The sequence below is a fragment of the Xiphophorus maculatus genome, unplaced genomic scaffold, assembly GCF_002775205.1.
Source record: "Xiphophorus maculatus strain JP 163 A unplaced genomic scaffold, X_maculatus-5.0-male Unplaced_Scaffold_BN000162F, whole genome shotgun sequence".
In the NCBI taxonomy this organism is placed as follows: Eukaryota; Metazoa; Chordata; class Actinopteri; order Cyprinodontiformes; family Poeciliidae; genus Xiphophorus; species Xiphophorus maculatus.
The window spans coordinates 1-72,089 of record NW_019369762.1 but is presented as its reverse complement, the minus strand read 5'-3'; the positions used below and the strand labels follow the sequence as shown (position 1 = coordinate 72,089).

Sequence of the window (72,089 nt, the reverse complement as noted above, 5' to 3'; positions counted from 1 at the left end):
TACACATTGAATTAGTACGGCCATTTAATATGAAACTTACTGAAGATTTCAAAATAAAAGCCTTAATATTCTTCTAAGGTTAGTGCACTACCATCGGCAGTGAAATAATGTTAGCCTGCATTATCTTTGCTAATATCTTTGCTGCATTAGTCTTTTAGCTTAAATAAGCTATTAGCTAATTTTCTTACTTATTAGCCATGTTTAGTATACCGAATGGAGTAAGTAAAGTACAGACAACATGCTAGTGATGCCCCACATGCTACTGACAGCATTCATGCTAACATTAGCATTTTGGCTAATTTTAGCTGATACACTTACTTTATCATACTGAATGGTGCAAGTACATGTTAGTAAACATTCTGGTCATTCTCCTCATATGATTGCAGCTTTCTTTAGCATTGATACTAATTTTTAGATGGCTTCATGAAGCTGCATCTCAGCATCACTACTTTTCATTGTTTCCTCTCCTGCTCTGGTCAAAACCCACAGGCCCAACCCAGTGCATGCTGGTCCTGTACCAGTCCCCATACTTACAGAAAATGGACCCACAGTTCTTAATGTCTAACTTACAAAAGTAAATAACAAACACAAAGCAATAAAAACTAAACAATTATTAACCTACAAATAAACTCTGTAAATAAACCCCAAAATATAAAGTGAACTAAAGTCAAATTTTAACCCAAATAAAAGTAATAACTCCAAATTAAGGAATATCTTGAAATGTTAATATTTACTAGTAAATTTCATTAACATTGGCAACTCTTATTAATTTTATAATAAATAAAAAATATTTAATATCCGTTCATTTGAGAATTCTCCAATTGTCAGCTGGATTTGTCGCCTGATCTGTCTCTCTGTCTACGCTCTTAAATTTTTCGGTGTGGGTTTTTTCATTTTTTTCATTTCTGTCGTAAACGATGAACGATTTCTCCCATTTACTTCAATAAAGTAACGATTGCTTTTTAAATCTGTTTTCTTGTCCAGATTGCCTGCAGTGTAACATTTATTACCAGGAGAGGAGATCCACTCTGGACCAGGAGGAGTTGGAACCTCTGCAGGTGAAACAAGAACAGCAAGAGCCAGAAGATCATCAGATAAAAGAAGAGCAGGAGGATCTAAAACACCATCAGATAAAAGTGGAAGAGAAAGAAGTTTACTGCAGTCCGGGTGAAGAACAGATTGAATTAAAACAGGAGACTGATACCTGCATGGTGGTTCCTGTTGATGAGCAAACAGACCACACTGAATCAGAACCAAACAGGAACCAAGACATCTTCCAGGAAGCTGCTGAAGCTGAGAACCAAAATCAGGAAAGAAGAAAACCTTTCTCATGTGTCATCTGTAAAAAGCGTTTGACTTCAAAATCTGTTTTTGATATTCATATGAGAACTCATACGGGTGAAAAGCAGTTTACATGTGTGACCTGTGGGAAAAGTTTTATTCGAAAACATCATTTAACTCAGCACATGATGATCCACACTGGTGAAAAGCCGTTTTCATGTGTGACCTGTGGAAAAAGTTTTTTTCACAAACATCATTTAACTCGGCACATGATGATTCACACTGGTGAAAAGCCGTTTTCATGTGTGACCTGTGGGAAAAGTTTTATTCAAAAACATGTTTTAACTCAGCACATGATGATTCACACTGGTGAAAAGCCGTTTTCTTGTGTGAGCTGTGGAAAAAGTTTCAGTGGAAAATACAATTTAACTGAGCACATGATGATTCACACTGGTGAAAAGACGTTTTCATGTGTGACCTGTGGAAAACGTTTTCTTCGAAAACATGATTTAAGTAAGCACATGATGATTCATACTGGTGAAAAGTCATTTTCATGCTTGACCTGTGGAAAAAGTTTTAGGCATAAATCGGCTTTAACTCAGCACATTAGGATTCACACAGGTGAAAAGCCATTTTCATGTGTGAACTGTGGAAAAAGTTTTATTCGAAAACAGGATTTAACTCAGCACATGATGATTCACACTGGTGAAAAGCAGTTTACATGTGTGAACTGTGGAAAAAGTTTTATTCAAAAACATGTTTTAACTCAGCACATGATGATTCACACTGGTGAAAAGCCGTTTTCTTGTGTGAGCTGTGGAAAAAGTTTCAGTGAAAAATACAATTTAACTAAGCACATGATGATTCACACGGGTGAAAAGCCGTTTTCATGTGTGTCCTGTGGAAAAAGTTTTATTCGAAAACAGAATTTAACTAAGCACATGAGGATTCACACGGGTGAAAAGCCGTTTTCATGTGTGTCCTGTGGAAAAAGTTTTATTCGAAAACAGGATTTATCTAAGCACATGATGATTCACACTGGTGAAAAGCCGTTTTCATGTGTGACCTGTGGAAAAAGTTTTATTCGAAAACAGGATTTAACTAAGCACATGATGATTCACACAGGTGAAAAGCCTTTTTCATGTGTGAACTGTGGAAAACGTTTTAGGCATAAACCGACTTTAACTCAGCACATGAGAATTCACACGGGTGAAAAGCCGTTTTCATGTGGACATTGTGGAAAAAGCTTTAGTAATAAACAGTGTTTAATTCGGCACATGGCGCGTCACACAGTTGAAAAGCTGTAGAAGTATGTTCCATAAATGTCCTATGTTGTATTTGTTAAATGTGATCATTTTGATCTTCACATTTGGATACTTAGAGATGTTCAACCATGACACATTTTCCTTCATTGATGTTTTATTTTTCTGGTATATTCTGTATCAAAAAACAATAATGATAAACTGTATGTTATTGTATTAACTTACTGTTTATGTCAAACTGTATGTTGTGTGTGTACAACGTGAAGAGCAGAGGGCTCAGCACACAGCCCTGAGGAGTGCCAGTACTGATGCTGATAGATGAAGAGGCTTGGGGGCCCACTGACTATTTCATGCATTAACAGAGTTTGACCGGACATGGACTCCCTTCCAGAACATTCTCACATGATTGGACTTGAGGGATTGATTTGTATTATTCTGTACCATAGAGAGAGTGAGTGGGGTTTATTTTTGTAGTTTTTTAAATCAACAATAGAATGTATATAATGGTTGAGTGTTTTAAAAAAAAAATCTACAAAACAGTATTTGTGTTAATTTTGTGTTTAATGTAAAATGAGATTGAATCTGATTTCATTTCTTTCGAATTATGTTAACCAGTTTTACTCTACCTAATTAAGATATTCAAATAAAAAAAATCATTTGTACTTTAAAGAAATGCAAAATTCACCGCAAACTAATTTTCATGCATTGATTGCACAAAGTACATGTGATTATTTTTAATATTTTGCTTTTTTCTCTTGTTTTAGCTGTAATATTTGGGGCCTGCCATGCAAAGCAATGGCAGGAACCTATTACTATTGTCGGAGAAAGTGTTTCTTTAATTGGGGCCTGCCATGCAAAGCAATAGCAGGAACCTATTACTCTACACCCAACAAGCATCTCTTTAATATTATTGGGGCCTGTTGGGACCTGCCATGCAAAGCAATGGCAGGAACCTATTACTATTGTCGGAGAGAAGCGTCTCTTTAATATTCTTTATTCTTCCGTAACCGTTAATGCGGCTCATACCGCTGGGTGCACACCTACAAATGAGGTATCAAAACGTGCAGAAAATTCACGCCATTGGAGCTATTACTTCTGGTGGGATTTGGGCTTAACGTGGCGACATAATTCGCAAAAAACTACGAAAAAAACCCCATTATAACTCAATGGGACAAATCCTAGAAATACCCTATTTTTGAGGATTTGCTGTGTCGTCACAAATTCACCTAGAAATGCCATTCAAATTTCATTTTGTAGATACGTCTGTGATCTCTTCGAAAGTGAAGACGGCTCGTCGATACCAGTTACGGTTTGTCCACAATTTGCCTCTAAGCGACCCAAAGTTTCTCATTTTTCTTCAAATTAGAGTGACAGCCCATCTCGGTTCATATCTGGGCACAACATTTCTTTCTCTCATCCCTGTAAATGCTCTGAGTGAGGTACAGATATGAATCTCGGGACTATCGCAGAAGACACATTGAACTGTCATACGCTACAAACGCTTTTCGAATATGTATTACGGTTCCCGAACAAGAAGGATTTGTTTCCAATGCTTCTTTTCAGTAAAACGTGTTTGCTCAAACACACTTGTGTGTTTGAGAGCTCAGAGCTCAGAGCTCACACCTGCTGAGACCATTATTTACCATAGCAACGGAACTCAAGAGGCTATTGGCTGCTGGTTAGGACTACGAATACGCATCGCTGTAGTTCTATCTATAGTGGAATACTCAGTTGAAACAGATCAGGACTGAACTGGCCTTTAGAACTAATTGCTGCTTTGGGCTGTATATAACTGATTTAACTCAGTAACTGTTACACATGGGATTAGTTTTAAACTTTAAAATTAAGCATATTGAAAATTTCACAATAAAAGCCCTGAATATTTTTACATGACGTAATTGCTCTTTTTTGGCTTTATTTGACTTTTTCATCCAAAGCACTGTTACACATGCTATTAGTTTGGCCCTTTAAAATGAAGCTTAACAAAAATTTCAAAATAAAAGCCTTGAATATTTTTACATGACATAATTGCTCTTTTTGGCTTTATTTGACTTTTTCATCCAAAGCACTGTTACACATGGTATTAGTTCAGAACTTTAAAATGAAGCATACTGAAAATTTCAAAATAAAAGCCTTGAATATTTTTACATCATGTAATTGCTCTTTTTGGCTTTATATGACTTTTTCATCCAAAGCACTGTTACACATGGAATTAGTTTGGAACTTTAAAATGAAGCATACTGAAAATTTCAAAATAAAAGCCTTGAATATTTTTACATCATGTAATTGCTCTTTTTGGCTTTATTTGACTTTTTCATCCAAAGCACTGTTACACATGGTATTAGTTTGGAACTTTAAAATGGAGCATAATAATAATTTCAAAATAAAAGCCTTGAATATTTTTACATCATGTAATTGCTGTTTTTGGCTTTGTATGACTTTTTCATCCAAAGCACTGTTACACATGGGATTAGTTCGGAACTTTAAAATGAAACATACTGAAAATTTCAAAATAAAAGCCTTGAATATTTTTACATCATGTAATTGCTCTTTTTGGCTTTATTTGACTTTTTCATCCAAAGCACTGTTACACATGGGATTAGTTTGGCCCTTTGAAATGAAGCATACTGAAAATTTCAAAATAAAAGCCTTGAATATTTTTACATCATGTAATTGCTCTTTTTGGCTTTATTTGACTTTTTCATCCAAAGCACTGTTACACATGGTATTACTTTGGCCCTTTGAAATGAAGCATACTGAAAATTTCAAAATAAAAGCCTTGAATATTTTTACATCAGCTACTTGTGTTTTGAGCATTATATAACTATTTTAACCCAAGGACTATTACGCTTGGGATTAGTTTGGCCCTTTGAAATGAAGTTTAACAAAACTTCCAAAATAAAAGCCTCGACAACATTTTAAATCGTACCGAACGGTGCACGTCCGCCTCGCTTAACGTTCTTGCGGTTCTCCGCTTGCCACTGATTACGTCGCAGCATTCTTTAGCGTCGACGCCGATTTGTGGCGTGACGACGCCGGGCCCATGCCTGACGGGCACGCCTTGGCAGGCCCCGGCTAAATTTCTTCCGAAATTTTCTAGTTGGGGCCTGCCATGCAAAGCAATGGCAGGAACCTATTACTCTACACCCAACAAAGTGTCTCTTTATTATAATTCTTTATTTTTCTTCCGTAACCGTTAATGCGGCTCATACCGCTGGGTGCACACCTACAAATGAGGTATCAAAACGTGCCGAAAATTCACGCCATTGGAGCTATTACTTGTGGTGGGATTTGGGCTTAACGTGGCGACATAATTCGCAAAAAACTACGAAAAAAACCCCATTATAACTCAATGGGAAAAATCCTAGAAATACCCTATTTTTGAGGATTTGCTGTGTCGTCACAAATTCACCTAGAAATGCCATTCAAATTTCATTTTGTAGATACGTCTGTGATCTCTTCGAAAGTGAAGACGGCTCGTCGATACCAGTTACGGTTTGTCCACAATTTGCCTCTAAGCGACCCAAACTTTCTCATTTTTGCTCAAATTACAGTGACAGCCGATCTCGGTTCAGATCTGGGCACAACATTTCTTTCTCTCATCACTGTAAATGTTCTGAGTGAGGTACAGATATGAATCTCGGGACTATCGCAGAAGACACATTGAACTGTCATACGCTTAAAACGCTTTTCGAATATGTATTACGGTTCCCGAACAAGAAGGATTTGTTTCCAATGCTTTTTGTCAGTAAAACGTGTTTGCTCTCAAACACACAATTGTGTGTTTCAGAGCTCAGAGCTCACAGCTCACACCTGCTGAGACCATTATTTACCATAGCAACGGATCTCAAGAGGCTATTGGCTGCTGATTTGGACTACGAATACGCATCGCTGTAGTTCTATCTATCCTCAGTTGAAACAGATCAGGACTGAGAACTGGCCTTTAGAACTACCTGCTGCTTTGGGCTGTATATAACTGATTTAACTCAGTAACTGTTACACATGGGATTAGTTTGGAACTTTAAAATTAAGCATACTGAAAATTTCAAAATAAAAGCCTTGAATATTTTACATGACGTAATTGCTCTTTTTGGCTTTATTTGACTTTTTCATCCAAAGCACTGTTACACGTGGTATTAGTTCAGAACTTTAAAATGAAGCATACTGAAAATTTCAAAATAAAAGCCTTGAATATTTTTACATCAGCTACTTGTGTTTTGAGCATTATATAACTATTTTAACCGAAGGACTATTACGCATGGGATTAGTTTGGCCCTTTGAAATGAAGCATCCTGCAAATTTCAAAATAAAAGCCTTGAATATTTTTACATGACGTAATTGCTCTTTTTGGCTTTATTTGACTTTTTCATCCAAAGCACTGTTACACATGGTATTAGTTTGGCCCTTTGAAATGAAGATTAACAAAAATTTCAAAATAAAAGCCTTGAATATTTTTACATCATGTAATTGCTCTTTTTGGCTTTATTTGACTTTTTCATCCAAAGCACTGTTACACGTGGTATTAGTTTGGCCCTTTGAAATGAAGCTTAACAAAAGTTTCAAAAATAAAAGCCTTGAATATTTTTACATGACGTAATTGCTCTTTTTGGCTTTATTTGACTTTTTCATCCAAAGCACTCTTACACGTGGTATTAGTTCGGAACTTTAAAATGAAGCATACTGAAAATTTCAAAATAAAAGCCTTGAATATTTTTACATCAGGTAATTGCTCTTTTTGGCTTTGTATGACTTTTTCATCCAAAGCACTGTTACACATGGGATTCGTTCGGAACTTTAAAATGGAGCATAATAATAATTTCAAAATAAAAGCCTTGAATATTTTTACATCATGTAATTGCGGTTTTTGGCTTTATGTGACTTTTTTATCCAAAGCACTGTTACACAATGGAATAGTTTGGCCCTCTGAAATGAAGCATACTGAAAATTTCAAAATAAAAGCCTTGAATATTTTTACATCATGTAATTGCTCTTTTTCGCCGTATATGACTTTTTCATCCAAAGCACTGTTACACATGGGATTAGTTTGGAACTTTGAAATGGAGCATAATAATAATTTCAAAATAAAAGCCTTGAATATTTTTACATCATGTAATTGCTGTTTTCAGCATTATATGACTATTTTAACCCAAGGACTATTACGCATGGGATTAGTTTGGCCCTTTGAAATGAAGCATACTGAAACTTCCAAAATAAAAGCCTTGACAACATTTTAAATCGTACCGAACGGTGCACGTCCGCCTCGCTTAACGTTCTTGCGGTTCTCCGCGTGCCACTGGTTACGTCGCGGCGTTCTTTGGCGTCGATGCCGATTTGTGGCGTGACGACGCCGGGCCCGAACCCCACGGGCGCGCCTCGGCAGGCCCCGTCTAAATTTCTTCCGAAATTTTCTAGTTATAATTCTTTATTTTTCTTCCGTAACCGTTAATGCGGCTCATACCGCTGCGTGCACACCTACAAATGAGGTATCAAAACGTGCAGAAAATTCACGCCATTGGAGCTATTACTTTTGGTGGGATTTGGGCTTAACGTGGCGACATAATTCGCGAAAAACTACGGAAAAAACCCCATTATAAGTCAATGGGAATAATCCTAGAAATACCCTATTTTTGAGGATTTGCTGTGTCGTCACAAATTCACCTAGAAATGCCATTCAAATTTCATTTTGTAGATACGTCTGTGATCTCTTCGAAAGTGAAGACGGCTCGTCGATACCAGTTACGGTTTGTCCACAATTTGCCTCTAAGCGACCCAAAGTTTCTCATTTTTCTTCAAATTAGAGTGACAGCCGACCTCGGATCAGATCTGGGCACAACATTTCTTTCTCTCATCACTGTAAATGCTCTGAGTGAGGTACAGATATGAATCTCGGGACTATCGCAGAAGACACATTGCCCTCTCATATGCTCGAAACGCTTTTCGAATATGTATTACGGTTCCCGAACAAGAAGGATTTGTTTCCAATGCTTTTTTGTCAGTAAAACGTGTTTGCTCAAACACACTTGTGTGTTTGAGAGCTCAGAGCTCAGAGCTCACACCCTGCTGAGACCATTATTTACCATAGCAACGGAACTCAAGAGGCTATTGGCTGCTGATTTGGACTACGAATACGCATCGCTGTAGTTCTATCTATCCTCAGTTGAAACAGATCAGGACTGAGAACTGGCCTTTAGAACTAATTGCTATAATGGGCTGTATATAACTGATTTAACTCAGTAACTGTTACACATGGGATTAGTTTGGAACTTTAAAATTAAGCATATTGAAAATTTCAAAATAAAAGCCCTGAATATTTTTACATCATGTAATTGCTCTTTTTGGCTTTATTTGACTTTTTCATCCAAAGCACTGTTACACAATGGAATAGTTTGGCCCTCTGAAATGAAGCATACTGAAAATTTCAAAATAAAAGCCTTGAATATTTTTACATCATGTAATTGCTCTTTTTGGCTTTATATGACTTTTTCATTCAAAGTACTGTTACACATGGGATTAGTTCGGACCTTTAAAATGGAGCATAATAATAATTTCAAAATAAAAGCCTTGAATATTTTTACATCAGGTAATTGCTGTTTTTGGCTTTGTATGACTTTTTCATCCGAAGGACTATTACGCATGGGATTAGTTTGGAACTTTAAAATGAAGCATACTGAAAATTTCAAAATAAAAGCCCTGAATATTTTTACATGACGTAATTGCTCTTTTTGGCTTTATTTGACTTTTTCATCCAAAGCACTGTTACACATGGTATTAGTTTGGCCCTTTGAAATGAAGCTTAACAAAAATTTCAAAATAAAAGCCTTGAATATTTTTACATCATGTAATTGCTCTTTTTGGCTTTATTTGACTTTTTCATCCAAAGCACTGTTACACATGGTATTAGTTTGGCCCTTTGAAATGAAGCTTAACAAAAATTTCAAAATAAAAGCCTTGAATATTTTTACATGACGTAATTGCTCTTTTTGGCTTTATTTGACTTTTTCATCCAAAGCACTCTTACACGTGGTATTAGTTCAGAACTTTAAAATGAAGCATACTGAAAATTTCAAAATAAAAGCCTTGAATATTTTACATGAAGTAATTGCTCTTTTTGGCCGTAAATGACTTTTTCATCCAAAGCCATGTTACACATGGGATTAGTTCGGAACTTTAAAATGGAGCATAATAATAATTTGAAAATAAAAGCCTTGAATATTTTTACATCAGGTAATTGCTGTTTTTGGCTTTATGTGACTTTTTCATCCAAAGCACTGTTACACGTGGTATTAGTTTGGCCCTCTGAAATGAAGCATACTGAAAATTTCAAAATAAAAGCCTTGAATATTTTTACATCATGTAATTGCTTTTTTTGGCCGTATATGACTTTTTCATCCACAGCACTGTTACACATGGGATTAGTTTGGAACTTTAAAATGGAGCATAATAATAATTTCAAAATAAAAGCCTTGAATATTTTTACATCATGCAATTGCTGTTTTTGGCTTTGTATGACTTTTTCATCCAAAGCACTGTTACACATGGTATTAGTTTGGCCCTTTGAAATGAAGATTAACAAAAATTTCAAAATAAAAGCCTTGAATATTTTGACATCATGTAATTGCTCTTTTTGGCTTTATTTGACTTTTTCATCCAAAGCACTGTTACACATGGTATTAGTTTGGCGCTTTGAAATGAAGCTTAACAAAAGTTTCAAAATAAAAGCCTTGAATATTTTTACATGACGTAATTGCTCTTTTTGGCTTTATTTGACTTTTTCATCCAAAGCACTGTTACACATGGTATTAGTTTGGCCCTTTTGAAATGAAGCATACTGAAAATTCCAAAATAAAAGCCTTGAATATTTTTACATCAGCTACTTGTGTTTTGAGCATTATACAACTATTTTAACCCAAGGACTATTACGCATGGGATTAGTTTGGCCCTTTGAAATGAAGCATACTGAAACTTCCAAAATAAAAGCCTCGACAACATTTTAAATCGTACCGAACGGTGCACGTCCGCCTCGCTTAACGTTCTTGCGGTTCTCCGCGTGCCACTGGTCACGTCGCGGCGTTCTTTGGCGTCGACGCCGATTTGTGGCGCGACGACGCCGGGCCCGAACCCCACGGGCGCGCCTTGGCAGGCCCCGGCTAAATTTCTTCCGAAATTTTCTAGTCTTCTTTATTTTTCTTTCGTAACCGTTAATGCGGCTCATACCGCTGGGTGCACACCTACAAATGAGGTATCAAAACGTGCAGAAAATTCACGCCATTCCAGCTATTACTTTTGGTGGGATTTGGGCTTAACGTGGCGACATAATTCGCAAAAAACTACGAAAAAACCCCCATTATAAGTCAATGGGAAAAATCCTAGAAATACCCTATTTTTGAGGATTTTCTGTGTCGTCACGAATTCACGTAGAAATGCCATTCAAATTTCATTTTGTAGATACGTCTGTGATCTCTTCGAAAGTGAAGACGGCTCGTCGATACCAGTTACGGTTTGTCCACAATTTGCCTCTAAGCGACCCAAACTTTCTCATTTTTCCTAAAGTTAGAGTGCGTCTCTGGCTGCTTAGAGTGAGAGATGAAGACAACTTTTTCAGCCCAAATCATTTTTGAAATCGCCATCACGCCCACAAATATCGCACGATTAGTATCAAAATCGGTCCTGACATTGATACGCCTGTCTGCTCCGGTAAAATGTTTTCGAAATTTATCTAGACCGTACGGTTTTCTGTCACGGTGCTTCAGAGCAAAGTCATGCGACAGGATTTTCTGAGGCTGTCTGAGGCTCTCTCCCATGTATTTGAATAGAATTTCAGATCTGGGCACAACATTTCTTTCTCTCATCGCTGTAAATGCTCTGAGTGAGGTACAGATATGAATCTCGGGACTATCGCAGAAGACACATAGGCCTCTGATACGCTTTAAACGCTTTTCGAATATGTATTACGGTTCCCAAACAGGAAGGATTTGTTTCCAATGCTTTTTTTCAGTAAAACGTGTTGGCTCAAACACACAATTGTGTGTTTGAGCATGTATGACTCACAGCTCACACCTGCTGAGACCATTATTTACCATGGCAACGGAACTCAAGAGGCTATTGGCTGGTGGTCAGGACTACAAATACGCATCGCTGTAGTTCTATCTATAGTGGAATACTCAGTTGAAACAGAGGTTGACTGAACTGGCCTTTAGAACTAATTGCTGCTATGGGCTGTATATAACTGATTTAACTCAGTAACTGTTACACATGGGATTAGTTTTGAACTTTAAAATTAAGCATATTGAAAATTTCACAATAAAAGCCCTGAATATTTTTACATGACGTAATTGCTCTTTTTGGCTTTATTTGACTTTTTTATCCAAAGCACTGTTACACGTGGTATTAGTTCAGAACTTTAAAATTAAGCATACTGAAAATTTCAAAATAAAAGCCTTGAATATTTTTACATCAGGTAATTGCTCTTTTTGGCTTTATTTGACTTTTTCATCCAAAGCACTGTTACACATGTGATTAGTTCGGAACTTTAAAATGGAGCATAATAATAATTTCAAAATAAAAGCCTTGAATATTTTTACATCATGTTATTGCTCTTTTTGGCTTTATTTGACTTTTTCATCCAAAGCACTGTTACAGGTGGTATTAGTTCGGAACTTTGAAATGAAGCATACTGAAAATTTCAAAATAAAAGCCTTGAATATTTTTACATCATGTCATTGCTCTTTTTGGCTTTATTTGACTTTTTCATCCAAAGCACTATTACACATGGTATTAGTTTGGCCCTTTGAAATGAAGCATACTGACAATTTCAAAATAAAAGCCTTGAATATTTTTACATCATGTTATTGCTCTTTTTGGCTTTATTTGACTTTTTCATCCAAAGCACTGTTACACATGGTATTAGTTTGGCCCTTTGAAATGAAGCATACTGAAAATTTCAAAATAAAAGCCTTGAATACTTTTACATGACGTAATTGCTCTTTTTGGCTTTATTTGACTTTTTCATCCAAAGCACTCTTACACGTGGTATTAGTTCAGAACTTTAAAATGAAGCATACTGAAAATTTCAAAATAAAATATTTTTACATCAGCTACTTGTGTTTTGAGCATTATATAACTATTTTAACCCAAGGACTATTACGCATGGGATTAGTTTGGCCCTTTGAAATGAAGTTTAACAAAACTTCCAAAATAAAAGCCTTGACAACATTTTAAATCGTACCGAATGGTGCGCGTCCGCCTCGCTTAACGTTCTTGCGGTTCTCCGCTTGCCACTGATTACGTTGCGGCGTTCTTTTAGCGTCGACACCAATTTGTGGCGCGACGACGCCGGGCCCGAACCCCACGGGCGCGCCTCGGCAGGCCCGGGCTAAATTTCTTCCGAAATTTTGTTTTTCTAGTTTAATCTGTTCTGCTGCAGCATTTAGATTACTGTATTTTAATGTTGAAACTATTTTTATGTTTATATGTATTTTAGAAAGAAATAAAGGTGTAACATTTCATTTAACATTAAAAGTTTTGAGTTTTCCTTTAGTGTATGTTGTGCCTTATCCTTGAACCCAGTAGATGGTGGTACTACAGTTATACTGGTTGTATCCACTGTGGTTCCTGTAACTGATGGGTTTCCGGTTCAAACTTCCCACATCCATCTCAGTTGTTGAGTCCTTGAGCAAGGCACCAAACCTGCCTTGCCTACTGTTAGTCAGAAGTCCGATGGCGCCCATTGTGTAGCAGCTTCTGTCAGTCTGCCCTAGGGCAGCTGGGCTACAATGTAGCTTACCACCATCAACATGTAAAGCACTTTGGCATCCTCTGCACTAGATAAATCGCTATACATACATTTACCATTGACTAAACACTTGCATTTTGTCTTTTTGTTGTGTTTTGTATTAAACTTGTCCTGTCTGACAGTGTGACACTCAGCATTGCCGAGTACCAAGGTTAAGCCCTAAAGACTTGCACAAGTGGACCATTATGGCTTCCCCCTGATATAATTACATGAAACTTTATTAGAAACTGCTGTGGGTTTATTTTATTAAATTGTAATGAGACGGAGAAGAAAGCTGGAGAGAAAAGAAAGGTGAGAAAAAAGTTTTATAGGAGCCCCCTCCTCTCACCCAACTTGATATAAAGGTGATCACAGAGAGGAGGGAGCCAGAGACCAAACCTGACAGACAGACCAGGCACACAGAGACAAGATCACATGTTCCCATTCTCATGTGTACACCCAGACATTCAAACCCATGTAGATAATGTCAAAATAAACAACAAAAATGGACGCCATACACCCACTTACATTTCTCATACATAGAGATTCAACAACCAACCAGAACCAGGACCACCAGCTTAGGAATCATTCAAACCAAACCCCTATCCCAAGTCACAAACCCAGCCTGCCAACCTAAGGATCCACCTAGTCCCAATGAAGAAGATCCAGCAGACATACAGCGCACCGGGTTGACTGAAAGAACCCCAACCCAAGAAATGGACCGACCAGCCAGCTCAGCGCAATATCCACAACAAGAATACCACCCACAGCCCTGAATCCCAGCCCAGCACCAGGCTGTGGCCACAGATAGGCTAGCAAAGCAATAAATCACAGCCCATACCAACACCAAGACAGACAGACAGCAAACGATACCAGACCCAAAAAAGGGGCCAATCAAAATGCAAACACCAGCCAACACAAGCACTTTCACCACTTCATACACAAATAAGCCAAAAACACAAGCCTCTCAACTTGCCGACTACACCACCAGTAGGAAGGATGCTACAGAAAAGCCAACGCACCAACCGTGAAAAAGGAAGCAGCCCCTCACAGGTCCATAAACATCCAAGCCGCCAAGTGATAAGTAAAAAAGCCAATCCTAACCTGGTACAAGACGATGGTTGTTGTGAAGTCCAACATAATGAGAGCTCAGCGACCCCAACCCTGACAGACCCACACAGAGACAGGCTCACACAGAGACTGCTGGATCATCCAGACACAGAACCACCACCACCCCACTGCGATCCACCTCACAACTGAGGACAAGACGTGGCATAAAGAGCCCAAAACCATGTTGAAAATTCACAGTGCAAACATGCAGTGCATGAACCGGCCCCAAATCCAGACTACATACTGAGCAGAACCCAAGTCTCAGGGTTCAGCCAGGATCCAGGGAAAATACGCCCCCAGAATCCCAAGACTACCCCAGGAACAATACGGCCACCATGCCAGTAACCCATCTCAAGCTGTAAGGAGCCCCAAACTCACCACATGCTGCCGCCAGAAGTCATTCACAGAGTCACTAATGTCCCTCCCCAGATGAGGGCCACAGACCCCAGATGCCCAAAACCTAGACCCGTACCAGCAACAATGTCCCACAGGACAGCCAGGTTCTCCAGAGTCGAGCAATTATGTGTATAAATCCAGATTTTCTTCTTTTAGACAAATAAAAAGAAAGCCATAAAAAATGTAATGTTGATATAAAGTTACATTTGTTAAAATCTGAGGGTTAAAGCATAATTTCTGTCATGAGGGGATTGATCCGCTTGACCCACATACAGAACAAACATGAAGCCGGTGAATCAGTTCAATACAGTTTATTTTGTCCAGAGAATTGAATGAAATGTGAATCTTGTCCCGGAGTCCACTGTATAGGATTGACTGCATCCTGGAGGAGGGAAAGGTGAATGGTGAGTCTGCGTTCTTGAATTGAGACTGAAGGAGAGGATTTAATTACTTACTTGATGAAATGCAGTTAACCTGCCAGGGAGGAAGAAGCGGTGGGGGCTGCTGGAGTCGAGGCTGCTTGTTGGTGGCGTGTGGAGTCTCAGAGTTTGGTGTAGATCGCTGGTGGAGGTGGTGTTGGAGGGCGGACAGGTAATCGAGCAAACGGTGACCAGAGGAGCGAGCCTTCGCCGATTCCCACACAGCAGACCGACCTGAACCGGATCTGGCATTCTGCTGACACATCTGGCAAACCTCTGGCATGGCAAATTGGATGTCAGCCAGACTCAGGAAAGATCTGGCAGTGATGGCACGGTTCACATGAGGCATGCCTCACCTGGGCCAGATCTGTCCAAGCCAAATACGGGTTAGTTACTGAAGTAGTCATGTCACCATGTGACAATTTATTTTGTCATAAATCATTTTAGGAAATCAGTTCTTAAACAAGGTTATACAATTATAATATTTATAATTGATAGAAAAGTTATAATCAATTTATTCACCTCTGTTTATTAGCTCCAATTGAACATTTTCATTAATGGTTGTGCATTCTCAAACATATATACAATAAAATCTTTGATAGGTTTCTCTTTGAAACAAGATGATATTGCAACTTATGCTGTTATTTGTTTCAAATTATATTAACCAGTCTAACTCTAACTATGTAAAAGCTTTATGAAGAAATTTTAAAAAAAGTTTTACTCTATGGAAAATGAAATATTCACTATAAATTAATTTTCATGCATTAATTTTTCTTGATTGTAGAAAATATGGTTGAATATTTTCTTCAATAATTTGTTGTGTCTTTTGTCTTAGTTATATTTTTCTCTGTTCTGCTGCAGCTGTTTTCTATTATAGATTACCATGTTTCTAATGCTGGAACTAATTTAACCTCCACACATAGATATATTATTAGTGTCTTAGAAAGTAAGTAGAACATTTGCCTTTCCTGTGAAAATGTCGTGTTAGTGCTGAATGTTACTGCTGAAAATTGTAGAAACATTTGAGTTCAACTGCAGAACACTTGCTGAAATGAAATGAGTAGAAGCAGCAGGAAAAAGTTAAACAGTGCAAATCTGTCAGCTAAATTGAATAACTTAAAATTACATCCAACATCCCTCCTGAAAACTTTAAATATGGCATAGTAATGCTTGCAAAGGTAAAATATAAGGTCATATATTGAATAATTTCAGTATTAAAGAGAGTAATAGCATTTAACCCATCTAGTGCAGTAGAAAGAAACTACAGTATTATTTAAATACCGGTAGAAAATTCAAATAGATAAAACCGTTAAAAGTCATTTACACTCGACCACCAGCACCGCACAATTAAATGAACAAGCCGGTGCTGATCGGCTCTCAATAAGCCACAGGATGGGCGGAACCAGCAGTAACTCCGAACAAAGCAGCAGCGATCATTGTGGATATACGGAAACTATAGGAAAGGTTCTGATCTGGTGGAGTGAAGAAACTGTGAAACATGTTGCGGGATGTAGGAGATACGAATCAGAAGACAATATTAACTTTGAATTTGTGGAAAATTGGAATACTAATATTGTATTTGTTTTATTTAGATAAAGGGGAAGAAAATGTTTTACGTCTTTCAAAGAGAACTGGCACTGTATGAGAAATCTTTAGATGTGATGATCGTAAGATCCACAAGGTGGCGGTAATGCAATGACATGAATGAACGACAGTCATAAAATCCCAAAGAAGAAGAAGACGAAGAAGATTGGTTGGATGAAAAACTTACTTGGAAAAATCATATTCAAAAAGTAGTGAATAAATGTAAGAGAGTTTTAAATGTAATGAGGTGTTTGGTGGGAAGTGAATGGGGTGCTGAGAGGAAGGCATTGAAATCAATATATACTGGGTTAATAAGGTCTGTATTTGAATATGGAAGTATTGTATTTGGGTCAGCATCAGAAACACTATTAAAAAAATTAGATAGTATTCAGTATCAAGCCTTGAGGTTATGTACAGGAGCAGTTAGAACAACTCCAACGTCAGCTTTGCTAATAGAAATGGGAGAGATGCCACTTAATCTCAGAAGAATACAGTTAAAGTCCAATTATTGGTGTAATTTAAAGGGCCATGATGGATATCATCCCTGTCAAGTCATTTTAAAATCTAGTTGGGAAAAAGAAAAGAAGAAATTAAATTCTTTTGGATGGGAGATAGAAAATGTTATAAAAGATTTTGGTTTATCTGATATAAACATTAGTCAAACAGTTCCTCTTTCACCAGTTTATCCGTCTCTATTTCATAATAATGTTGTTGATTTAACTTTGTTGGAGAAAAGGAAAGGAGAAAACATTTCAGATCCATATTTGGTTCAATCATATTTAGATAGTAAGTACTATGGATATGTCCAAGTTTTTACAGATGCATCTAAAAACTCAAATAGCAGTAATGGGGTAATAGTATGCTCTGATTCAAGTTCTTCATTATATTCATTAAAAAATAATCATGCTATTAGTAGACCGGATCTTTTATTAGAAATTCAGTTAATAACATATAGAATTCAAGTAATGGGGTTATTAGTTATATTTACATGGATACCATCACATATAGGAATAAGAGGGAATGAGTTGGCTGATAAATATGCAAAACAAGCTTCAAAATATAGTGATATTGATATATTAGTTCCATATAGTAGAGAAGAAATCAAATCTATTATTAAACAAAAGGTTAAGGAAAGATGACAGAGACAGTGGGAGGAAGATAGAAATGGTAGATGGCTATACACTATTCAAAGAAAAGTTGGTCCATTGAGGAGAACGGGACGAAATAGAAAAGAGGAAACAGTTATATCTAGGTTGCGTTTTGGACATACAAGGTTAAACAGTAATTTATTTAAAATAGGAAAACATCGAACTGGAAGTTGTGATTTTTGTGGTCAAGAAGAGACAGTAAAACATGTTTTATTGTTCTGTACCAAATATTCTGTTGAGAGAAGGAAATTAGTTAGCCGGTTACAAGAAAATAAATTACAGTTAAATTTACAAGATATTTTGGGAAAAAATTCTAATTCTAAAGATATAAGTTATTTAATTAATTATCTTAAGAAAACAAAATTGATAGAAAAGATTTAAGTGTTGTTATTTTATTATTATTATTATTATTTTATTTATTTATTTATTTATTTATTTATTTATTTATTTATTTATTTTTTTTTTTTTTTTTTATTGTTTTGTTTGTTTTGTTTTGTTTTGAGGGGGGTGTATATAGTTAGCGTCCCGATCCACACTCCATTCCAGTAGATGGCGGTAATGCACCTGAAAGTTGTTTGCCAACCGCCATAAAACAAAAAGAAGAAGAAGAAGAAGAAGAAGAAGAAGAAGAAGAAGAAGAAGAAGAAGAAGAAGATTTTTTTTTTTGATTTTTCACAAAACATTTATTATACAATAAACCTATTTTTGTCACATTATTCCCTTAAATCAAGGCACTAATCAATACATAAAAAATAAATATACATATTCACAATAACAATTTGTTATAAAATAAATCCTTCTGGTCTGAAATGGTGCACAATACATTTTGAAAACCCCACAAGCTTAAAAACCCCGACAAATTCCCAGTGGCTCTGTGGAAACAAAACTCCAACCTCAACCTGGCTTTGACGTTGACCTTCCACAGAGTCACAGCATCAAATTGAGGTCCAGCCTGCATTCTGTCCCGTCGAGTAATATAAATAGCCATTTTGGCTTCGGAAATTAAATAATTTAAAATCCGGGATTTAAAACTAGTGGTTTTACTATGCTGTACTCCATTGATAAAGACAGCATTAGAAAAAACCATATGAAAAAAACTAAAAAAAATCGATAAAAGATTAAAAAAACTAGTTAGCCGTGCACAATCTATAAAAACATGAAAAACACTCTCGGACATCTTGCAAAAAGGACACTCGTTTAAAACCCCAGGACTGATGACAGATAAAAAAGAATTGGTGGCAATGGCTCCGTGAAGGATCCTCCACTGAAGGTCACCAGTCCTTTTCTTGATTGGAGGCTTATACAAGGTTCTCCAGTGAGTTTTCTGTCCTCCGAACTTGCTGTCCCACACACTCACTTCTCTTTTTTGGAGGGTCCTTTTGTTTAAGAGTTTTGTACAGTATCTATACAGTATTTTTGGACCTGTTTTACACAGGTCCATCTTCGAGTCTGTGCTCTGCAGTAAGGGACCACTGTCCTCCTCAAAATCCGGGTCCAGAAACATTTCTGGGAACGGGTCAGTGGATTCCGGCAGGCACTCCTCCTTCTCGTACCATTGTAGGAGCCTCCTCTCCTCGGCGGTCAACCGATTTTTCACCCTCTCCAAGAAGCGCCTCGTCAATCTGACGGACCGTATTCCAATGACCGAGGCAACCTCCTGGGCATTATCAAAGTCCGGTCCGGACGCCTGGATCAGTTGCCGTAGAGTTACCGTTCTGGACTCAGACAACACTTCAGAAAAACCCGGAACGGCATTATCGCTGACATCCAATCTTGCTCCACAGATCAAAGGTTCTTCTAAAAGCCAATACAGAGAGTTATTCTTATCTGGTCTGTGCAATTTAAAAAATGCACACGATCTAAAAACGCTTTGATAAAATTGAGGAATTCCCTTTAACTTTAAAAGGCTAAAATTTGTTAAAAACAGAGCAGCATCCAGCCCTAGAAAATTTACACGTCTCAGAATGCAGCTGGCCACATCCCTCCACACAGGGGATCCTGTTAGATACTTTTGCAGAAACTGCAACCGGAAAACAGCGGCTCTACTGGCCAGGTGGACAAGGCCCTGGCCCCCCTCCTCTCTGGATAAAAACAAAACGGACTGCGGCACCCAGTGATGGTTGTTCCAGAAGAAATTGACCATCTCTGACTGTATTTTTACTAGTAGTCCTGATGGAGGATCTAAAACAGCAAGCTTGTGCCACAATTGTGACGCCACCAAATTATTCAGAACCAGCACTCTTCCTCGATATGACATTTGTTTATGCAACCATTTCCATTTTGCCAGTTTATTCTGTATTTTTTGTTCCAAGTCTTCCCAGTTTCTTTTTACAGTATCCTTTCCACCTAAAAAAACACCAAGATATTTAAAACCGTCTCTCTTCCACTGGAGTCTTTGAGGGAGAACTGGTAGCCCACCGGGCCACTCGCCCACGGCCAAAGCTACGGTCTTTCCCCAGTTCACCTTCGCAGCAGACAAGACGGAGAATTTTTCTATTATCTCGATTAAAATGTTGACATCATGTTGATCTTTAATAAAAACAACAACATCGTCAGCATAGGCGGATAAAATCAACTTGTTGTTAAAACCAGGTAAAACCAGACCATGAATTTCTGAGCGTATTTTCAAGAGAAGGGGTTCCAGGGAGAGTGCGTAGAGCATCCCCGAGAGCGCACAGCCCTGTCGGACGCCTCTACACACTCTAAAAGGGGCACACAGGCTACCGTTGATCTTCAGCACACTCTCAATGTCACTGTACATCACCTGGATCTTGGCGATAAAACCCTCGCCGAACCCAAACCTCCTCATTACTTTCCAGAGGAAGTCGTGTTCGACGCGGTCAAACGCCTTTTCTTGATCTAATGAAATCAAGCCTGTCTGTAAACCCAATGAACTGGAGACTTCCAAAATGTCCCGAATTAGATAGACATTGTCCACCATGGACCTGCCGGGGACGCAGTAGGTCTGGTCCCGGTGGATGACTTGCTCCATGGCTTTCCCTAGTCTCGTGGCCAGAGCCTTCGAAAGGATTTTGTAATCCGTGCAGAGGAGGGACACGGGGCGCCAGTTTTTTATTTCCTGCAGGTCGCCCTTCTTTGGCAGCAGGGTGATGACCGCCCTGCGACAGGATGTGGGGAGCGAACCGGTGGCTAGACTCTCGTTGTACATTTCGAGCATGTCTTGGGCCAGAAGGTCCCAGTAGGCCTTGAAAAACTCGACTGTTAGCCCATCAACGCCCGGGGACTTCTGGCCCTGCATGCTCTGGAGGGCTGTGTGGAGCTCTTGTATGCCCAGCGGGCGCTCCAGATCGGTACTGATCTCCTTATAGATCTGAGGTAGTTCTTCGCAGAACTCCTCCATCATTCTCTCACTCTCATCATATTCGCTCCGGAACAGAGAATGATAAAACTCCACAGCCCTCCTCCTTATCTGCCCCGGTTCGCTCAGGTGCTGCCCCGTGTCCGACAGCAATGAGTGGATCATCTTCCTCTGACCTTGTTTCCTCTCTAGACCAAAGAAAAAGCCAGAGGGAGCATCCATCTCTGTGATGTTCTGCATCCGGGACCTGACCAACGCGCCTTGTACCTTACTCTCCAGCAGGTTGGCTAAAGTTAGCCTTTTTGATTTGAGAGCTTCAAAATACTCTCGATTTCCTGTGGTGTCACTAAGTCGCTCCAAATCCACTATACTCATCTCCAGATCTCTGATAGATTCAGTGATGTCACGAGTGACATTGACAGTGTGCTGCTGACTCAGCAGTCTAATCTGGACCTTCCCATAGTCCCACCACTGTTTGATTGAACTAAAATCAGCCTTTGTTTCTCTAAAACCGGTCCAAAAATAAGTTAAAACCTCTTTAAAACTCTGATCGTATATCAATGCAGAATTAAAATGCCAATACGCACTTCTCGGTAAAATGTTTCTAATAAAAACACTTCCTAAAAGTAACGAATGGTCTGTGAAGGGTACAGGTACGATCTGGCATGTTTTAAACACATTAAAATGATGCTTAAAACAATAAAAACGATCTAAACGAGCTAAAGAGATTTTACCTTCCTTGATGTGGGACCATGTATACTGCCTGAAACCTGCATGCATCCTCCTCCATACATCCACCAGGCTATGAGACGAGACCAGCTGCTTTAAGACATGTTGGGCTGCCGGGTGCGGCTCTGCGTGATTACGATCTAAAAACTCGTTTTCTGTGCAATTAAAATCCCCACCTATAAAAACATAATCTTCAGTCTCACAATTTTCCAATCTTTCCCCAATTTTCTCATAAAAACATTTCTTCTCTGCATTGACGATTGGAGCATAGATGTTAATAAAAACCATGTTAAAAAAATCAAACTTCATCTTTACTAAGAGACACCTCCCTTGTATAACGTGCTCAGTTTCAATAGAAAGTGGGATAAAAGCTTTAGAAAAAACAAAGCCCACTCCTGCATTCTTGGAGGTGCCGTGACTCAGAATCACCTCCCCCCTCCACTCTCTTCTCCAGTCTGCTTCGATCAAAAGATCGCTGTGCGTTTCTTGCAAGAAAATGACATCTATTCTTTTTTGATTCAACATTTGATACACTAATGCCCTTTTTTTTGCCTCCCGCGCCCCGTTAAGATTCAAAGATGCTATCTTAAAAGAATCCATGATGGGTAAAAGGCTAAAGACAACATGCCAAAAACAATTTAAAAAAATTAAAAATATTAAAAAGTTACTGTGCATCATTAAAACTGTTTTCTGGCTTTGGTCATTATTTTCTTTAACCTAAAAACCTCTGTATTTGTAAAACCTGACACCTCTTTGTTTTTTACATAATGCCTCGCAGAGAAATAAAATATTTTTAGATCAGGGAAATAGCTTTCAAGTTTTATTCCTTTTAATCCTTTTGTTTGTTTTAAAAAGGTCTTGAATAATTCTACCGGGTACCTTGGTTCTTTGCTTGCTTGTGACATTGAAACCTCACTGGTGTCGGAAAACCAGCTCTCTTCATCACTGCTCTCCGACACCTCTTTCCTTTCTACAGCTAACTTACTAGCTTGCTTACTAGCCTGTTCAGCAGTAACCACATTTCTCCTTTTGCTTCGCCTCTTTGCTGAATAACAAACCTCTAAATCCATCTCTTTCTCCGCCCCACCCATATCCCTCTCTTCTCCACCTCCTTTAACCGACTTTTCACTATATTTTCCTTCAACCTGTTCATGCGCCTGCACTTCCCCTCTCTCCCCCTTGTCTCCACACACTAGATGTTCCACATCATCCTGCACTCCCTCCTGCTCTTCCTGTACATCACCTCCTCCCCCCTCTACACTCTCACCTGCATCACCAATTGTCCCACCTCCACACACCACCGTGCTCTCATCTTTTTCCGCATACACACTCCTACTACTATCCTCTATTGACCCCTCAACAGTGGCTTCCACCACCACCTCCTCCGCTGCCCCCAAATCCCCCACCGCGGCGTCGGGTTCCCCCGCCGCTTCAGCAGCAGCTGGCTTCTCCGCTGCTGCAGCAGCAGCAAGTTCTCCCTCCACAACAACCTCGCTGCCTGTTCCCCCACTCTGCTCAGCAGCAGCGGGTTGCTGCTTTTCTGAATCCGGCCTGGCCGACTCTGCCTTATCCGGGCACATTTTTATTACGTGGCCCTCCTGTCCACATCCAAAGCATTTCATCTGACCTGATGTTGCAAACAGCACATAATCAAAATCATCCACTCTAACGTGAAACCGCAAATTCATTTCCTCATCTTTTTTATTCAAAATCATGAATAATTGTCTCCGATGAGAAACAACATGTTTCAGTAGCGGTGATTTACACCCGGAAGGGATTTTTTTGATCGGTGACACCACTTTGCCGTGCCTCGACAATTCTTTTATCAAGAACTCATCGCTGATAAAAGGGGGTATATTTGACAACATTATCTTAGTGGCTGGTAGCGTGAGCGGTGTAACTTGTAAAAATAACCCATTCACCGACACACCTTTTTCCACCACCTGTTGTGCATGTTCCACTTTTGCAACAAACAATACCACCGCTCCATTCATTCGTGCCGCCGACCTTATATTCCCGTGTCCAATCATTTCCCCTACAGCCAAACAAACTTCCTCCACGCTGCACGGAGAACCAGCACCCACCTTGATACCGTTCTTCCGTGTCAGCGTGGAGAAAAACCCACCACCGACAACACCCACCATTGTTGCCGTCAGACGCCGGCAAGCCAGGCACGCCCGACGGCCACACCTAAACTAAACGAAAAACCCCCCTAAAACGTGACCAACTAACACAAAAACACAATTAAACAAATGAAAAACAAAACACCTAGTGAAAAACAGTAAGACAAAACAAAGATAGAAAAGTACACACTCGCTCTCTCTCTCACTCTTCTTCCGCTCTCCACTCACCCTCCTCTCACACGAAGAAGAAGATTTTTTTGATTTTTCACAAAACATTTATTATACAATAAACCTATTTTTGTCACATTATTCCCTTAAATCAAGGCACTAATCAATACATAAAAAATAAATATACATATTCACAATAACAATTTGTTATAAAATAAATCCTTCTGGTCTGAAATGGTGCACAATACATTTTGAAAACCCCACAAGCTTAAAAACCCTGACAAATTCCCAGTGGCTCTGTGGAAACAAAACTCCAACCTCAACCTGGCTTTGACGTTGACCTTCCACAGAGTCACAGCATCAAATTGAGGTCCAGCCTGCATTCTGTCCCGTCGAGTAATATAAATAGCCATTTTGGCTTCGGAAATTAAATAATTTAAAATCCGGGATTTAAAACTAGTGGTTTTACTATGATGTGCTCCATTGATAAAGACAGCATTAGAAAAAACCATATGAAAAAAACTAAAAAAAGTCGATAAAAGATTAAAAAAACTAGTTAGCCGTGCACAATCTATAAAAACATGAAAAACACTCTCGGACATCTTGCAAAAAGGACACTCGTTTAAAACCCCAGGACTGATGACAGATAAAAAAGAATTGGTGGCAATGGCTCCGTGAAGGATCCTCCACTGAAGGTCACCAGTCCTTTTCTTGATTGGAGGCTTATACAAGGTTCTCCAGTGAGTTTTCTGTCCTCCGAACTTGCTGTCCCACACACTCACTTCTCTTTTTTGGAGGGTCCTTTTGTTTAAGAGTTTTGTACAGTATCTATACAGTATTTTTGGACCTGTTTTACAGAGGTCCATCTTCGAGTCTGTGCTCTGCAGTAAGGGACCACTGTCCTCCTCAAAATCCGGGTCCAGAAACATTTCTGGGAACGGGTCAGTGGAATCCGGCAGGCACTCCTCCTTCTCGTACCATTGTAGGAGCCTCCTCTCCTCGGCGGTCAACCGATTTTTCACCCTCTCCAAGAAGCGCCTCGTCAATCTGACGGACCGTATTCCAATGACCGAGGCAACCTCCTGGGCATTATCAAAGTCCGGTCCGGACGCCTGGATCAGTTGCCGTAGAGTTACCGTTCTGGACTCAGACAACACTTCAGAAAAACCCGGAACGGCATTATCGCTGACATCCAATCTTGCTCCACAGATCAAAGGTTCTTCTAAAAGCCAATACAGAGAGTTATTCTTATCTGGTCTGTGCAATTTAAAAAATGCACACGATCTAAAAACGCTTTGATAAAATTGAGGAATTCCCTTTAACTTTAAAAGGCTAAAATTTGTTAAAAACAGAGCAGCATCCAGCCCTAGAAAATTTACACGTCTCAGAATGCAGCTGGCCACATCCCTCCACACAGGGGATCCTGTTAGATACTTTTGCAGAAACTGCAACCGGAAAACAGCGGCTCTACTGGCCAGGTGGACAAGGCCCTGGCCCCCCTCCTCTCTGGATAAAAACAAAACGGACTGCGGCACCCAGTGATGGTTGTTCCAGAAGAAATTGACCATCTCTGACTGTATTTTTACTAGTAGTCCTGATGGAGGATCTAAAACAGCAAGCTTGTGCCACAATTGTGACGCCACCAAATTATTCAGAACCAGCACTCTTCCTCGATATGACATTTGTTTATGCAACCATTTCCATTTTGCCAGTTTATTCTGTATTTTTTGTTCCAAGTCTTCCCAGTTTCTTTTTACAGTATCCTTTCCACCTAAAAAAACACCAAGATATTTAAAACCGTCTCTCTTCCACTGGAGTCTTTGAGGGAGAACTGGTAGCCCACCGGGCCACTCGCCCACGGCCAAAGCTACGGTCTTTCCCCAGTTCACCTTCGCAGCAGACAAGACGGAGAATTTTTCTATTATCTCGATTAAAATGTTGACATCATGTTGATCTTTAATAAAAACAACAACATCGTCAGCATAGGCGGATAAAATCAACTTGTTGTTAAAACCAGGTAAAACCAGACCATGAATTTCTGAGCGTATTTTCAAGAGAAGGGGTTCCAGGGAGAGTGCGTAGAGCATCCCCGAGAGCGCACAGCCCTGTCGGACGCCTCTACACACTCTAAAAGGGGCACACAGGCTACCGTTGATCTTCAGCACACTCTCAATGTCACTGTACATCACCTGGATCTTGGCGATAAAACCCTCGCCGAACCCAAACCTCCTCATTACTTTCCAGAGGAAGTCGTGTTCGACGCGGTCAAACGCCTTTTCTTGATCTAATGAAATCAAGCCTGTCTGTAAACCCAATGAACTGGAGACTTCCAAAATGTCCCGAATTAGATAGACATTGTCCACCATGGACCTGCCGGGGACGCAGTAGGTCTGGTCCCGGTGGATGACTTGCTCCATGGCTTTCCCTAGTCTCGTGGCCAGAGCCTTCGAAAGGATTTTGTAATCCGTGCAGAGGAGGGACACGGGGCGCCAGTTTTTTATTTCCTGCAGGTCGCCCTTCTTTGGCAGCAGGGTGATGACCGCCCTGCGACAGGATGTGGGGAGCGAACCGGTGGCTAGGCTCTCGTTGTACATTTCGAGCATGTCTTGGGCCAGAAGGTCCCAGTAGGCCCTGAAAAACTCGACTGTTAGCCCATCAACGCCCGGGGACTTCTGGCCCTGCATGCTCTGGAGGGCTGTGTGGAGCTCTTGTATGCCCAGCGGGCGCTCCAGATCGGTACTGATCTCCTTATAGATCTGAGGTAGTTCTTCGCAGAACTCCTCCATCATTCTCTCACTCTCATCATATTCGCTCCGGAACAGAGAATGATAAAACTCAACAGCCCTCCTTCTTATCTGCCCCGGTTCGCTCAGGTGCTGCCCCGTGTCCGACAGCAATGAGTGGATCATCTTCCTCTGACCTTGTTTCCTCTCTAGACCAAAGAAAAAGCCAGAGGGAGCATCCATCTCTGTGATGTTCTGCATCCGGGACCTGACCAACGCGCCTTGTACCTTACTCTCCAGCAGGTTGGCTAAAGTTAGCCTTTTTGATTTGAGAGCTTCAAAATACTCTCGATTTCCTGTGGTGTCACTAAGTCGCTCCAAATCCACTATACTCATCTCCAGATCTCTGATAGATTCAGTGATGTCACGAGTGACATTGACAGTGTGCTGCTGACTCAGCAGTCTAATCTGGACCTTCCCATAGTCCCACCACTGTTTGATTGAACTAAAATCAGCCTTTGTTTCTCTAAAACCGGTCCAAAAATAAGTTAAAACCTCTTTAAAACTCTGATCGTATATCAATGCAGAATTAAAATGCCAATACGCACTTCTCGGTAAAATGTTTCTAATAAAAACACTTCCTAAAAGTAACGAATGGTCTGTGAAGGGCACAGGTACGATCTGGCATGTTTTAAACACATTAAAATGATGCTTAAAACAATAAAAACGATCTAAACGAGCTAAAGAGATTTTACCTTCCTTGATGTGGGACCATGTATACTGCCTGAAACCTGCATGCATCCTCCTCCATACATCCACCAGGCTATGAGACGAGACCAGCTGCTTTAAGACATGTTGGGCTGCCGGGTGCGGCTCTGCGTGATTACGATCTAAAAACTCGTTTTCTGTGCAATTAAAATCCCCACCTATAAAAACATAATCTTCAGTCTCACAATTTTCCAATCTTTCCCCAATTTTCTCATAAAAACATTTCTTCTCTGCATTGACGATTGGAGCATAGATGTTAATAAAAACCATGTTAAAAAAATCAAACTTCATCTTTACTAAGAGACACCTCCCTTGTATAACGTGCTCAGTTTCAATAGAAAGCGGGATAAAAGCTTTAGAAAAAACAAAGCCCACTCCTGCATTCTTGGAGGTGCCGTGACTCAGAATCACCTCCCCCCTCCACTCTCTTCTCCAGTCTGTTTCGATCAAAAGATCGCTGTGCGTTTCTTGCAAGAAAATGACATCTATTCTTTTTTGATTCAACATTTGATACACTAATGCCCTTTTTTTTTCCTCCCGCGCCCCGTTAAGATTCAAAGATGCTATCTTAAAAGAATCCATGATGGGTAAAAGGCTAAAGACAACATGCCAAAAACAATTTAAAAAAATTAAAAATATTAAAAAGTTACTGTGCATCATTAAAACTGTTTTCTGGCTTTGGTCATTATTTTCTTTAACCTAAAAACCTCTGTATTTGTAAAACCTGACACCTCTTTGTTTTTTACATAATGCCTCGCAGAGAAATAAAATATTTTTAGATCAGGGAAATAGCTTTCAAGTTTTATTCCTTTTACTCCTTTTGTTTGTTTTAAAAAGGTCTTGAATAATTCCACCGGGTACCTTGGTTCTTTGCTTGCTTGTGACATTGAAATCTCACTGGTGTCGGAAAACCAGCTCTCTTCATCACTGCTCTCCGACACCTCTTTCCTTTCTACAGCTAACTTGCCAGTTTATTCTGTATTTTTTGTTCCAAGTCTTCCCAGTTTCTTTTTACAGTATCCTTTCCACCTAAAAAAACACCAAGATATTTAAAACCGTCTCTCTTCCACTGGAGTCTTTGAGGGAGAACTGGTAGCCCACCGGGCCACTCGCCCACGGCCAAAGCTACGGTCTTTCCCCAGTTCACCTTCGCAGCAGACAAGACGGAGAATTTTTCTATTATCTCGATTAAAATGTTGACATCATGTTGATCTTTAATAAAAACAACAACATCGTCAGCATAGGCGGATAAAATCAACTTGTTGTTAAAACCAGGTAAAACCAGACCATGAATTTCTGAGCGTATTTTCAAGAGAAGGGGTTCCAGGGAGAGTGCGTAGAGCATCCCCGAGAGCGCACAGCCCTGTCGGACGCCTCTACACACTCTAAAAGGGGCACACAGGCTACCGTTGATCTTCAGCACACTCTCAATGTCACTGTACATCACCTGGATCTTGGCGATAAAACCCTCGCCGAACCCAAACCTCCTCATTACTTTCCAGAGGAAGTCGTGTTCGACGCGGTCAAACGCCTTTTCTTGATCTAATGAAATCAAGCCTGTCTGTAAACCCAATGAACTGGAGACTTCCAAAATGTCCCGAATTAGATAGACATTGTCCACCATGGACCTGCCGGGGACGCAGTAGGTCTGGTCCCGGTGGATGACTTGCTCCATGGCTTTCCCTAGTCTCGTGGCCAGAGCCTTCGAAAGGATTTTGTAATCCGTGCAGAGGAGGGACACGGGGCGCCAGTTTTTTATTTCCTGCAGGTCGCCCTTCTTTGGCAGCAGGGTGATGACCGCCCTGCGACAGGATGTGGGGAGCGAACCGGTGGCTAGACTCTCGTTGTACATTTCGAGCATGTCTTGGGCCAGAAGGTCCCAGTAGGCCCTGAAAAACTCGACTGTTAGCCCATCAACGCCCGGGGACTTCTGGCCCTGCATGCTCTGGAGGGCTGTGTGGAGCTCTTGTATGCCCAGCGGGCGCTCCAGATCGGTACTGATCTCCTTATAGATCTGAGGTAGTTCTTCGCAGAACTCCTCCATCATTCTCTCACTCTCATCATATTCGCTCCGGAACAGAGAATGATAAAACTCAACAGCCCTCCTTCTTATCTGCCCCGGTTCGCTCAGGTGCTGCCCCGTGTCCGACAGCAATGAGTGGATCATCTTCCTCTGACCTTGTTTCCTCTCTAGACCAAAGAAAAAGCCAGAGGGAGCATCCATCTCTGTGATGTTCTGCATCCGGGACCTGACCAACGCGCCTTGTACCTTACTCTCCAGCAGGTTGGCTAAAGTTAGCCTTTTTGATTTGAGAGCTTCAAAATACTCTCGATTTCCTGTGGTGTCACTAAGTCGCTCCAAATCCACTATACTCATCTCCAGATCTCTGATAGATTCAGTGATGTCACGAGTGACATTGACAGTGTGCTGCTGACTCAGCAGTCTAATCTGGACCTTCCCATAGTCCCACCACTGTTTGATTGAACTAAAATCAGCCTTTGTTTCTCTAAAACCGGTCCAAAAATAAGTTAAAACCTCTTTAAAACTCTGATCGTATATCAATGCAGAATTAAAATGCCAATACGCACTTCTCGGTAAAATGTTTCTAATAAAAACACTTCCTAAAAGTAACGAATGGTCTGTGAAGGGCACAGGTACGATCTGGCATGTTTTAAACACATTAAAATGATGCTTAAAACAATAAAAACGATCTAAACGAGCTAAAGAGATTTTACCTTCCTTGATGTGGGACCATGTATACTGCCTGAAACCTGCATGCATCCTCCTCCATACATCCACCAGGCTATGAGACGAGACCAGCTGCTTTAAGACATGTTGGGCTGCCGGGTGCGGCTCTGCGTGATTACGATCTAAAAACTCGTTTTCTGTGCAATTAAAATCCCCACCTATAAAAACATAATCTTCAGTCTCACAATTTTCCAATCTTTCCCCAATTTTCTCATAAAAACATTTCTTCTCTGCATTGACGATTGGAGCATAGATGTTAATAAAAACCATGTTAAAAAAATCAAACTTCATCTTTACTAAGAGACACCTCCCTTGTATAACGTGCTCAGTTTCAATAGAAAGCGGGATAAAAGCTTTAGAAAAAACAAAGCCCACTCCTGCATTCTTGGAGGTGCCGTGACTCAGAATCACCTCCCCCCTCCACTCTCTTCTCCAGTCTGCTTCGATCAAAAGATCGCTGTGCGTTTCTTGCAAGAAAATGACATCTATTCTTTTTTGATTCAACATTTGATACACTAATGCCCTTTTTTTTTCCTCCCGCGCCCCGTTAAGATTCAAAGATGCTATCTTAAAAGAATCCATGATGGGTAAAAGGCTAAAGACAACATGCCAAAAACAATTTAAAAAAATTAAAAATATTAAAAAGTTACTGTGCATCATTAAAACTGTTTTCTGGCTTTGGTCATTATTTTCTTTAACCTAAAAACCTCTGTATTTGTAAAACCTGACACCTCTTTGTTTTTTACATAATGCCTCGCAGAGAAATAAAATATTTTTAGATCAGGGAAATAGCTTTCAAGTTTTATTCCTTTTACTCCTTTTGTTTGTTTTAAAAAGGTCTTGAATAATTCCACCGGGTACCTTGGTTCTTTGCTTGCTTGTGACATTGAAATCTCACTGGTGTCGGAAAACCAGCTCTCTTCATCACTGCTCTCCGACACCTCTTTCCTTTCTACAGCTAACTTACTAGCTTGTTTACTAGCCTGTTCAGCAGTAACCACATTTCTCCTTTTGCTTCGCCTCTTTGCTGAATAACAAACCTCTAAATCCATCTCTTTCTCCGCCCCACCCATATCCCTCTCTTCTCCACCTCCTGTAACCGACTTTTCACTATATTTTCCTTCAACCTGTTCATGCGCCTGCACTTCCCCTCTCTCCCCCTTGTCTCCACACACTAGATGTTCCACATCATCCTGCACTCCCTCCTGCTCTTCCTGTACATCACCTCCTCCCCCCTCTACACTCTCACCTGCATCACCAATTGTCCCACCTCCACACACCACCGTGCTCTCATCTTTTTCCGCATACACACTCCTACTACTATCCTCTATTGACCCCTCAACAGTGGCTTCCACCACCACCTCCTCCGCTGCCCCCAAATCCCCCACCGCGGCGTCGGGTTCCCCCGCCGCTTCAGCAGCAGCTGGCTTCTCCGCTGCTGCAGCAGCAGCAAGTTCTCCCTCCACAACAACCTCGCTGCCTGTTCCCCCACTCTGCTCAGCAGCAGCGGGTTGCTGCTTTTCTGAATCCGGCCTGGCCGACTCTGCCTTATCCGGGCACATTTTTATTACGTGGCCCTCCTGTCCACATCCAAAGCATTTCATCTGACCTGATGTTGCAAACAGCACATAATCAAAATCATCCACTCTAACGTGAAACCGCAAATTCATTTCCTCATCTTTTTTATTCAAAATCATGAATAATTGTCTCCGATGAGAAACAACATGTTTCAGTAGCGGTGATTTACACCCGGAAGGGATTTTTTTGATCGGTGACACCACTTTGCCGTGCCTCGACAATTCTTTTATCAAGAATTCATCGCTGATAAAAGGGGGTATATTTGACAACATTATCTTAGTGGCTGGTAGCGTGAGCGGTGTAACTTGTAAAAATAACCCATTCACCGACACACCTTTTTCCACCACCTGTTGTGCATGTTCCACTTTTGCAACAAACAATACCACCGCTCCATTCATTCGTGCCGCCGACCTTATATTCCCGTGTCCAATCATTTCCCCTACAGCCAAACAAACTTCCTCCACGCTGCACGGAGAACCAGCACCCACCTTGATACCGTTCTTCCGTGTCAGCGTGGAGAAAAACCCACCACCGACACCACCCACCATTGTTGCCGTCAGACGCCGGCAAGCCAGGCACGCCCGACGGCCACACCTAAACTAAACGAAAAACCCCCCTAAAATGTGACCAACTAACACAAAAACACAATTAAACAAATGAAAAACAAAACACCTAGTGAAAAACAGTAAGACAAAACAAAGATAGAAAAGTACACACTCGCTCTCTCTCTCACTCTTCTTCCGCTCTCCACTCACCCTCCTCTCACACGAAGAAGAAGAAGAAGAAGAAGAAGAAGAAGAAGAAGAAGAAGAAGAAGAAGATTTTTGATTTTTAACACAACATTTATTAAACAATAAAAATCAAATCAAACAATCAGCAGCACAATAACTGTCATTTATAATAATAATTTGTTATATTCTAATTCGTTCTGTTCTGAAATGGAACACAGTCTGTTTTCAAACCCCCACAGGTCCACAAACTCTTTGAGGTTCCCGGTAGCTTTGTAAAAACAAAACTCCAGCCTCAGTCTGGCTTTCACGTTAATCTTCCACACATCAATAATACTCAAATGAGGTCCAGCCTGCATCTTATCACGTCGAGTTAAATAAATAGCCATCTTGGCTTCTGATAATAAATAATTTAAAATCCGTGACTTAAATCTTGTGGCTTTACTGTGAGGAAACCCATTAATAAAAACAGAACTGGTGAAAACTACACTAAAAAGACTAAAAAATGTCGACAGCACAGTGAAAAACACAGGTAATCGTGCACAATCTATAAAAACATGAAAAACACTCTCAGATAACCTGCAGAAAGGACACTCATTCACCACGCCGGGACTGATGATCGCCAAAAACGAGGTTGTGGCAATGGCACCGTGCAGTATCCTCCACTGCATATCGCCAGTCCTTTTTCGTATTGGAGGCTTGTACAAAGTCCTCCATTGTGGCCGAGATCCTCCGAATCTGTCGGTCCACACGCTAACGGGCCTTCTGTACAGAGTCCTTTTGTTCAGAATCTTAATGTAGCATCTGTACAGTACTTTCGAGTCTGTCTTACACAGATCCAGTTTGTTCCCCTTAAGGAGGGGGCCGCCGTCTTCTTCAAAGTCCGGATCTAAAAGCACATCTGGAAAAGAATCAGACGGATCCGGATGACACTCCTCTGCGACGTACCGCTGCAGGAGTCGTCTCTCCTCAGCCGTCAGGCGCTCTCTCACTCTTTCCAGAAAACGTCGCGTAAATCTGGCAGACCGGACCCCCAACGTCGAAGCGACCTCTTGGACGTTTTCAAAGTCCGGTCCAGCCACCTGTATCAGGTGCTGCAGGGTCACTGTTCCGGCCCTGGACAGCATTCCAGCGACACCCGGCACTGTGCTGTCTGCTACATCCAGCCGTGCGCCGCACACTAAGGGCTCCTCTAAAAGCCAATACAGTGAATCATTCGTGTTTGATCTGTGTAAGTTAAAAAAGGCACACGATTTAAAAACACTCTGATAAAACAGGGGTAGCCCTTTTAACTTTAAAAAACTAAAATCAGTCAAAAACAAAGCAGCATCCAGCCCAAGAAAGTTCACACGTCTAAGAATGCAACTGGCCACATCTTTCCACACAGGAAATCTCGTCAAATACTTCTGTACAAACTGTAAACGAAATGTCGCCGTTCTACTAGCCAGGTGGACAAGGCCCTGACCCCCCTCCTCTCTCGGTAAAAACAACACAGATTGCGGCACCCAGTGTAGACCGTTCCAGAAGAACTTAACCATCTCTGCCTGGACCTTCATAAGTAGGCCGGATGGTGGGTCCAACACCGCCAGTTTATGCCACAGCTGGGAAGCGACAAGATTATTCAATACAAGCACTCTGCCTCGATACGACATCTGCGAGTGCAACCACTTCCACTTTGACAGTTTGTTTTGTATTTTTTGTTCAGTGTTTTCCCAGTTCTTTTTTACAATTTCTGTACTGCCTAAAAATACACCAAGGTACTTAAAACCATCTCTTTTCCATATCAAACCTTGAGGGAGAACCGGGAGCCCCGTGGACCACTCACCGACAGCCAGGGCTTCGCTCTTGCCCCAGTTCACCCTCGCAGCAGATAAAACAGAGAACTGGTCCGTAATCTTGGTTAAAACACTGATATCCTGTTGGTCTCTAATAAAAACAACAACATCATCAGCATAAGCAGATAAAACCCTATTGTTTATAAAACCAGGTAAAACCAAACCATGAACATTTGAGCGAATTTTCCGGAGGAGGGGTTCCAGGGAGAGTGCATAGAGCATCCCCGACAGCGCACAGCCCTGTCGGACGCCTCTACGCACCCTAAAAGGAGCACACAGGCTACCGTTGACCTTCAACACACTTTCAATGCCACTGTACAGCACCTGGATCATGGCGATCAGACCCTCGCCGAACCCAAACCTCCCCATGGTTTTCCAGAGGAAGCCGTGTTCAACGCGGTCAAACGCCTTTTCTTGATCCAATGAAATCAAGCCAGTCTGTAAACCCAATGAACCAGAGACCTCCAAAACATCCCGAATTAGGTAAATGTTATCTACCATGGACCTGCTGGGGACGCAATAAGTCTGATCCCGGTGGATGACCTGCTCCATAGCTTTCCCTAACCTGGTGGCCAGGGCCTTGGAGAGGATCTTATAATCGGTGCAGAGGAGGGACACGGGGCGCCAGTTCTTTATTTCCTGCAAGTTGCCCTTCTTGGGCAGCAGGGTGATTACCGCCCTGCGGCACGACAGGGGGAGTGAGCCGGTTTGCAGACTTTCGGTGTACACCTCAAGCAAGTCTTGGGCCAGAAGGTCCCAGTAGGCCTTATAGAACTCTACAGTGAGCCCGTCAACGCCCGGGGACCTCTGACCCTGCATACTAAGGAGAGCGGCGTGGAGCTCCTGGAGCCCCAGAGGGCGTTCCAGGTCAGCGTTAGTCTCCTCAGAGACCTGAGGCAGTTTACTACAAAACTCCTCATACAATTCCTCATCTTCCTCGTACTCACTACGATATAGGGAACTGTAGAACTCCACCGCCCTCCTCCTGATCTGTCCTGGCTCACTCAGTTGCTGCCCCGCGTCCGACATCAACGAATGTATCTGCTTCCTCTGCCCGTGTTTCCTCTCCAAGCCGAAGAAAAAGCTGGAGGGAGCATCCATCTCTGCGATGTTCTGCACCCGAGATCTGACCAATGCGCCTTGGACTTTATTCTCCAACAGGTTGGCTAAGACTAGCCTTTTAGATTTAAGAGCTTCAATATACTCTCGATTTCCAGTGGAGTCACTAAGGCGTTCTAAGTCCACAATGTTCATCTCCAGATCTCTAATAGATCCGGTGATGTCTCGAGTGGCATTAACAGTGTGTTGTTGACTCAGCAGCTTAATTTGGACCTTCCCATAATCCCACCATTGTCTCAGACAGGTAAAATCAGACTTTTTCTGTCTAAAACCAATCCAAAAATGACATAAAACTTCCTTAAAACTACAGTCATGAGTTAAAATCGAATTAAAATGCCAGTACGCGCTTTTAGGTAAGATGTTTCTAATAAACACAGCACCTAGGAGCAACGAATGATCTGTGAAGGCAACCGGCACAATCTGACATGTTCTAAACACATTAAAATGATGTTTAAAACAATAAATACGATCAAGTCTAGCTAAAATGATACGGTTCTCTTTAATGTGGGACCATGTGTACTGCCTGGAGCCTGCGTGCATCCTTCTCCATACATCCACCAGGCCGTGAGATGAGACCAGCTGCCTCAAAACGTGTTGGGCTGCCGGATGAGGCTCTGCATGGTTTCGATCTAAAACATCATTTTCAGTGCAATTAAAATCCCCACCTATAAAAACATAATCCTCTGACCCACAATCTCCCAACCTTTCCCCAATTTTCTCAAAAAAACGCCTTTTCTCTGTATTGACAATGGGAGCATAAACATTAATAAAAACCAGGCTAAAATGATCAAAACAAGCTCTAACTAAAAGACACCTCCCCTGAACAACATGTTCAATGTCCATGGAATTCGGGGTGAAAGCTTTGGAGAAGAGGAAGCCTACTCCCGCACTCTGTGAGGTGCCGTGGCTCAACACCACCTCTCCTCCCCACTCTCTACCCCAGTCCGTTTCAGTATTACAATCACTATGTGTTTCTTGCAAATAAATGATGTCAATCTTTTTCTGGTTCATCATTTGATAAATTAATGCCCGTTTTCCCGCCTCCCTTGCCCCATTAAGATTTAAAGATGCCACTTTAAAAGAATCCATCCTGGGTAGGGGGTTAAAAAAAAACACACAACAAACTAAGGAAAAAAATGAAATCATGTCATACATCATAATGCTCAGAATTGTTTTCTGACCTTAGACATTATTTTTTTCAGTCTAAACACTTCTGTGTCCGCAAAACCGGACAACTCTCTGTTCCTTATGTGATATCGGGCAGAAAAATAAAACATTCTCAGATTTGGAAAATAACTCTCGAGTTTAACACCTTTCAAGCCTTTCGTTTGGCGTAAAAAGATGCGAAAAGCCTCAACAGGGTATCTCGGTTCTTTGGTACTTGACTGAGTAACCGATACATCGCTGGTGTCTGAAAACCAGCTCTCAGCATCACTGCTGTCTGACCCGTCTTTTTTGTCTGCAGTTAGCTTGCAGGCCTGTTTGCTAGCTTGTGCAGCAGCCACCACGTTCTTTCTTTTGCTCCTTCTTTTTATTGGGGCAGAAGCTTCCACCTCTCTCTCATCATCTGTCAGTCCTTTCTCTTTCTCCACTACATCTCCCTCCACCCCCTCTACACTACTCTTTCCTTCATCCTGTTCATCTACCTGCATTTCTCTCTGTTCACCCTGAGCTCCACCCGCTAACTGTTCCTTCTCACCCCTCACCCTTTCCTGCTCTCTCTGCTCACTATCTTTCTGTACTCCTTCACCTTTCTCACCATTCTCACCGTCACCACTCAACACACTGCTCTCATTAATGTTCTCACACACACTCATTTCTACCGTGCTATCAGTCCCAACAATGCTGTCAACATCCTCTCTTACCACCACCGCAGGTACTTCTGCGTCAGCAGTGGGCTCCCCCTCCGCTACTGACGCGGGTCCACCCGCGTCAGTAGCGGAATCCTCCGCCGCCGTAGCCTCACCCAGTGGCTCTCTGTCCCGCTCAGCAGCAGCAGCAGCAGGCTGCTGCTGCTGCTGCTCTGCTGAAGCCGGCTGGGCCGGCTCGGCTCTGCCTGGACACATTTTTATAATGTGGCCTTCCTGACCGCACCCAAAGCACTTCATATGTGACGAAGTAGCAAACAACACATAATCAAATCCATCAACTTTAACATGGAACCTTAAATCTAGCTCCTCATCCCTCCTATTCAATAACATAAACAGCTGTCGTCTGTGCGACACAACATGTTTAAGCAGAGGTGACTTACAACCAGATAAAACCTTCCGAATCGGCGACACCACTTTTCCGTGTCGTGACAGTTCTTTAATTAAAAACTCGTCACTAATGAACGGAGGAACGTTTGAAAGTGTAATTTTAGTCGCCGGTAAAGTTAAAGGTGAAACGTGCAAAAACAAGCCATTAACAGAAACGCCCACCTCCACCAAGTGCTGAGCCTGTTCCACCTTTTCAACAAACAAAACAACCGCCCCGTTCATCCTAGCCGCCGATTTAATTGCCCCATACCCAATGTCTTTACCCACCGCCAAACAGACGTCCTCCACGCTGCACGGAGAACCGGCACCCACCTTGATACCGTTCTTCCGTGTCAGCGTGGAGGACAAAACATTCCCAGCACCAACCACCATGGCGTCCGAAGACGCCGGCCTGACGGCCACACCCGAACCCACAAAAAACCCCTTAAAACGTGACGAAAACTAAACGAATTTACAGATAAAACAAGTAACACAAATACCCAGTGAAAACAGTAAGAAAAAACAAAGATAGAAAGTATACAATCACTCGCTCAATCGCTCTTCTTCCGCTCTCCACTCACCCTCCTCTCACACGAAGAAGAAGAAGAAGAAAATGGCGCATGGTCTGTTTGGTTGAATGTTCGACTGTTTCTCTAAACGAGTTTATCAACGAGCCGTTAACTGCTGCTGAAGAAACATTCACAGAGTTTAAAGAAATCATCGTCAAGTCGGAGGAAGAGATGGATGATCATCGCAGACTGCTGGATTTCTCCCGGAGGCCCCAGATAATCTTACACCGAATAGGTAGGAACCAGCAGCGTTTGGATGCAGGTTAAGGTCTAAATGTCTGCACCTTTCTGTATGAGGATCATTTTAGTAAATGTTCTTTTCCCGTATAAATGTTTTGTTAACCGGTAAATGAACGCAGGAATCACAATTACGCTGTGAAAATGGCTTATTGATGTAGAAATAAAATGACCTTTTTATGGCTTTTCCTCCTTTAACTAATCAAACTTACTTTTGAAAACGGGAGAAATGTGAACAATGCAGCGCAAGGTTAGTAAAGCAAACAGCATGAAACAATAATAGTGTGTTAGTAGCTGTAAAATGTAATAATTTGTAATAAATAAATTGTAGTGGCGATTGTTTGTCAAACCAAACATCCTATAAAAGTTCAGTCAACAAGCCACTGCTGCACTGAGGTGATGCTTCGTACGAAGGTAAAAGAAGTTCAATGTCCAAAAAACTTGAAGATTGCTTTTATAGTTTATTTTTTCCAGTTTGACAAGCAAATAACAAAGATCAAACTTTACATTAGTGATGTGTTGAGTAATGAAGCGGGTAAGACAGAGAACTCACCTAAACCTGAGCAGTTAAAGTTTTTATTTTTTAGTAATAAATCGTTGTCCCTGGTGACATAGCGAGTAACAAGCCAATCACAACCCTCTTTTCTTTTTGTTTCTAGTTTTCTTTTGGATCCAGCCATTGTTTCATACAACCAGATTAATCAGAATTTATGTATCAGAATCACAAACATTTTAAACTTGTTTATTCATTGTAAAGCTTCATGTTGTTTTCACGTTGCCTATTTTACATATATTGTCCAGTTGATGTCACAGTAGAGCAAATGAAGCACCGCGGTGCATCGGCTCATGAGTCGAATGATTGGATGGAGTTCCTCAGGGCTTCATGAAGCTGCATCTCACCATCACTACTTTTCATTGTTTCCTCTCCTGCTCTGGTCAAAACCCACAGGCCCAACCCAGTGCGTGCTGGTCCTATACCAGTCCCTATACTTACAGAAAATGGACCCACAGTTCTTAATGTCTAACTTACAAAGTAAATAACAAACACAAAGCAACAAAAACTAAACAATTATTAACCTACAAATAAACTCTGTAAATAAACCCCAAAAATATGAAGTGAACTAAAATCAAATTTTAATACAAATAAAAGTAATGATAGTTCCAAAATAAGTAATATCTTGAAATAATAAAATTTACTCGTAAATATTAACAACATATGCAACTATTATTAATTTTATAATAAATAAAAAATATTTAATATCCGTTCATTTGAGAATTCTCCAATTGTCAGCTGGATTTGTCGCCTGATCTGTCTCTCTGTCTACGCTCTTAAATTTTTCGGTGTGGGTTTTTTCATTTATTTCATTTCTGTCGTAAACGATGAACGATTTCTCCCATTTACTTCAATAAAATAACGATTGCTTTTTTCCTCTGTTTTCTTGTCCAGATTGCCTGCAGTGTAACATTTATTACCAGGAGAGGAGATCCACTCTGGACCAGGAGGAGTTGGAACCTCTGCAGGTGAAACAAGAACAGGAAGAGCCAGAAGATCATCAGATAAAAGAAGAGCAGGAGGATCTAAAACACCAGCAGATAAAAGTGGAAGAGAAAGAAGTTTACTGCAGTCAGGGTGAAGAACAGATTGAATTAAAACAGGAGACTGATACCTGCATGGTGGTTCCTGTTGATGAGCAAACAGACCACACTGAATCAGAACCAAACAGGAACCAAGACATCTTCCAGGAAGCTGCTGAAGCTGAGAACCAAAATCAAGAAAGAAGAAAACCTTTCTCATGTGACATCTGTGAAAAGCGTTTGACTTTCAAATCTGTTTTTGATGCTCATATGAGAACTCATACGGGTGAAAAGCCGTTTACATGTGTGACCTGTGGAAAAAGTTTTACTCAAAAACATGTTTTAACTCGGCACATGATGATTCACACTGGTGAAAAGCTATTTTCATGTGTGACATGTGGAAAAAGATTTAGTGGAAAATCTAATTTATCTCAGCACATGAGGATTCACACAGGTGAAAAGCTGTTTTCATGTGTGAATTGTGGAAAATGTTTTAGTCATAAACACGTTTTAACTCGGCACATGATGATTCACACTGGTGAAAAGCTGTTTTCATGTGTCACCTGTGGAAAAAGTTTTACTAAAAAACATGATTTAACTCATCATGTCATGATTCATACTGGTGAAAAGCCGTTTTTATGTGTGACCTGTGGGAAAAGTTTTCTTCAAAAACGGAATTTATCTCGGCACATGATGATTCATACTGGTGAAAAGCCGTTTTCATGTGTGAATTGTGGAAAATGTTTTAGTCAAAAACACGATTTAACTCGGCACATGATGATTCATACTGGTGAAAAGCCGTTTTCATGTGTGACCTGTGGGAAAAGTTTTTGTCAAAAACACAATTTATCTATTCACATGAGGACTCACACTGGTGAAAAGCCTTTTTCATGTGGGAACTGTGGAAATGGTTTTTTTTACGAACTTAGTTTGACTCAGCACATGATGACTCACAGAGGCGACAAGCCGTAGCAGTGTTTTACATGTGTGTCCTATGTTGAGCTTCACTATTAAATTGATTTGGTTAAAAACTAGAATTAAAAACTGGAGAGATTTCATGTCTATAAAACATCTTGACATTAGGATACGTAGAGATGTGAAGCAATTTCCTTGAGAGATGCTTTGTTTTTTTTCTGGCATATTCTGTAGCAACAATAATGACAAACTGTATTGTTGTTATATAAACCGTTCAATAAAATGACATGGATTATAACAAAATTGGGTGATAAATTGTACTAGGTGGCATTTAATGCCCTTATGGCTACTGGGTATAAACTGATCTTCAGTCTGTTTGTCTTTGTTTTAATGCTCCTCTATCTGCAGCCAGTTGGAACAAATTGTAACCTGGGTGTGAGGAGTCTTAAAATGTTCTTGGCTTTCCTGAGGCAACGGACCTGTGGAGTTCCTCGAGAGAAGGCAGAGAGTAGTCGATAGTCCTCTGGGCAGATCTTATGATTCTCCGGAGAGGCTTCCTCTGTGCTGCTATGCAGCCGGAGAACCACGCAGAGACAAAGAGAAAAAACGTCTCTTAGAGGTACCTCCTAAATTACACGGGGAGGCAGCCATTTTGGGTCAAGGGGCAAATTTTGGCCATTTTTCACTTTTATTCAAGTCAAACTTTAACAAACTCCTCCTATGGATTTCGACCTATTGGCTTCATTCTTGGCCAGGATGCAGGTAATGAGTGGGGCTTTAAAAGTTATCAAAAAAATTCACTTTTTGTATATGTTCAGGTGGCATGGTAGATTGGCGAATTTGGCGTACTCGCCAACGCAAACAAAACGTTATGACTTTCACTTAAAAGGTCAATTGGCACCAAACTTGGCATGAATGATCCTGGTTGGATCCCTGACAATCCTATGTCTTCATAATCTGACGTCATCTAATATCAAGGTGGAATAACATCCGGGTGCAGTGTGGGATGGGTGGCAGCAGAGGGAGGGGACCCTGGCGGTCCGATCCTCAGTTGCAGAAACTGGCTCTTGGGACGTGGAATGTCACCTCTCTGGTGGGGAAGGAGCCGGAGCTAGTGCGTGAGGTCGAGAGGTTCCGGCTAGAAATAGTCGGTCTCACCTCGACGCACGGCTCTGGTTCTGGAACCAGTCTCCTTGAGAGGGGCTGGACATACTTCCACTCTGGAGTTGCCCAAGGTGAGAGGCGTCGGGCAGGAGTGGGCATACTTGTTGCTCCCCATCTCGGCGCCTGTACGTTGGGGTTTACCCCGGTGAACGAGAGGGTAGCATCCCTCCGCCTACGGGTGGGGGGACGGGTTCTGACTGTCGTTTGTGCTTACGGGCCAAACGACAGTTCAGATTACCCACCCTTTTTGGAGTCCTTAGAGGGGGTACTGGAGAGTGCTCCTCCTGGGGACTCCCTTGTTTTGCTGGGGGACTTCAACGCTCACGTGGGCAATGACTGTGAGACCTGGAGGGGCGTGGTTGGGAGGAACGGCCCGCCCGACCTGAACTCGAGCGGTGTTCTGTTGCTGGACTTCTGTGCTCGCCATGGATTGTCCATAACGAACACCATGTTCAAGCATAAGGGTGTCCATATGTGCACTTGGCACCAGGACACCCTAGGCCGCAGTTCGATGATCGACTTTGTCACCCTTTCATCGGATCTGCGGCCGTATGTCTTGGACACTCGGGTGAAGAGAGGTGCGGAGCTGTCCACTGACCACTACCTGGTGGTGAGTTGGCTCCGGTGGTGGGGGCGAAAGCCGGTCAGACCTGGCAGGCCCAAACGTGTTGTGAGGGTCTGCTGGGAACATCTGGCGGAATCCCCTGTGAGACGGAGCTTTAACTCCCATCTCCGGCAAAACTTCGAACACGTCCCGGGGGAGGTGGGGGACATGGAGTCTGAGTGGACCATGTTCCGTGCCTCCATTGTCGAGGCGGCCGATCGGAGCTGTGGCCGCAAGGTTGTCGGTGCCTGTCGCGGCGGCAACCCTCGAACCCGCTGGTTGACACCTTCGGTGAGGGATGCCGTCAGGCTGAAGAAGGAGTCCTATTGGGCTTTTTTGGCCTGTGGGACTCCGGAAGCAGCTGATGGGTACCGGCGGGCGAAGCGGCATGCGGCTCGGGCGGTTGCTGAGGCAAAAACTCGGGCGTGGGAGGAGTTTGGAGAGGCCATGGAGAAAGACTTCTGTACGGCTTCGAGGCGATTCTGGTCCACCATCCGGCGTCTCAGGGGGTGAAGCGGTGCAGCACCAACACTGTTTATAGTGGGGATGGTGTGCTGCTGACCTCTACTCGGGACGTTGTGGGCCGGTGGGCAGAGTACTTCGAAGACCTCCTCAATCCCACCAACATGCCTTCCACTGAGGAAGCGGAGCCTGGGGACTCTGGGTTGGGCTCTCCAATCTCTGGGGGCGAGGTCGCCGAGGTGGTTAAAAAGCTCCTCGGTGGCAGGGCCCCGGGGGTGGATGAGATCCGCCCGGAGTTCCTTAAGGCTCTGGATGTTGTAGGGTTGTGTTGGTTGACGCGACTCTGCAATATCGCATGGACATCGGGGGCAGTTCCCCTGGATTGGCAGACTGGGGTGGTGGTCCCCCTGTTCAAAAAGGGGGACCGGAGGGTGTGCCCCAATTATAGAGGGGTCACACTCTTAAGCCTCCCTGGCAAGGTCTATTCAGGGGTCCTGGAGAGGAGGGTCCGTCGGATAGTCGAACCTCGGATTCAGGAAGAGCAGTGTGGTTTTCGTCCTGGTCGTGGAACACTGGACCAGCTCTACACCCTCGGCAGGATCCTGGAGGGTGCATGGGAGTTCGCCCAACCAGTCTACATGTGTTTTGTGGACTTGGAGAAGGCGTTCGACCGTGTCCCTCGGGGAGCCCTGTGGGGGGTTCTCCGGGAGTATGGGGTACCGGGCCCTTTGATACGGGCTGTCAGGTCCCTGTATGACCGGTGTCAGAGTCTGGTCCGCATTGCCGGCAGTAAGTCGGGCTCGTTTCCGGTGAGAGTTGGACTCCGCCAGGGCTGCCCTTTGTCACCGATTCTGTTCATCACTTTCATGGACAGAATTTCTAGGCGCAGCCAAGGTGTTGAGGGGATCCGATTTGGTGGCCTTAGGATCTCATCTCTGCTTTTCGCAGACGATGTGGTCCTTTTGGCTTCATCAGATCGTGATCTGCAGCTCTCGCTGGAGCGGTTCGCAGCCGAGTGTGAAGCGGCCGGGATGGGGATCAGTGCCTCCAAATCCGAGGCCATGGTCTTGAGCCGGAAAAGGGTAGAGTGCCTTCTTCGGGTCAGGGTGGGTGTCCTGCCCCAAGTGGAGGAGTTCAAGTATCTCGGGATCTTGTTCACGAATGGGGGAAGAAGGGAGCGGGAGGTCGACAGGCGGATTGGCGCAGCGTCTGCTGTCAAGCGGGCGCTGTACCGGTCCGTCGTGGTGAAGAGAGAGCTGAGCCAAAAAGCGAAGCTCTCGATTTACCGGTCGATCTACGTTCCCACCCTCATCTATGGTCATGAGCTTTGGGTCATGACCGAAAGAACGAGATCGCGGATACAAGCGGCCGAAATGGGTTTTCTCCGTAGGGTGGCTGGGCTCTCCCTTAGAGATAGGGTGAGAAGCTCAGTCATCCGGGAGGGACTCAGAGTAGAGCCGCTGCTCCTTCACATCGAGAGGAGCCAGTTGAGGTGGCTTGGGCATCTGGTCAGGATGCCTCCTGGACGCCTCCCTGGTGAGGTGTTCCGGGCACGTCCCACCGGGAGGAGGCCCCGGAGAAGACCCAGGACACGCTGGAGAGACTATGTCTCTCGGCTGGCCTGGGAACGCCTCGGGATTCCCCCGGAAGAGCTAGAAGAAGTGGCCGGGGAGAGGGAAGTCTGGGCCTCCCTTCTGAAGCTGCTACCCCCGCGACCCGACCTCGGATAAGCGGAAGAAGATGGATGGATGGATGGATGGATGGAATAACATCCCCACATAAGCGCCCAGGTACATCAAACTTCATTTGTATCATCACAGACCAGAGCTCATCACATTCACATGGCCAATTAGTGACATCACCACAACCCCTTTCAACAGGAAGTCAGTGTTTTCCCACTCTTTTTCTTCCCTTTACTCAGCGGTTCATGCAGATTTCAACCTGTGTTTAATGAAGTAGAACAACATGATGGTAAATCCTTCTCTCAACACTGGCTGGCAGCAGCATGTGGATGTGGCTGAATGGTGAATACTAATCCATCGCTGTTTGCACCTTTATCTCAAAATCATACATGCATCATTGTATTTGCACTAAACTTGTTATGATTGACCTTGGTTAACCTCTTAAGAACCCAATGGCATTAAATTGTCATTTCACTCCACTGCGCCCCCTAGGTTATTTCAACAGCTGTATCTCCTTTTTACATGAACCGATTTGCACCAGATTTTTGTGCATCATCAGGAAGCACTGCTGAACACATCAGTGTATAATGGACAGGTGTGGGAACTGTGTGAGCACGTTGACGGTGGCGCTGATGGAGCTCACGTGGTTTTTGCATTGGTGAAATAAGAACATGTTTAGTTTACATTCAAGAATGTACTTACAGCCAGGCCCTAGCCATACAGGACACAGTCTTTCATCCCTGTTACCTTTTCCCTTTTGGAAGTTACAACAGTAACAACCTGAAGAACTCTATGATGGAAGAAAACTTTGGACTTGCTGTTCCCTCGCCCGGATGTGGGTCACCGGTGCCCCACTCTGGAGCCAGGCCTGGAGGGGGGTACAATGGCGAGTGCCTGGTGACTGGGCTTTTATCCATGGATCCCGGCCGGGCTCAGTCCAAAGAGGAGACATGGGTCCCCCCTCCCATGGGCCCATCACCTGTGAGAGGGGCAAAAGGGGTCGGGTGCAGTGTGTGATGGATGCCTGCCGAGGGAGGGGGCCCTGGCGGTCCGATCCTCGGTTGCAGAAGCTGGTTCTTGGGACGTGGAATGTCACCTCTCTGGTGGGGAAGGAGCCGGAGCTAGTGTGTGAGGTTGAGAGGCCACCCTAGGCCACAGTTCGATGATCAACTTTGTCATCCTTTCATCGGATCTGCGGCCGCAGATGCGGCCCATGTCTTGGACACTCGGGTGAAGAGAGGTGCATAGCTGTCCACTGACCACTACCTGGTGGTGAGTTGGCTCCGGTGGTGGGGGAGGATGCCGGTCAGACCTGGCAGGCCCAAACGTGTTGTGAGGGTCTGCTGGGAGCGTCTGGTGGAATCCCCTGTGAGACGGAGCTTTAACTCCCATCTCCAGCAAAACTTTGAACATGTTCCGGTGGAGATGCGGTACATTGAGTCTGAGTGGACCGTGTTCCGTGCCTCCATTGCGGAGGCGACTTATCGGAGCTGTGGCCGCAAGGCTGTCGGTGTATTTAACAAGTTATTTACTTGTTTAAAATTGTTGACAGTCTTTTTTTTTTTTTTTTGCTTGTCAAATATGAGATTGCTGTAAAGTCAGAAAAACATGCATTATGCTAACAAAATTTTTTGTCTCTCTTCTAAAATGTATAAACTTTCAAATTCATCTATGTTATGAATTCGTACTGTTAAATTCTGTGCTATGTCCTGCAAGCAAGAACAGGTAGAAAGAGACAGCTGAGCTCTCTTCTACAATAATGTGCATTATTGCATAAGATGCTTTTGAAGTGTATTAAACACATACAGTGCCAGTATGTGTTTAATACACATACTGGCACTGTATGTGTATTAAACACATCAAAAACTGATTGATCCAAACAAATGAAAATGCTTCTAACTGAACATTAAAATCAGCCACTGTTTTTCACACAATTAGAAGAAATCTTTTAGAACAAAAAAAATCATCTGAAAAGAAACACTGAGAGTTAAGTTTCTCTTCTAAATATTATGTGTTGACTTACATCAATCACATTAGTTTATGTGATGTACATTTTTCATGAGTTACAAACATGAAATCCTTCAAATTTCGGGTTAGGGTTTACTGCACCCTTCCTAGCAGACACACTGATTAGACATACATGTAATTATATTTGTATAAACATAAAATATTGCGGATCTCACCATAACGGTTTTCTACAGTTTAACAGGTGGTTTCATCAGATTCATTTACCATGACATTTCTCATGTTGCATCTAGTTTAGGACTATATTTCTATATAAACACAAATGCTTTAAATACATAAATCTATTAGTTAACAGTGATACTAGATACTCAAAAAGGTCCCAGGCTACTTTACTCCCTAATAGTTTAATAGAGTGGTACAAATCATTCCCGGAATAAGACAACTCTAAGTAAGCAAAAATAATAATGTTTTTAAGAGTAAGCTGTAGCAGTTTGTATGTGTTCAATTTAAGAATAAGTAAAAAAAAAAAGTTGTTTTCTCCTCTGATACATTTTCATTCTTACTATGTCCTATAGTTGTATTTACTTTAATTTCAACAGCGAGGATATGCTAACAAAGGAATCAAGTACCTTAAGTTGCGCTACCCATGTATATTTAATAGGAAGGAATCTGATGGAGGGCTTTTGTGAAAACATGTATATTGGACAGTTAACAGGCTGGAAATTTGAAAAATTTTATAAAAGTTTTTGCTAACCATAATTGTTCCATTCTACATATTCTTCAATCCCTACTGACCTTTTCTAGTCTGAAGAGAGGATACATCCAATTACAAGCCTACAGTATGCCTGATTTTAGCATTGATGCTACATATAACTCGTTTAGACATGAGTCTTTACACTAATCTACAGTACAGACCAAAAGTTTGGACACACCTTCTAATTCAATGGGTTTTCTTTATTTTCATGACTATTTATAAGGCAAGAAATCCCACTTATTAACCTGACAGGGGTCACCTATGAAGTGAAAACCATTTCAGGTGACTACCTCTTGAAGCTCATCAAGAAAATGCAGAGTGTGTGCAAAGCAGTAATCACAGCAAAAGGTTGCTACTTTGAAGAAAGTAGAATATAAGGGGTATTTTCAGTTGTTTTACACTTTTTTGTTTAGTGCATATTTCCACATGTGTTATTCATAGTTTTGATGCCTTCAGTGTGAATCTACAATGTCAATAGTCATGAAAATAAAGGAAACTCATTGAATTAAAAGGTGTGTCCAAACTTTTGGTCTGTACTGTATATGGTCTAAAAGTGATCTAAGCTTAGATTTAAAACTTATAAGATGATAAGTTTCTCTTTAAAACAAAATGACATTGTAACTGATGCTGTTATTTGTAAAATTATATTAATCAGTTCAACTCTACCTATGTAATAGCTTAATGAATAAATAAAAAATAATTACTTTTAAAATTCATTATAAATTAATTTTCATACATTGATGGTTCTTGATTTTAGAAAGTATGGTTGATTATTATTGTCTTCAGTAATTTAGTGTTTCTGTTGTCTTAGTTATATTTTTCTCTGTTCTGCTGCAGCTGTTTTCTATTATAGATCACCATGTTTCTAATGCTGGAACTAATTTAACCTCCACACATAGATATATTATTAGTGTCTTAGAAAGTAAGTAGAACATTTGCCTTTCCTGTGAAAATGTCGTGTTAGTGCTGAATGTTACTGCTGAAAATTGTAGAAACATTTGAGTTCAACTGCAGAACACTTGCTGAAATGAAATGAGTAGAAGCAGCAGGAAAAAGTTAAACAGTGCAAATCTGTCAGCTAAACTGAATAACTTAAAATCAGTACCAACATCCCTGCTTAAAAAATTAAATATTGCATAGAAATGCTTACAAAAGTAAAGTATAAAGTCATATATTGAATAATAGAACTGCTCTAATTCCAAAACTACAACAACTACATATTTCAAACCTGGACTGGATTATTCTGCTCTAAAAGCAGAATATTTTAATCCATGTTTGGGATTAGTGAAACCTTTACGTGATTTGTGAAACTTCACTAAAGTTTAAATTACTATTCACACTTGTTCCATGAAGTTTTTCCCTATTCTAATTCAAAACCACTTTATTAATCCCAATGGGAAGTTAAATGTTGGTGTAACTCATTAATTCTTCAAAAAATTATTGTAGATGGAGATGGCTGTTGGAAGGAAAGACCTTCTGCAGCCGTCTGTTAAGTGAAGTTTCACAAATCAGATAAAAGTTTTACAAATCAGAAACATGGTTTTAAATATTCTGCTTTTAGTTGAGAATAATTTAATTTAGGTTTGAAGTATCTAGGTGTTGTAGTTTTGGAATCAGAGCAAATCTCATGTGATCGAGACCTAAAAAAGGGTAAAAATTGCCCTTTATTGCGGTCGACTATTGTGGCAGATAAGTCTAAGTAAGTAAGTAAGTAAGTATCCTCTGGTCTGGAAGAATAGGAGTCTAAAACGTAGTTGCTAAGGTAGTTTTTTCTGGACTTTAAGTTTATTCTAATCCCTGTTTTGGGTTAGACGTCTGGGTTGCTAGATAATTATAAGTATTCTTTGGACTTTCTAAGTATGCTCTAAATTTGTAAAAGTAATGAGTACTCATCAGTTTCTAAGTAATAATAAAAACTAAATGTTCCTGTTCTGGAAAAAAAAATTTCTGGATTCCAAGTTTGTTCTAATTCCTTTTCTGGGTTAAAATGAGTACTCTGCAGTTTCTAATAATATTTTCTTGATAGTGTCAGAGTCTCACTGAGGAAAAAACTGCGTTAGGTTTTCTATCACTTTATTATATAACTGCTATAACTGATGTATGTTTGCATATAAAATAAAACAATAGAATTTAATTTACAATTTTTATGTCTTCGTGTCATGAGGTAGATCTCAGCCGGCTGGTGAGAGAAAAAGTAGATCTTGGTCTCAAAAGGTTTGGGCGCCACTAATCTGGGCCAAACTCACCACCTTCAATCCTCAGAGCTAAGAAAGAAATAAATACAAACTATTATTAAAATACCGGTAGAAAAATCAAATAGATAAAACCGTTAAAAGTCATTTACACTCGACCACCAGCACCGCACAATTCAGTGAACAAGCCGGTGCTGATCGGCTCTCAATAAGCCACAGGATGGGCGGAACCAGCGGTAACTCCGAACAAAGCAGCAGCGATCATTGTGGATATACGGAAACTATAGGAAAGGTTCTGATCTGGTGGAGTGAAGAAACTGTGAAACATGTTGCGGGATGTAGGAGATACGAATCAGAAGACAATATTAATTTTGGATTTGTGGAAAACTGGAATACTAATATTGTATTTGTTTTATTTAGATAAAGTGGAAGAAAAGATTTTACGTCTTTCAAAGAGAACTGGCACTGTATGAGAAATCTTTAGATGTGATGATCGTAAGATCCACAAGGTGGCGGTAATGCAATGACATGAATGAACGACAGTCATAAAATCCCAAAGAAGAAGAAGAAGACAAAGAAAATGGCGCATGGTCTGTTTGGTTGAATGTTCGACTGTTTCTCTAAACGAGTTTATCAACGAGCCGTTAACTGCTGCTGAAGAAACATTCACAGAGTTTAAAGAAATCATCGTCAAGTCGGAGGAAGAGATGGATGATCATCGCAGACTGCTGGATTTCTCCCGGAGGCCCCAGATAATCTTACACCGAATAGGTAGGAACCACCAGCGTTTGGATGCAGGTTAAGGTCTAAATGTCTGCACCTTTCTGTATCAGGATCATTTTAGTAAATGTTCTTTTCCCGTATAAATGTTTTGTTAACCGGTAAATGAACGCAGGAATCACAATTACGCTGTGAAAATGGCTCATATACACGAAGCTGAATTTGGTTTCCGATTCGGGAAATGGCTAAAGGGTTATTCCACCTAATTTTTCACTAGCTTCCGCATCTTATTCGATTCTAGTTTAAAAACTACAACACCTGGACTCTTCAGACCTGAACTGGATTATTCTGCTCTAACAGCAGAATATTCAGAACCATGTTAGGGATTTGTGAAACCTTTTTCTAATTAGTTAAACTTCAATAAAGGTTGATTTCACCACTTTTTGGATCTCTTTCCCTAACATTGATTTAGATTATTCCACACAAGGTGGGAAAGACTCTTATTTATATGAAATTCTTTCACTCTGTCTAAAGTAAAATAGCTCCTGTTTTTGTTTTGAAGGTTTCATAAAGACCATGTGAGGAAGAAGTGGGGAATGTCTTTAAGGAGAGACGGATTCACTGCACTGATGAATCTCAGCTGCTGAATCTCTCTTAATCTCCTCCTCGGCTGGAAAACATGAATAAAACCTATATAGATATTATGTATATACGCACGTCCATATAAATATGTGTAGTTTAATGCATATTATTCAGCATTAATAATTATTTAAGCATCTTTATTTCTCTCTGATTGTATCATTTTGTGTTTGTATATTTATATAAATATGTACTGATATTACTAAATAACATATTTCAAAAATTATGACTGGTTGTGTGCTTTGTAAAATAATCATAATACAGAAATATCAACACATTCTATTCTGACTCTATTCTGTTTTCCCCACTAAGAATAGTTAAATATGCTCAACCTTATATCAGTCATTCAAAAATACTTTAAAAATCATTTCCTTGTAAATGTTGCTAACCTTTTAATAAGGTTTACAGAAAAATTGGTGAATATCTGTTTAGTATTTAGCGAGTTATGATTGATAAATGCGCTGATACGTCATTGAGTCTGTTAAACATAAAGCTGAGTGGAACGGTCGACCGCTCCAAGATGGCCGCCTTAAATCTCTTCAGTAACAATAGGCAAGAGCGGTCCATGAGGCGTTTATTTATAGTCTATGGGGAAAAGGGGCACAATGACTATGGGCAAAGGTGCATTCATGGGCCCAATATGAGTGGGAATTTACAGTTTCTTTATTTTTACACCGTTTTCAACTAATACACCAAACAGTTATATAAATAAAAGATGTTCAATGTCCAAACAACTTGAAAATTGCTTTTATAGTTTATTTTTCCCGTTTGACAAGCAAATAACAAAGATCAAACTTTTTATTAGTGATGTGTTGAGTAATGAAGCGGGTAAGACAGAGAACTCACCTAAACCTGAGCAGTTAAAGTTTTTATTTTTTAGTAATAAATCGTTGTCCCTGGTGACATAGCGAGTAACAAGCCAATCACAACCCTCTTTTCTATTTGTTTCTAGTTTTCTTTTGGATCCAGTCATTGTTTCATACAACCAGATTAATCAGAATTTATGTATCAGAATCACAAACATTTTAAACTTGTTTATTCATTGTAAAGCTTCATGTTGTTTTCACGTTGCCTATTTTACATATATTGTCCAGTTGATGTCACAGTAGAGCAAATGAAGCACCGCGGTGCATCGGCTCATGAGTCGAATGATTGGATGGAGTTCCTCAGGGCTTCATGAAGCTGCATCTCACCATCACTACTTTTCATTGTTTCCTCTCCTGCTCTGGTCAAAACCCACAGGCCCAACCCAGTGCATGCTGGTCCTATACCAGTCCCTATACTTACAGAAAATGGACCCACAGTTCTTAATGTCTAACTTAGAAAAGTTAATAACAAAGGAACAAAAACTAAACAGCTATTAACCTACAAATAAACTCATGTTTATAAATAAACCATAAAGATATAAAGTGAACTAAAGTAAAATTTCAATATAATTCAAAGTAATAAAAATAAATAGTATCTTGAAATAATAAAATTTGCAGGTAAATATTAACAATAATCCCTACTACAATTAATTTTGTAATAAAATATTTTTTTTCATATCCGTTAATTTGAGATTTCCCCAAATGTCAGCTGGATATATCGACTGATCTGTATCTCTGTCTACGCTCTTGAATTATCAATTGTTTTTTTTTATTCATTTCTGTCTTGAAAGATGAACTGTTACTCGTATTTATTTCAGAAAAGGTACCAATTACTCTTTCTCTGTTTTCTTCTCCAGATTGCCTGAAGTGTAATGTTTATAACCAGGAGAGGAGATCCACTCTGTACCAGGAGGAGCTGGAACCTCTGCAGGTGAAACAAGAACAGGAAGAGCCAGAAGATCATCAGATAAAAGAAGAGCAGGAGGATCTAAAACACCAGCAGATAAAAGTGGAAGAGAAAGAAGTTTACTGCAGTCAGGGTGAAGAACAGATTGAATTAAAACAGGAGACTGATACCTGCATGGTGGTTCCTTTTGATGAGCAAACAGACCACACTGAATCAGAACCAAACAGGAACCAAGACATCATCCAGGAAACTGCTGAAGCTGAGGAACAAAATCAGGAAAGAAGAAAACCTTTCTCATGTGTCATCTGTGAAAAGCGTTTGACTTTCAAATCTGTTTTTGATGCTCATATGAGAACTCATACGGGTGAAAAGCAGTTTACATGTGTGAACTGTGGGAAAAGTTTTTTTCAAAAACATGATTTAACTCGGCACATGATGATTCACACTGGTGGAAAACCATTTTCATGTGTGACCTGTGGAAAAAGTTTTAGTCGAAAACAGCTTTTAACTGGACACATGAGAACTCATACAGGTGAAAAGCCGTTTTCATGTGTGAACTGTGGAAAAAGTTTTGGTTATAAACTGGCTTTAACTCGGCACATGATGATTCACACTGGTGAAAAGCCGTTTTCATGTGTGAACTGTGGAAAAAGTTTTGGTTATAAACTGGCTTTAACTCAGCACATGATGATTCACACTGGTGAAAAGCCGTTTTCATGTGTGACCTGTGGAAAAAGTTTTAGTCAAAAACCGCATTTAACTAAGCACATGATGATTCACACTGGTGAAAAGTCTTTTTCATGTGTGAACTGTGGAAAAAGTTTTAGTGAAAAACAGCATTTAACTGGACACATGAGAACTCATACAGGTGAAAAGCCGTTTTCATGTGTGAACTGTGGAAAAAGTTTTTGTCAAAAACCGGGTTTAACTCGGCACATGATGATTCACACTGGTGAAAAGCCGTTTTCATGTGTGACCTGTGGAAAAAGTTTTAGTCGAAAACAGCATTTAACTGGACACATGAGAACTCATACAGGTGAAAAGCCGTTTTCATGTGTGAACTGTGGAAAAAGTTTTTGTCAAAAACCGGGTTTATCTCAGCACATGATGATTCACACTGGTGAAAAGCCGTTTTCATGTGTGACCTGTGGAAAAACTTTTATTCGAAAACCGGATTTAACTCAGCACATGATAATTCACACTGGTGAAAAGCCGTTTTCATGTGTGAACTGTGGAAAACGTTTTTGTCAAAAACCGGGTTTAACTCAGCACATGATGATTCACACTGGTGAAAAGCCGTTTTCATGTGTGACCTGTGGAAAAACTTTTATTCGAAAACCAGATTTAACTCAGCACATGATAATTCACACTGGTGAAAAGCCGTTTTCATGTGTGACCTGTTTAAAAAGTTTTAGTCATAAAAAAAGTTTAACTAAGCACATGACGCGTCACACAGTTGAAAAGCTGTAGAAGTATGTTCCATAAATGTCCTGTGTTGTATTTGTTAAATGTGATCATTTTGATCTTCACATTTGGATACTTAGAGATGTTCAACCATGACACATTTTCCTTCATTGATGTTTTATTTTTCTGGTATATTCTGCATCAAAAAACAATAATGATAAACTGTATGTTGTTGTATTAACTTACTGTTTATGTCAAACTGTATGTTGTGTGTGTACAACATGAAGAGCAGAGGGCTCAGCACACAGCCCTGAGGAGTGCCAGTACTGATGCTGATAGATGAAGAGGCTTGGGGGCCCACTGACTATTTCATGCATTAACAGAGTTTGACCGGACATGGACTCCCTTCCAGAACATTCTCACATGATTGGACTTGAGGGATTGATTTGTATTATTCTGTACCATAGAGAGTGAGTGGGGTTTATTTTTGTAGTTTTTTAAATCAACAATAGAATGTATATAATGGTTGAGTGTTTTAAAAAAAATTCTACAAAACAGTATTTGTGTTAATTTTGTGTTTAATGTAAAATGAGATTGAATCTGATTTTATTTCTTTCAAATTATGTTAACCAGTTTTACTCTACCTAATTAAAATCTATTCAATTAAAAAAAATCATTTGTACTTTAAAGAAATGCAAAATTCACCGCAAACTAATTTTCATGCATTGATTGCACAAAGTACATGTAATTATTTTTAATATTTTGCTTTTTTCTCTTGTTTTAGCTGTAATATTTTGATCTGTTCTGCTGCAGCATTTAGATTACTGTATTTTAATGTTGAAACTATTTTTATGTTTATATGTATTTTAGAAAGAAATAAAGGTGTAACATTTCATTTAACATTAAAACTTTTGAGTTTTCCTTTAGTATATGTTGTGCCTGATCCTTGAACCCAGTAGATGGTGGTACTACAGCTATACTGGTTGTAGCCACTGTGGTTCCTGTAACTGATGGGTTGCCGGTTCAAACTTCCCACATGTAACCCAGGTGTCCGCCATGACCCAATCACCTTCCCTTTAAGTTGATTGTCATGTGTGCTTCCGGGTTTTGTTTTTTCTTCCCCACCTTGCTGCTACTCACTGTTGGTTGTTTGTAAAACAACCTGGAGTTTCTGAATCGACTCATCACTCATTTAATCTCTAAAACTTGAAGATTGCGGTGAGTTGTTAAATACCATCTGACTTGACGTTGTATAGCATTTGCAATGATAGCGCCGCTAATATTTCCCTCCTGTTGAATCACTCGCCAGGTTGTGATCCATTGACAGCTGGTGAACCTTCCTGATCTGAGCAAGTTATCATTGCATCCACCTCATCAGATAATCCGTTACTCGACGGTGAGTAGATAATAGGGCGTTATTTTCGCTCTGCTCCGCCAGTTAGCATTAGCATTAGCTCTGATCCATCGACAATCAGTGGCCCACATCAGTTTAGTCTACTTATTAATTACTTACTTAATGAAGAATCACACTGTTGCAGCCGAATTAAAGACCACACCTTTAATATTTAAGGGTTTACCTTTCAACTTTAGATTTGATTATTTTTTCCATGATTTCTTTATTGGTGTTGCATTCCATGTTGGTGCAGCGATGAAATTTGGTACCTAATATGATTTAGTTTGTAGCTACTTTGATCAATCACATTTGTAAGTTGATTGATTTGATTCAGTATTGGTTGTTTGTAACGACTGCTAATTATATTATCTAGACAATTTTGAACTTGAATTATGAAGTGCGCTTTTTTTAAAAAAAAGGATTTAAATTTTTCTTTTTATCCTCTCCTTTCTTTTTTATTTTTTCTATGAAGTTGTTAAAATATAGCAAGTACATATTTAATTGTTTTCTTGTCTCTTCCATTTAGTTTATATAAATATAATGTTTATATATGAACTTAATGTGTGTTATCTGGCCTTTTAGGTCAGGTTTTTTTTTCCCTTGCATTGACTCACTTGATGACGGAAGATGGCGAGCTACCCACCCACCATCTGGTGGTAGGAAAACGGAACTACACTTTCCCTACAGAAACGAACTAAACTCTGAGTATTGAAAAGGGAACATAATTATTCTCTTTTTGTTCTTGGATCTATTGTGGACTCTATTACGTTTGAAGTATCAATGATTATTATTATAATTGTTTTTGTTGGTTTGTTTTTTTCCCCTTCTGTTTTTGGAAATTTATTGTTTTGTTTTGGTATTATTGTTATTATTATTGCCACTGCAATAAATAGCAATATTAACAAACTTTACTTTTTTGTATCAGTTGTATTAATTATTCACCCCACTCATGACTCCGTGCCGTACCTACTTCTGATTATACAAACTGGTTAACACTACACCTCGCAGTCAGATCTGCTCAATTGAGAAAGGCGCTACACACATCCATCTCAGTTGTTGAGTCCTTGAGCAAGGCACCAAACCTGCCTTGCCTGCTGTTAGTCAGAAGTCCGATGGCGCCCATTGTGTAGCAGCTTCTGTCAGTCTGCCCTAGGGCAGCTGGGCTACAATGTAGCTTACCACCATCAACATGTAAAGCACTTTGGCATCCTCTGCACTAGATAAATCGCTATACATACATTTACCATTGACTATACACTTGCATTTTGTCTTTTTGTTGTGTTTTGTATTAAACTTGTCCTGTCTGACAGTGTGACACTCAGTATTGTCGAGTACCAAGGTTAAGCCCTAAAGACTTGCACAAGTGGACCATTATGGCTTCCCCCTGATATAATTACATGAAACTTTATTAGAAACTGCTTTGGGTTTATTTTATTAAATTGTAATGAGACGGAGAAGAAAGCTGGAGAGAAAAGAAAGGTGAGAAAAAAGTTTTATAGGGGCCCCCTCCTCTCACCCAACTTGATATAAAGGTGATCACAGAGAGGAGGGAGCCAGAGACCAAACCTGACAGACAGACCAGGCACACAGAGACAAGATCACATGTTCCCATTCTCATGTGTACACCCAGACATTCAAACCCATGTATATAATGTCAAAATAAACAAAACAAAAATGGACGCCATACACCCACTTGCATTTCTCATACACAGAGATCCAACCAGAACCAGGACCACCAGCTTAGGAATCATTCAAACCAAACCCCTATCCCATGTCACAAACCCAGCCTGCCAACCTAAGGATCCACCTAGTCCCAATGAAGAAGATCCAGTAGACATACAGGCCACCGGGTTGACTGAAAGAACCCCAACCCAAGAAATGGACTGACCAGCCAGCTCAGCGCAATATCCAGAACAAGAATACCACCCACAGCCCTGAATCCCAGCCCAGCACCAGGCTGTGTCCACAGATAGGCTAGCAAAGCAATAAATCACAGCCCATACTAACACCAAGACAGACAGACAGCAAACGATACCAGACCCAAAAAAAGGGGCCAATCAAAATGCAAACACCAGCCAACACAAGCACTTTCACCACTTCATACACAAATAAGCCAAAAACACAAGCCTCTCAACTTGCCGACTACACCACCAGTAGGAAGGATGCTACAGAAAAGCCAACGCAACAACTGTGAAAAAGGAAGCAGCCCCTCACAGGTCCATAAACATCCCCGCCGCCAAGTGATAAGTAAAAAAGCCAATCCTAACCTGGTACAACCTGGTTTTCATGCATTGATTTTTCTTGATTGTAGAAAATATGGTTGAATATTTTCTTCAATAATTTGTTGTGTCTTTTGTCTTAGTTATATTTTTCTCTGTTCTGCTGCAGCTGTTTTCTATTATAGATTACCATGTGTAACAGTGTTTAGGTTTAAGTTGTAGAATCCCACTTGCTTTATATGGATCAGTGCAATGGGGAAATAGCGCCCCCTCTCTGTGTGGCTGGTTAAATGTTGCTGGCTCCTGCACTCAGTGCCAGTCTGTGAAAGCTGCACGAGAGGTGAGTTGCGTTTTTCAGCACACAGTAGAAACGTGTTAGCAACATAATTTTTATTAACTTGGACAAATAGTGTGACATTTATTAATTACTAGATGTGTGCCTAGCACCAATTTTTGTACTTTTAGTTTAGTTAAAATTATCAAACACTTCATGTGCTAAGCTAAAGGCTAACTTAACGCTCTGTTGTAGTGTGCTGAATGAAGCGGAGCCGTTGCACTGATCTGAACTCCCCATATGTTCCCATTCAGGAAATAAACTTGATAAACCAGAAACTTCTCGTCTTCATTAAAAATCTACACAACGCAGAGTCGAGGGGTTACTGGGGCCGGCCTGGTACAGTGGAGTGAAGCAGAACCCGGTTACACATGTTTCTAATGCTGGAACTAATTTAACCTCCACACATAGAAATATTATTAGTGTCTTAGAAAGTAAGTAGAACATTTGCCTTTCCTGTGAAAATGTCGTGTTAGTGCTGAATGTTACTGCTGAAAATTGTAGAAACATTTGAGTTCAACTGCAGAACACTTGCTGAAATGAAATGAGTAGAAGCAGCAGGAAAAAGTTAAACAGTGCAAACCTGTCAGCTAAACTGAATAATTTAAAATTACATCCAACATCCCTCCTTAAAACTTTGAATATGACATAGTAATGCTTGCAAAGGTAAAATTTAAGGTCATATATTGAATAATTTCAGTATTAAAGAGAGTAATAGCATTTAACCAATCTAGTGCAGTAGAAAGAAACTACAGTATTATTAAAATACCGGTAGAAAATTCAAATAGATAAAACCGTTAAAAGTCTTTTACACTCGACCACCAGCACCGCACAATTAAATGAACAAGCCGGTGCTGATCGGCTCTCAATAAGCCACAGGATGGGCGGAACCAGCGGTAACTCCGAACAAAGCAGCAGCGATCATTGTGGATATACGGAAACTATAGGAAAGGTTCTGATCTGGTGGAGTGAAGAAACTGTGAAACATGTTGCGGGATGTAGGAGATACGAATCAGAAGACAATATTAACTTTGGATTTGTGGAAAACTGGAATACTAATATTGTATTTGTTTTATTTAGATAAAGTGGAAGAAAAGATTTTACGTCTTTCAAAGAGAACTGGCACTGAATGAGAAATCTTTAGATGTGATGATCGTAAGATCCACAAGGTGGCGGTAATGCAATGACATGAATGAACGACAGTCATAAAATCCCAAAGAAGAAGAAGAAGACAAAGAAAATGGCGCATGATCTGTTTGGTTGAATGTTCGACTGTTTCTCTAAACGAGTTTATCAACGAGCCGTTAACTGCTGCTGAAGAAACATTCACAGAGTTTAAAGAAATCATCGTCAAGTCGGAGGAAGAGATGGATGATCATCGCAGACTGCTGGATTTCTCCCGGAGGCCCCAGATAATCTTACACCGAATAGGTAGGAACCACCAGCGTTTGGATGCAGGTTAAGGTCTAAATGTCTGCACCTTTCTGTATGAGGATCATTTTAGTAAATGTTCTTTTCCCGTATAAATGATTTTTAACAGGCAAATGAACGCAGGAATCAGAATTACGCTGTGAAAATGGCTCATATACACGAAGCTGAAGTTGGTTTCCGATTCGGGAAATGGCTAAAGGGTTATTCCACCTAATCTTTCACTAGCTTCCGCATCTTATTCGATTCTAGTTTAAAAACTACAACACCTGGACTCTTCAGACCTGAACTGGATTATTCTGCTCTAACAGCAGAATATTCAGAACCATGTTAGGGATTTGTGAAACCTTTTTCTAATTAGTTAAACTTCAATAAAGGTTGATTTCACCACTTTTTGGATCTCTTTCCCTAACATTGATTTAGATTATTCCACACAAGGTGGGAAAGACTCTTATTTATATGAAATTCTTTCACTCTGTCTAAAGTAAAATAGCTCCTGTTTTTGTTTTGAAGGTTTCATAAAGACCATGTGAGGAAGAAGTGGGGAATGTCTTTAAGGAGAGACGGATTCACTGCACTGACGAATCTCAGCTGCTGAATCTCTCTTAAGCTCCTCCTCGGCTGGAAAACATGAATAAAACCTATATAGATATTATGTATATACGCATGTCCATATAAATATGTGTAGTTTAATGCATATTATTCAGCATTAATAATTATTTAAGCATCTTTATTTCTCTCTGATTGTATTATTTTGTGTTTGTATATTTATATGAATATGTACTGATATTACTAAATAACATATTTCAGAACTTATGACTGGTTGTGTGCTTTGTAAAATAATCATAATACAGAAATATCAACACATTCTATTCTGACTCTATTCTGTTTTCCGCACTAAGAATAGTTAAATATGCTCAACCTTATATCAGTCATTCAAAAATACTTTAAAAATCATTTCCTTGTAAATGTTGCTAACCTTTTAATAAGGTTTACAGAAAAATTGGTAAATATCTGTTTAGTATTTAGCGAGTTATGATTGATAAATGCGCTGATACGTCATTGAGTCTGTTAAACATAAAGCTGAGTGGAACGGTCGACCGCTCCAAGATGGCCGCCTTAAATCTCTTCAGTAACAATAGGCAAGAGCGGTCCATGAGGCGTTTATTTATAGTCTATGGGGAAAAGGGGCACAATGACTATGGGCAATGGTGCATTCATGGGCCAAATATGAGTGGGAATTTACAGTTTCTTTATTTTTACGCCGTTTTCAACTAATACACCAAACAGTTACATAAATAAAAGAAGTTCAATGTCCAAAAAACTTGAAAATTGCTTTTATAGTTTATTTTTTCAGTTTGACAAGCAAATAACAAAGATCAAACTTTACATTAGTGATGTGTTGAGTAATGAAGCGGGTAAGACAGAGAACTCACCTAAACCTGAGCAGTTAAAGTTTTTATTTTTTAGTAATAAATCGTTGTCCCTGGTGACATAGCGAGTAACAAGCCAATCACAACCCTCTTTTCTATTTGTTTCTAGTTTTCTTTTGGATCCAGCCATTGTTTCATACAACCAGATTAATCAGAATTTATGTATCAGAATCACAAACATTTTAAACTTGTTTATTCATTGTAAAGCTTCATGTTGTTTTCACGTTGCCTATTTGGGGCCTGCCCATAGCAATGCATAGGGATGCAATCTCTATGCATTGCATGGCAGGCACCTATTGTTCTACACCTCAAAATAACTGCTGCTTAGACTCAAAATAGACAGAATTTTGTCTGCCTCTCTGAGCTGCTCTTTAGAACCACAGTGATGGCAGAATGTCAGAACTACAGACATGGTGAAACAACTGCTATAAACTCATTGCATCTCTGAATAGTGATGCCCCACATGCTACTGACAGCATTCATGCTAACATTAGCATTTTGGCTAATTTCAGCTGATACACTTACTTTATCATACTGAATGGTGCAAGTACATGTTAGTAAACATTCTGGTCATTCTCCTCATATGATTGCAGCTTTATTTAGCATTGATACTAATTTTTAGATGGATGGAGTTCCTCAGGGCTTCATGAAGCTGCATCTCACCATCACTACTTTTCATTGTTTCCTCTCCTGCTCTGGTCAAAACCCACAGGCCCAACCCAGTGCATGCTGGTCCTATACCAGTCCCTATACTTACAGAAAATGGACCCACAGTTCTTAATGTCTAACTTACAAAAGTAAATAATAAACACAAAGCAACAAAAACTAAACGATTATTAACCTACAAATAAACTCTGTAAATAAACCCCAAAAATATAAAGTGAATTAAAATCACATTTTAACCCAAATAAAAGTAATGATAGTTCCAAATTAAGTAATATCTTGAAATAATAAAATTTACTTGTAAATATTAACAACATTGGCAACTATTATTAATTTTATAATAAATAAAAAATATTTAATATCTGTACATTTGAGAATTCTCCAATTGTCAGCTGGATTTGTCGCCTGATCTGTCTCTCTGTCTACGCTCTTAAATTTTTCGGTGTGGGTTTTTTCATTTTTTTCATTTCTGTCGTAAACAATGAACGATTTCTCCCATTTACTTCATTGGGCTCTTTGCACCTGCTGCGCTGACATCACAACCGCATGCGCAAATGCGGCTCTTTTCTTTCCTCTTTGAGTTACCATGACAGCTAGAAAAGACAAAGTCTTATTTCAGAAGCAAATAAAACAATACTATGAACATTGCTGTCTTCCTAATATAAAGGGCTTTTAAGTTTTCATGGATTTCCAAGCTGTCCTGAATTAAGAAGACGGTGGCTTGTGAATATTTGTCGCTACCAGTTAAAGCTAACATCGCACAGCAAAGTTTACAGCCTTCACTTCACTCCGGATCAGCTTCTTCAGCCTAAAGAAGAAGGTAAAGGAGCCTCCTGTGTTATTTCCATGGAATCACTTCTGTACTCAGCCTGAAAGAGAGTTTATGGGAATGAGAGAGCAGACCAGAGCCAGACAGCCGAGCAACTGATCCGCCTGAACACACCGCTGTAAACACAGTCCTGCTTCACAAGAAGCATGCAAAACTAATAAAGCGAAATAACACAGAGACCTTAAGGAACACGGCCATATTTTTCTAAAAGCAACAACTTTAAACCTGAACAGTCAGCTGAACTAGAACTCCGACACCAGAGCTGCTCTACTGTTAAGCTATGGGCTTGTTGTTCCTCAGGCTTCAGAAGCAAAAAGCCTGACCCGTAAAATCCCCGTTACTTGGTCTCTGACACTAACGACAATAAACATACATAATATACTTGAAAACAAGGTAAAAACATTGTCCGTTAATGAATGATGAAAAATGTTTAGATACTTAAATAGCACATTTTTACAAGACAAATGTCTGGCATAAGCTAAAGCTAATGTTAGCCACAAAGTTTAAAGAAAGTAAAACTCACCTTCGTATCTGTGTATAACGAGGCGAACATCTTAAAACCTTTATCCAGCTTACTAGTCGGGGCTTCGGATTGATGTACATCATTAATTGTTACCTTGGACAAGCCCTGCAAACACCCAGTGTAAAGAGCCTTTTTCAATAGATCGGAAAAGATTGAGCCGCTTTTCCCCGAACGCGGAAGCTGAGGTGCAAAGAGCCCATAAAATAACGATTGCTTTTTTCCTCTGTTTTCTTGTCCAGATTGCCTGCAGTGTAACATTTATTACCTGGAGAGGAGATCCACTCTGGACCAGGAGGAGTTGGTGAAACAAGAACAGGAAGAGCCTGAAGATCATCAGATAAAAGAAGAGCAGGAGGATCTAAAACACCAGCAGATAAAATTGGAAGAGGAAGAAGTTTACTGCAGTCAGGCTGAAGAACACATTGAATTAAAACAAGAGACTGATACCTGCATGGTGGTTCCTGTTGATGAGCAAACAGACCACACTGAATCAGAACCAAACAGGAACCAAGACATCTTCCAGGAAGCTGCTGAAGCTGAGAAAAAAAAACAGGAAAGAAGAAAACCTTTCTCAAGTGTCATCTGTGAAAAGCGTTTGGCTTTCAAATCTGTTTTTGATGCTCATATGAGAACTCATACGGGTGAAAAGCCGTTTTCATGTGTGACCTGTGGAAAAAGTTTTCGTCAAAAATCAAATTTACCTCGGCACATGATGATTCACACTGGTGAAAAGCCGTTTTCATGCGTGACCTGTGGAAAAAGTTTTACTCAAAAACATGTTTTAACTAAGCACATGATGATTCACACTGGTGAAAAGCCGTTTTCATGTGTGACCTGTGGAAAATGTTTTAGTCAAAAACACGATTTAACTCGGCACATGAGGATTCACACTGGTGAAAAGCCGTTTTCATGCGTGACCTGTGGAAAAACTTTTTCTCAAAAACATGTTTTAACTAAGCACATGATGATTCATACTGGTGAAAAGCTGTTTTCATGTGTGACCTGTGGAAAAAGTTTTAGTGGAAAACGGAATTTATCTCAGCACAGGAGGGTTCACACTGGTGAAAAGCCGTTTTCATGTGTGAATTGTGGAAAAAGTTTTTGTCTAAAACACAATTTAACTTGTCACATGATGATTCACACTGGTGAAAAGCCGTTTTCATGTGTGACCTGTGAAAAAAGGTTTAGTGGGAAACAGAATTTATCTATTCACATGAGGACTCACACTGGTGAAAAGCCCTTTTCATGTGGAAACTGTGGAAAGGTTTTTTGTCACAAAGTTAGTTTAACTCGGCACATGAGGACTCACAGAGGCGACAAGCCGTAGCAGTGTTTTACATGTGTGTGTTGAGCTTCACTATTAAATTGATTTGGTTAAAAACTAGAATTAAAGACTGGAGAGATTTCATGTCTATCAAACATCTTGACATTAGGATACGTAGAGATGTGAAGCAATTTCCTTGAGAGATGCTTTGTTTTTTTTCTGGCATATTCTGTAGCAACAATAATGACAAACTGTATTGTTGTTATATAAACCATTCAATAAAATGACATGGATTATAACAAAATTGGGTGATAAATTGTACTAGGTGGCATTTAATGCCTTTATGGCTACTGAGTATAAACTGATCTTCAGTCTGTTTGTCTTTGTTTTAATGCTCCTCTATCTGCAGCCAGTTGGAACAAATTGTAACCTGGGTGTGAGGAGTCTTAAAATGTTCTTGGCTTTCCTGAGGCAACGGACCTGTGGAGTTCCTCGAGAGAAGGCAGAGAGTAGTCGATAGTCCTCTGGGCAGATTTTATGATTCTCCGGAGAGGCTTCCTCTGTGCTGCTATGCAGCTGGAGAACCATGCAGAGGCAATAGCAGAAAACGTCTCTTAGAGGTACCTCCTAAATTACACGGGGAGGCGGCCATTTTGGGTCAAGGGGCAAAGTTTGGCTATTTTTCACTTTTATTCAAGTCAAACTTTAACAAACTCCTCCTATGGATTTTGACCTATTGGCTTCATTCTTGGCCAGGATGCAGGTAATGAGTGGGGCTTTAAAAGTTATCAAAAAAATTCACTTTTTGTATATGTTCAAGTGGCATGGTAGATTGGCGAATTTGGCGTACTCGCCAACGCAAACAAAACGTTATGACTTTCACTTAAAAAGGTCAATTGGCACCAAACTTGGCATGAATGATCCTGGTTGGATCCCTGACAATCCTATGTCTTCATAATCTGACGTCATCTAATATCAAGGTGGAATAACATCCCCACATAAACTCCCAGGTGCATCAAACTTCATTTGTATCATCACAGACCAGAGCTCATCACATTCACATGGCCAATTAGTGACATCACCACAACCCCTACACCTTTCAACAGGAAGTCAGTGTTTTCCCACTCTCTTTCTTCCCTTTACTCGACGGTTCATGCAGATTTCAACCTGTGTTTAATGAAGTAGAACAACATGATGGTAAATCCTTCTCTCAACACTGGCTGGCAGCAGCATGTGGATGTGGCTGAATGGTGAATACTAATCCATCGCTGTTTGCACCTTTATCGCAAAATCATACATGCATCATTGTATTTGCACTAAACTTGTTATGATTGACCTTGGTTAACCTCTTAAGAACCCAATGGCATTAAATTGTCATTTCACTCCACTGCGCCCCCTAGGTTATTTCAACAGCTGTATCTTCTTTTTACATCAACCGATTTGCACCAGATTTTTTGTGCATCATCAGGAAGCACTGCTGAACACATCGGTGTATAACAGACAGGTGTGGGAACTGTGTGAGCACGTTGACGGTGGCGAGCGAGTGGCGCTGATGGAGCTCACGCGTTTTTTGCATTGGTGAAATAAGAACATGTTTAGTTTACATTCAAGAATGTACTTACAGCCAGACCCTAGCCATACAGGACACAGTCTTTCATCCCTGTTACCCTTTTGGAAGTTATAACAGTAACAGCCTGAAGAACTCTATGATGGAAGAAAACTTTGAACTTAGTGTTCCCTCGCCCGGATGTGGGTCACCGGTGCCCCACTCTGGAGCCAGGCCTGGAGGGGGGGTACAATGGCGAGTGCCTGGTGACTGGGCTTTTATCCATGGAGCCCGGCCGGGCTCAGCCCAAAGAGGAGACATGGGTCCCCCCTCCCATGGGCCCATCACATGTGAGAGGGGCAAAAGGGGTCGGGTGCAGTGTGTGATAGATGCCTGCCGACACAGTGATTAGACATAAATGTAACTATATTTGTATAGACATAAAATATTGCGGATCTCACCATAACGGTTTTCTACAGTTTAACAGGTGGTTTCAGCAGATTCATTTACCATGACATTTCTCATTTTGAAACTAGTTTAGGACTATATTTCTGTATAAACACAAATGCTTTAAATACATAAATCTATTAGTTAACAGTGATACTAGATACTCAAAAAGGTCCCAGGCTACTTTACTCCCTAATAGTTTAATAGAGTGGTACAAATCATTCCCGGAATAAGACAACTCTAAGTAAGCAAAAATAATAATGTTTTTGAGAGTAAGCTGTAGCAGTTTGTATGTGTTCAATTTAAGAATAAGTAAAAAAAAAGTTGTTTTCTCCTCTGATACATTTTCATTCTTACTATGTCCTATAGTTGTATTTACTTTAATTTCAACAGCGAGGATATGCTAACAAAGGAATCAAGTACCTTAAGTTGCGCTACCCATGTATATTTAATAGGAAGGAATCTGATGGAGGGCTTTTGTGAAAACATGTATATTGGACAGTTAACAGGCTGGAAATTTGAAAAATTTTATAAAAGTTTTTGCTAACCATAATTGTTCCATTCTACATATTCTTCAATCCCTACTGACCTTTTCTAGTCTGAAGAGAGGATACATCCAATTGCAAGCCTACAGTATGCCTGATTTTAGCATTGATGCTACATATAACTCGTTTAGACATGAGTCTTTACACTAATCTACAGTACAGACTAGGGGTTGAACCAATTAGTCGACTAGTCGACTAGTCGACTCTAGGACGTCTCGCGAGTTTTTACATTTCATGTCGACTAGTCGCAGTCATGTGATTGCCGGTGGTGACAGCCTGTGCTGATCTGACAGCACAGTATAGGTCACAAGACACAAGAAAAATAAGTTAATACATTAGTTTAAATGATATGTAGATGGATGCATATTTGTGGTTTTACAGTGTTTTTAAAAGGAGATGGAGTTGCAGCTGCAGTCCACTACAAAACACGAGCCGTCTAAAACTCGCCCCCTTCCCGCTAAGGATGTCACTTAGCCGGCTCGTGAGTGTCTTTGTCACGACGATCTAACTAATACATTATGATGTTATGTTGCTGATTAAATAAAGATCTGCGGTAATGACAGCTGTTGATTTAGGTTGAACAGTTTACGATAACTTTAGTCTATAATGTCCAAATGAAGTGAAAATTTATGAACTTAGCGTTATTTATTTTATTTATAGCTGTAGGAAAGGAAGGGGAGGAGGTGGAGGACGTGCCCGATCAGAGCGAGCCGGTGACCGGGAAAAAAGTCACACGTGAAGAAGATTTTTTGCAACTTTTTGGGCCACATTACCAGAGTTACAGGGGATCAGCAGCACACAGCACCACTGCTGCCGAAGAAATCCTTGATTTTTTTTCGCTACCGCAGATCCCCACCATGGCGAACCCGCTGCAGTGGTGGGCCAGCAACCAGGGCAGATTTCCCCGTCTGGCAAACCTCAGCAGAAAATATTTAGCTGTTCCGGCAACCAGCACTCCCAGCGAGAGGATTTTCTCTCTCGCTGGGAATACCATTACGAGAAAGCGGGCAAGTCTTCATCCGGCTCATGTTGATGCCCTTGTTTTCCTACATGTCAACCAAGAAAAAACCCCAACAACTCTTAGCGAAGAGAATATTGACAGCGAGTGAACTTTATTTACCCCCCCGCCCCCGTGCCACCTCTTTTTATTGTTTTTACATGCCATCTAAAAGATGTGCGTTTCCTTTTTGAATGTTGGTTTCCCAGCAACTTATTATTTATCATAAACTATCCCGATGTTTTGTTGTTTCACTTGTTGCTGTTCTGTGTAAATGCCGTATTTTTCCGTGAAAACGGGTAATAAAGCCTGTACGTTACTCCAAAGCTTTGCGTCTTGCGTTGCTATGACGTCACAACGACTAGTCAACTCGACATTGACTCGACTTTTATCATGTTGACGTTGACTAGAAAATATCTTAAATCGTTCAATCTGCTGAGTCAGCAGAGCTTCCTGCCGCGCATCGGGCGGAGGAGAAGCAGGTGGTTTCGTTGAATTCAGCTGTAACCAAACGGGATCCGTTCATAACAGGTTTGGCTTGTGATGTTCCAAAAGCACCATGTAGTCAGTGTGATCATTTGACTCCTATAGTAACTATCCAGAGATCATCAGCATCAGCCGGTGTTTAGAAAAAAAAAGTCAGACCCGACTTTGTGCAACAAACTTTTCCCCGCTGCTCACGAAGAATCTCCATAATAGACTTAGTAAAAGCAGGAGAAGGGGAGAGTGTGTGTGTGTGTGTGTGTGGGGGGGGGGGGGGGGGGGTGTCAATATTTGCCGTGAAAATAGCTAATAAAGCCTCCAAGTAGTTGTGAAGGGTTTTTGCGCTTACGTCACTATGACGTCACCGCGACTAGTCGACATCGACTCGACTATTATCATGATGTAGTCGACCTTAAAAAATATGTAGTCGTTCAACCCCTAGTACAGACCAAAAGTTTGGACACACCTTCTAATTCAATGGGTCTTCTTTATTTTCATGACTATTTATAAGGCAAGAAATCCCACTTATTAACCTGACAGGGGTCACCTATGAAGTGAAAACCATTTCAGGTGTCTACCTCTTGAAGCCCATCAAGAAAATGCAGAGTGTGTGCAAAGCAGTAATCACAGCAAAAGGTTGCTACTTTGAAGAAAGTAGAATATAAGGGGTATTTTCAGTTGTTTTAAACTTTTTTGTTTAGTGCATATTTCCACATGTGTTATTCATAGTTTTGATGCCTTCAGTGTGAATCTACAATGTCAATATTCATGAAAATAAAGGAAACTCATTGAATTAAAAGGTGTGTCCAAACTTTTGGTCTGTACTGTATATGGTCTAAAAGTGATCTAAGCTTAGATTTAAAACTTATAAGATGATAAGTTTCTCTTTAAAACAAAATGACATTGTAACTGATGCTGTTATTTGTAAAATTATATTAACAAGTTCAACTCCACCTATGTAATAGCTTAATGAATAAATAAAAAATAATTACTTTTAAAATTCATTATAAATTAATTTTCATACATTGATGGTTCTTGATTTTAGAAAGTATGGTTGATTATTATTGTCTTCAGTAATTTCGTGTTTCTGTTGTCTTAGTTATATTTTTCTCTGTTCTGCTGCAGCTGTTTTCTATTATACATCACCATGTTTCTAATGCTGGAACTAATTTAACCTCCACACATAGATATATTATTAGTGTCTTAGAAAGTAAGTAGAACATTTGCCTTTCCTGTGAAAATGTCGTGTTAGTGCTGAATGTTACTGCTGAAAATTGTAGAAACATTTGAGTTCAACTGCAGAACACTTGCTGAAATGAAATGAGTAGAAGCAGCAGGAAAAAGTTAAACAGTGCAAACCTGTCAGCTAAACTGAATAACTTAAAATCAGTACCAACAACCCTGCTTAAAAAATTAAATATGGCATAGTAATGCTTGCAAAGGTAAAATTTAAGGTCATATATTGAATAATTTCAGTATTAAAGAGAGTAATAGCATTTAACCCATCTAGTGCAGTAGAAAGAAACTACAGTATTATTTAAATACCGGTAGAAAATTCAAATAGATAAAACCGTTAAAAGTCATTTACACCCGACCACCAGCACCGCACAATTCAGTGAACAAGCCGGTGCTGATCGGCTCTCAATAAGCCACAGGATGGGCGGAACCAGCGGTAACTCCGAACAAAGCAGCAGCGATCATTGTGGATATACGGAAACTATAGGAAAGGTTCTGATCTGGTGGAGTGAAGAAACTGTGAAACATGTTGCGGGATGTAGGAGATACGAATCAGAAGACAATATTAACTTTGGATTTGTGGAAAACTGGAATACTAATATTGTATTTGTTTTATTTAGATAAAGTGGAAGAAAAGATTTTACGTCTTTCAAAGAGAACTGGCACTGTATGAGAAATCTTTAGATGTGATGATCGTAAGATCCACAAGGTGGCGGTAATGCAATGACATGAATGAACGACAGTCATAAAATCCCAAAGAAGAAGAAGAAGACAAAGAAGACAAAGAAAATGGCGCATGGTCTGTTTGGTTGAATGTTCGACTGTTTCTCTAAACGAGTTTATCAACGAGCCGTTAACTGCTGCTGAAGAAACATTCACAGAGTTTAAAGAAATCATCGTCAAGTCGGAGGAAGAGATGGATGATCATCGCAGACTGCTGGATTTCTCCCGGAGGCCCCAGATAATCTTACACCGAATAGGTAGGAACCACCAGCGTTTGGATGCAGGTTAAGGTCTAAATGTCTGCACCTTTCTGTATGAGGATCATTTTAGTAAATGTTCTTTTCCCGTATAAATGTTTTGTTAACCGGTAAATGAACGCAGGAATCAGAATTACGCTGTGAAAATGGCTCATATACACGAAGCTGAATTTAGTTTCCGATTCGGGAAATGGCTAAAGGGTTATTCCACCTAATTTTTCACTAGCTTCCGCATCTTATTCGATTCTAGTTTAAAAACTACAACACCTGGACTCTTCAGACCTGAACTGGATTATTCTGCTCTAACAGCAGAATATTCAGAGCCATGTTTGGGATTTGTGAAACCTTTTTCTAATTAGTTAAACTTCAATAAAGGTTGATTTCACCACTTTTTGGATCTCCTTCCCTAACATTGATTTAGATTATTCCACACAAGGTGGCAAAGACTCTTATTTATATGAAATTCTTTCACTCTGTCTAAAGTAAAATAGCCCCTGGTTTTGTTTTGAAGGTTTCATAAAGACCATGTGAGGAAGAAGTGGGGAATGTCTTTAAGGAGAGACGGATTCACTGCACTGATGAATCTCAGCTGCTGAATCTCTCTTAAGCTCCTCCTCGGCTGGAAAACATGAATAAAACCTATATAGATATTATGTATATACGCATGTCCATATAAATATGTGTAGTTTAATGCATTTAAAAATAATTTCCTTGTAAATGTTGCTAACCTTTTAATAAGGTTTACAGAAAAATTGGTGAATATCTGTTTAGTATTTAGCGAGTTATGATTGATAAATGCGCTGATTTGTTTTTTTCTTTTTTTCTTTCGAAAAATTTTATTGTTACTGTAAACATTTAAAAACATTACATTGTTGCAATTATTCAGAAATTTCTAAAAACTTACAAATTCATCAATTTAGGCTAAAAGAAGCTAAGAACAAGAATTATAAAACATAAAATCTCTGTGTGTTAAAAGTTGAGCAGGACCGGGGTGACTCCTTCCAAAGTCCGGAGCCGTCTCGACCTTCCAAACAGCGCTGGTGCTCAGAGGGGAAACCTGCCCTGAA

At 40.5% G+C, this 72,089-nt stretch overlaps 3 protein-coding genes and 1 long non-coding RNA gene across 4 annotated transcripts in view; 3 read left to right on the top strand and 1 right to left on the bottom strand.

Moving 5' to 3' along the window:
* LOC111607850 (gastrula zinc finger protein XlCGF57.1-like) overlaps window positions 1-2,642 on the top strand; it is a 9,658-nt gene extending 7,016 nt beyond the window's left edge. The window contains exons 4-5 of the mRNA XM_023330057.1: window positions 1,383-1,734; window positions 1,903-2,642. Coding sequence (XP_023185825.1) covers window positions 1,383-1,734; window positions 1,903-2,588 — 1,038 coding nt within the window. The 3' untranslated portion in view covers window positions 2,589-2,642. The remainder of the gene's footprint in view (window positions 1-1,382; window positions 1,735-1,902) is intronic.
* A 34,306-nt stretch (window positions 2,643-36,948) lies between these two features.
* Window positions 36,949-38,464, bottom strand: LOC111607852. Its single transcript, XM_023330059.1, has 2 exons — window positions 37,757-38,464; window positions 36,949-37,714 (listed from the first exon to the last, which is right to left on the bottom strand). Exons 1-2 carry the CDS (start codon window positions 38,438-38,440, stop codon window positions 36,974-36,976), a joined length of 1,425 nt encoding a protein of 474 aa, XP_023185827.1. The 5' UTR covers window positions 38,441-38,464; the 3' UTR covers window positions 36,949-36,973.
* A 15,773-nt stretch (window positions 38,465-54,237) lies between these two features.
* LOC111607854 (gastrula zinc finger protein XlCGF8.2DB-like) lies at window positions 54,238-65,104 on the top strand. The gene is made up of 2 exons (XM_023330061.1): window positions 54,238-54,319; window positions 64,142-65,104. Exons 1-2 carry the CDS (start codon window positions 54,238-54,240, stop codon window positions 64,849-64,851), a joined length of 792 nt encoding a protein of 263 aa, XP_023185829.1. The 3' UTR covers window positions 64,852-65,104.
* On the top strand, window positions 55,663-56,910 carry LOC111607855. Its single transcript, XR_002752449.1, has 3 exons — window positions 55,663-55,920; window positions 56,012-56,098; window positions 56,678-56,910. It is a non-coding gene; the product is annotated as an uncharacterized LOC111607855 (long non-coding RNA).
* Window positions 65,105-72,089: the final 6,985 nt, after the last annotated feature.

Bases quoted from the DNA above. Each gene is read 5' to 3' on its own strand.
- LOC111607852 (XM_023330059.1), bottom strand. From the start codon at position 38,440: ATGGTGGTTGGTGCTGGGAATGTTTTGTCCTCCACGCTGACACGGAAG. The intron at 37,715-37,756 runs GATTCCGCTACT...TCAGTAGCGGAG, and splicing joins GTGAGGCTACGGCGGCGGAG to GGGGAGCCCACTGCTGACGC.
- LOC111607854 (XM_023330061.1), top strand. From the start codon at position 54,238: ATGATTCACACTGGTGAAAAGCCGTTTTCATGTGTGACCTGTGGAAAA. The intron at 54,320-64,141 runs TGAGAACTCATA...AATCTGTTTTTG, and splicing joins ACAGCATTTAACTGGACACA to ATGCTCATATGAGAACTCAT.